Source organism: Cucumis melo, chromosome 8 (assembly GCF_025177605.1).
Source record: "Cucumis melo cultivar AY chromosome 8, USDA_Cmelo_AY_1.0, whole genome shotgun sequence".
In the NCBI taxonomy this organism is placed as follows: Eukaryota; Viridiplantae; Streptophyta; class Magnoliopsida; order Cucurbitales; family Cucurbitaceae; genus Cucumis; species Cucumis melo.
In genome coordinates, this window is record NC_066864.1 from 27,728,890 (window position 1) to 27,791,962 (window position 63,073).

Below are 63,073 nucleotides of genomic sequence, written 5' to 3' on the forward strand. Positions count from 1 at the left end.
ATAAATATGAACGAGTTTTCTTTTGGCATCCTTGAACTTAAATTCTACTTTGGACTTTCGATTTTTCTATTCTTGAAGATTTGAGTCTAATAATTTGATAGTTTAGTTGGTTTCTATGTGCTGAAGTCTCGAATTTGGCTGCATTGTCTTTTTACAATCGTTTTAATGAATCTTTGAGCTTAATTTATGTAGAATTTGAAAATCAGAATCACATCTATTATTGTGGTTTAGACGTTCCTTGATTCTTAAGAGACTGCTATATGTGAAGTGATATATTTTGACAGTGGTCAATGTTTAGACTAGGAAGTTCTTCAGTTTATGCCTGTTGTTGCAAAGTGGTTGAGAAAGGTGGCACCTTGGATAATTTTTTTGGTTTATTTCCATGTTCTTTTCATCGTTGAAGGGGTGGGTCCTGCTTTTATGTAATGTGGTTTTCTTTAAGCTTTTAAAGTGTCATTGTTTTTACACGGCTAGCTGTTGACTGAACCAGGAATTTGAAAGTATTGGACTTACGAGAGAGTGTTGTGGAAGATCTGAATAGGCATTGGCTCAGCCATTTTCCTGATACATATACGTCATTGGTATCTCTCAATATTGCTTGTTTGGGGTCTGAGGTGAGTGTATCAGCACTGGAGCGTCTAGTGGATAGGTGTCCAAACTTAAGGACACTGCGTCTCAATCGTCCAATTCCCCTTGATAGGCATGCCAACCTACTTCATCGTGCCCCTCAGCTGGTTGAGTTTGGTGCTGGATGCTATATGGCTGACTTGAGATCTGAAGTTTTTTCGAGCTTAACTGGGGCATTTACAAGTTGCACAAATTGAAGAGTCTGTCAGGATTTTGGGATGTTGTCCATGCATACCTTCCTTCCATTTATCCAACATGCTCTCGGCTAACATCCTTAAACTTAAGCTATGCTACAATTCAATGTGACGATCTTACAAAGCTTATCAGTCAATGTCATAATTTACAGAAGCTTTGGGTATTTCTTATTCTTTATTCTTTTTTTTTTCTCTTGTCAATGATGCATTTCCCTTTGGGCTGGTGTCCATTTTTATCTTCAATCTATACCATGGTCTTAGTTCAAGATGTATCGTAAATGCAGGTGCTGGACTTCATTGAGGATTCTAGCCTTGAAGCTGTTGCAGATAACTCTCTGTGCTGGTCATTCATTGGCCAGTGGACATGTATTTATTTTTAACTTTTGCATATGTTTCCTTGTATGTGGTCATATTTGTACTTCCCATTATGATGTATTAGTCTACCTGTCTCTGCCATAGTCATACTTCCAAACGCGATAGCATTTATTGGGAATGCCATCTTTTTACTTGATATCAATATCAACATTGCTATAATGTCAGATTTCTATCTTGCTATCTTGTTCAAGTTAAGTTTGTTTGCTATTTTATTGGATTGCAATTGGTTGGATGAATCTATTTTGATGTAGGGATAGTTACAAATAAAGTACTCAACTCAATGCAAAAGAATTTGCAATTATAACAAAATTTAGATCTAGCTAGCCCTTCTTGGAATCTATTAGTATTAGACCATATATCCGTAATAAGAGTTCTGTACTGTTCCTTGATTGAGTTCTATAATGTTCGCAAGTCCACTAGTTCTTCAATCTAGCAACGTTCATTCAGCGGTAATTTTTTGTTTTGCTCGAGTGATTTTACCTATATGTTTTGGGATTGTAGTAGATTGGAAGCTGTGTTCTAATAGGTAGGTGTAGGAAATATTTTTCATGTAATAGCCAACAGGATGCCATATTTATTATTTATTCACAAAGTTCATTTGTTGTTTTAGTTTGTTGCCCTATTTTTCAGTCAGGTTATGGCAAGGAGGAAATACCGCTGGCCCTGGTGTGGTGTTTTTTCTTTTAAAGATTTAAAAAAAAATCTTTGTGATATGTGGTTTGCTTGCTTTGAACGACCTTTTTTCTTTTAAATAAGTTGGTTTCTGTTTTTTACATTTTTGTTTTGTTTGTGATATGGGTACTTAGTTACGTAGGTTTCGGTTGCGAGGACTTGCAATTATAACTAGATCATAACATTGTTACTTATCAATTCAACCATCTTGATGTCTTTTAAAGGCCTTTAATGTCGGTTTATAACCGACATTGAAGGCCTTTAATGTCGGTTAATAACCAACATTAAAGATGTCTTTAATGTCGGTTATAAACCGACATTGAAGCCCAACCGACAATAAAGCCCTTTAATAACGCTCGCAAAAATGTCGGTCGCCAAGTGACATTAAAGGCCTTTAATGTCGGTTTTAAACCGACATTAAAGGCTAGATTTCTTGTAGTGGATGCAACACATTTGGTCGTATATTGTGAGCTATCTCAATTGAACAAATTTTGAAAAAAAGAAAAGAAAAAAAAAAAGAAAATTGTACATCTGTAGGTGACTTTTTTCTTTAAGCTTTCAAGGTTTTTTTTTCTTAAGTTTCTAATATGACCATGGTTTTTGTGCAAATAAAGAATGCAAATTCGTATAATTCTACGTTAAAAAATATAATTGAAGTTCATATGAATTAAAATTTACAATTACAAACTAAGCATGATTCTGATCTCCCTCTACAACATTCCTCGCTCTGTTGTCGTTGTCTACATTTAATACATCTTGAATCCATGTTTGCAATATTGAGTCATCTTGTCTGCTGAATAATATGTTCTGATCACACATTGAACTCAAATCTTGTAAATCGTGTTCCACCGAGTAATTGTGTACGTCTTGAACAAAATTATTCTAAACGATTGCAAATAATGTAATTAAATAATGTGCATGCTATAAAATCATAAAACAAACCATATTAAAATTCTTACCATGTAATAATAGTAAGCATCATTGGTGTTATAAATTTGACTTGTACCAAGAAAAATAGTCATATGATACAGTTGGCTCGTGTGTTGCTTCTCCTTGTGCTCTATGATCATGACGTGTATGCCACATCATGATATACTCCTCATAAATCTTACACCAATCTTGATTGTGTTTACCTCTTAAATCAGTTTGGTACAATGTCGGGTCTATAAAGCACAATGATGGTGCGGATTTCCAACATACCGAATTATCGCAACACAAGATGTAAATGCCACTCGACGATATGGAAGCATATATCATAGGGCCCAAGTTAAGTCTAAACTTCTTCACCATTATGACATCGTTCATGTAGCAATGACATAATATCGAGTGTGTATGGTATCCAATTGACCTTTTAGAAAAAAATTACAAACATAAGTAGATAACATTGGTATAATACTTTACTACCTAAGTCGGTCAAATATCTGTTGATGTATTTGTTGGGGTTGATGTCCTAAATCTCGTGGTCTTGTAGTTTGTAATTGTATATATTATACAAACTTTTTATTTATCTAATAAAATAAAGTGTTTTATTTTATTTGATATTTAGTTGCATTAACTCACAAAACCAATAAACTAACATCCAAGGTTATCTTCTGTAACCTAAACATGTATGTGGAGACATACAAGTGGATCACGTTTAAGTGATAACCTAAATGGTCTGTAGTAAATGGATAAGGCTGGATATCTTATCCTGGTGACACTACGAATACGACCTGCTTTGTAGTTGTTACAATTGTTCTAAAGTGCTACAAATGATTTGATCCTAATCATTTATGTCGAGACATTAGAGCGGGGGTATTCTATACAAAGAGTTTGTATAAGACCGGACCATGAAATGAATAGTCTCTCTTATTAACACCGTTACTAGTTGAGACTACATTTCACCAGGATGACTATAGGTGACTTGACCTGAATCTTGAGTGAGTTGTGAACTCCTGCCTATGTAGGCGATCCTTTGATTTGTATGGGTGAGAGTGGCCTATGTAGCCGACTCAATATGCCTACCATTTTGGGGATTCGTCTGATTGGGGAGCTGGAAACGCAGCTACACAAGAAGGAATTCACTCCTTCTCTATAGATAGAGTAAGTAGAGAATTTGCTCTCTTAAGGGTTGATTTCAGGGCTTGAACAATGTGGCGCCACACCCTCTCTTGGCCTGAGAGGAGTTCAGTTATAGTAGGACTATAATTATTGTTCATTAGAGGAATCAATGGTACTTAAGGAGTTAGATGTAACTACAGGGGCAAAACGGTAATTTTTGGCCTAGCTGTACTTACGAGCAATTTGTGAAGGGTCATTGCACTGTTGATTGGTTATATCTAATGGACACAAAAATATATCTACAGTTAGAAGAGTGCAACTATTAGTCTTTAGTGGAATGACTAATAGTTAATGAATAGAGATTAAATTTAATTAAAGAGTTTAATTAATTAATCTCATTTCATTAGAGCTTCAATCTGTAGGTCCATAAGGTCCCCTTGTTAGCTCAATAAGGATAAATGAGAATCAAATTTATTTTGGTTTAATTTGAATTGTTCAAATTGATTAAAGGGAATAAATTGTATATGATACAATTAATATAATGTATTTGATACATTATAATGTAAAGTTTTTTATGAGAGAAGTTAATATTTGAATATGATTCAAATAATAATAATAATATGAATGAGATTCATAAATAAACTATAGGTTAAAATTGAATTCGATTCATATTAGAACTATAGATTATATGAGAGATCTAAATCATTGGTTATATTATATATGATATAATATAAAGTTTATATTATATGAGATATAATATATATTAATTAAATTTATATTGATTTTATTTAATTTAATTAATACATACATATATATATATATATATATATATATATATATATATATTTAAATAGAATAGAATAACTCCCTTTGGAGTTATTTTACGTGGAAAGGATGGGGAAGTTATCAAATAACTTCCCCCTCCATTGTTGAGATTTGTTTTAAAAGAAAAAAAAAAAGAAGATTTTTCTTTTTAGAACAGCACAACACAATCTTACGATCTCTCTCTGTATCCCAACAAAACAAAATTCTCTCAAAAGCTTCTTCCCTCACCAAAATTACAGAAGCCCACAACTCTATGTGATTATTTACTTGGAGAATAACGAGGAAGATTTTGTGGTGTCACGAAGCTTGGAAGAAGAATTGGTTCTACAAAGGTCAGTTTATTTTCACCGTTTCCATGAGAAGCATGTTTATTATTTTTCTTTGAATTTATTGGTTTCATAAATTGAATTTCACTCGCACGGGCGTTCATAAGCTTTCGCTTTAGGAATTCTATTCCTACAATATTAACAACATATTTGCTTATTGCTTTGATGCATGTAGGATATCACTTCATCCAATTAATGTGCGAAAAAATTGATAATAAGTTATAACGAGGGCAATATATTAAAAAACAATATATAAATAAAATAATACCTGAAACTCAGTGGTTAAGCAACTGGAGCCTCTAATGTAATATAACAAAAAATTTCACCTCTAAAAAATCCCTCCCATCTCTCTCGGTCTATCATTTATTTCGATCTTATCATCTCTCTCAATCTATTAACTCTCTCGGCCAATATTTTATATTTACTCTTTATATTTTGTATACTGAGCATAAAAGTGTCTATTGAGTGTTGGAATTTCGGTGTGGTTCTAGTTCAGTTCATAGCGACAAAATTAAAGGTTGTCTTCACATCTTGTTTTCACATTCGAGCGAAGTCACGAAACATCTTAAAGAGAGCGAGATTCGCTACTCGACCTACTTTTTAACGTACCTTTGTTTTACAGATTTTCTCACCAAGAAGCTTAGCTTCACCGAAGTGCAGCAACAATTTTAAGACATTTTTCTGATCACCGAGCACTTCATGGATCAGATCTGCTCATCCTATAAATGGAAACCTTCAAATTTTGATCTTCCGTCGACTAATCGTTCCTCAATTTTGAAGAAGCAATACCTAATCTTCTCAAAGTCATCGCCAAAAGTGTCACCATGTACGCTCCCGTTAGGGCATTTCGCTCCTGCGTTCTTAATTGTGGCCTCCTCTAAAAAAACAATTCCTCAATCTCTCCTTCACTTTCAGTTTCTCTTGCGTCCATTTGCCGCCCATAGCTACACTTCAGTTTTTAAATGTCATAAATACTTATGTTTTTGACAGTTTTTAAATGTCATGAACACTCATACTCTTAACAGTTTTAAACTGTCATGAACACTCACACTCTTGACGGTTTTTAACTGTTATGAAAATTTGTATACTTGACATTTATAAAACCATCAAGAACTTCGATGTTCTTGAAATTGACTTCAATGACAATTTTAAAACTGTCGAGAATAATAATTATTGACAGTTTAAAAACATCAAGGAAGTATGTTTTTGTAGTAGTGTCACTCGAATAATACTGTGTGTGCAATGTTGTTAGGGGTAAAGTTCAAAGCAAATGGTTACTTTACGATATTCTAAATTATTGCCACTATGTAAAGGTTTAAGTTGTAAGAAACTTTTGCTTCATAATAGTATTACACAGATAGATACTGTTCGATGAAAATGTATAAAAATTTTCAAGTGGGAAACTGTTAGTAAAAAGAATTTCAAGTGGGGGATTTTTAAATGAAAATTTTGTGTGAGCGATAGTGGCTACACAGTCATGGTTATGCGATTGTGGCTGCACGATCATGGTTGCCTACACGATCGTGGCTGTGCGATCATAGCACAATTGTGGCTGCTTGCACGATCGTGGCTAGTTTCTGATGGGCTATGAGCGACCGTAGTAGCACGATCGTGGCTGCTCGTTTGTGGTAAACTGTGAATGATTGTGGTAAGCTGTGAACAATCGTGGTCATTACTGACATAAATCGTTGAACGGTTTTTCATTGACCGTCATAATAACGGACGGTTACGTTATTAATACTTGCTCGTTGGAGCCTCCCCATCCACTAAATGATCACCGTCCCACCTCTCATTTGTAATATAACAAAAATTTCCACCTCTAAAAAATCTCTCCCATCTTTCTCGGTCTATCATCTCACTCAGTCTTATCATATCTCTCAGAGTTAAAATTCTGTTTACACATTCGGTCAGAGTTGCGAAACATCTTTGAAAAAAGCGAGATTAGGGATTCGACATGTTTTCTAGCGTGCTTTTGTTTTACATATTTTCTCACCAAGAAGCTTAATTAGCTCCACCGAAGTACAATAACAGTTGCATAATATATTATTCAGGCGATGCTTTCAAAGGTAAATGATGAAAATACACACAGTCTGTATTCAAATTAAAACTAGCTAGTATACTTTTTTTTTCGATAGAATGACTACCTAAACTTATAGGCGTTAGTAATTCCTCGTTCTTAACTTTAATAGCTACATTATAGTCCTCTCTATCATGTATTTAATTAAATGACTTGACACATATATGAACCACATGTAAAAGAAATCGCGAAAGTCATCGACGCTTAACACTATTTACTTCAGTAACTTCATCAATTTGCCTATCTATACACAAATATGATTAAATTTTATCTCTTAGCAATTCAAACACTGTTGCCTCTATTATTTTGTAGATTTTAGATAATGATATGTTAACAACAAAATTACATCAATTGAAAATTACTCTTGGAACAGAGTATTATTGGAGCTCAGTCTATGAAACTTAGTGATATTCATTTTATCCATACCCTGTACAACATACTTCCATAGTTCTCATGATTAATTCGAAAATTCAAAAGCTCAAATGTCAACGGCAATAAAATTTTCAAGACTACTCAATTAGGACCTATGAAATTCTTCTTCTACTAGATAAATTCACAATAATTATTAAACATAAGAGATATAAAAGAGCTATAAGAATTTACCCTATAAGATTTATGGAGATTTAGTCCAAATTCCAAACTATTGTATTTAGTCTTATATAGTCCCATATAGATTGAGGCCACTGTCATGTCTTCACTATAATAACATAAAGCATTAATGACATGTATCGAGTCAAGTTGATTAAAGATGTATTCAAAATTATTCTCAAATATTTAATTTAAAAAATAAAATTTTAGAATATTCGATAATTACTCAAAATAGTTTTTAAATAAAATTTTAAAAATATTTAAATAAAATAAACTTTTTTTAAAAAAAAATCAAATCAATCGATGCTAAAATTTATCTCAAATCCTCATTTAAATAGAATTTTGAAAGAAAAAGGAAAAAAAGATGGAATGTGAGAGAATAAGACAACCAATACCTTTGACTAAGAATTAAGAAAATATATTTTTGTGATGTCGTTTTCTATTCCTCCAATCCATGCATACGTATTGATTGGAAGGACTCCGATATAAATTAATAATTTTTGTGAAGAAATTTGCAAAACTAGGGCCTCCTACATTGGTCAAAGTATTTATTTTTATGTCAAATTTTTTAAAGAAATTTGGTATTAGTCTCTTCCCCCTTACCCCCCACATTGGTAAAATATATCAATATATCAATATAGATAAACATGTTAATTAAAAATTTGAGAATATCTTGTTTAGCTAATAAAACATCTCTTCTTTATCAGACAATTTGCCTTAATTAATTAAACATAGTTTTTAATTGTTGTGTGGTGTGTCTATACATAGTTAGTGTTTTCCTCTCCAATTTAAGAAAATAAATGAAATTAAAATGAAAGAATGACTTTCTTCAACAAGTACATAATTTATAAAATACTTAGAAAGAAAGATATATTGTGTACCAAATATTATAATGCAAAAATAAATAAATCAAAGAAGAGTAGGAAATAAATAAATTTATAGTATATACACCTATATATGGTCAACTTTCAAGAACCTAAGGTGACAAAATATAACAATTACTATTTCTCCCCAAAAAAAAAAAAAAAAAAAGATTAATGCCTTGTGTAAACCTATGTAGAGAGGCTAACAAACATAAAAAAAAACATTTTTTTACAAACTTAAAAGTGTGATATGTTTGATTTCTCCTTTTTCTCAATTAGGTAGGAACAATAGCCCTCTAAATTCTTTGAACAATATGATATTGTTTATACTTTTGGCATATAAATCCTTGGGGTCGTGTTACGTTTTTTGAAATCACCTCAAAAGATTAAAGATAACCTTCTTATTTAACAAATATGAGATTTTCATCCCATCCTTAGAATAGACTCTATGTTATAAGAATTACAAAGCATATAGAAACTATATGTATATATATTCTTTTCAAAGTGAACTATTAAAAACAGTGCTTTATATTTATATATCAAGAATTTTTACCATTAAAATATATATATATATATATATATATATATATATATAGAGAGAGAGAGAGAGAGAGAGAGACATGTAGAAGTAGGAGTTTAGGAATATGGTAATGATTTGTTTATTTATCTGTCACATACATATATAAATATTAAAATGAATTTTAAAATTGATACGGCATCGTATAATTGGGAATAAAATAGTATTGATAGAAATACCACCCACCTACCAATAATATATAAATATGTAAATAGAGAGAGAATTAGAAACATGGTATGATATGTTGGATATGTATGATATGCATGTGCACATTCATGGTGCATATAATAATAATAATAATAATAATAATAATAATAATAATAATAATAATAAGGGTAGTAATAATAAGAGTAAAGAGTAAGAATAAGAGTAATAATATATAGATTAAGGAGGGAAAAGGACAGACATACTCATTCTATGGGTTAGATCCGCATAAATAGGGTATTCGCATTCTCATGCAAAATTTAAATTATATAATAATAATAGTTGTAAAATTAAAAAAGTGAAAATTTAGTATTTGTTTAAATAAAGAAAGAAAGAAAGAGAGAAAAAGAAAAAAAGAAGACAAAGACACTGTTTAGCGTTGACCTAACAGGATAAGGCATCGGGAGTGAGTGAATCTTTCTGACTAAAAACTTTGTCTCTATGTTTTTATTTGTTTATTTATTTATTTTAATTTATTATTATTAATATTGTTATTATTATTATTTTTGTCGATTTTTCCTATGGGATTTTGATCTTGAACATGTGGAAACTCATCATGGAACTTCTCTTCTTGTCTTCTTTTTAGTGATTTAAGTATTCAAATTAATAATATTTAAGGATATTTGGGGAATCCGTAAGTGAGAGCTTGAGAAAATGAGACACATGGATGGACTATATGTATACCTACTCGTTAAACTTGGTACTTGTTTCATGTTTATTATACATAAATTTTTTATCCGTCTCTCTCCATTCTAATTTTTATTTGGTCTCTTTAAAACAAGTTTTAAGCTAAATACTATAATTTTAGTTATTACTTTTGAATTTTATTTTTGTTTACTTTCTAGATTTTAAAATATTTATATTTTACCTCAATCTCCTCGGACCATCTGATCTGATACCATTTTAAATCATCAATTTATCTAAAAGCTTAAGTTGACAATATAAGAAAATGGAGGCCTCCCGACGCACAAAGGCGTTGGGAGATATTTGAAAAAACATCAAAAAAATCCTTTTCCAATGAATAAATCCACATTGGGATCGGAGTCAGGAAAAATGAGTCAGGAGAGGATCTCCCGATGCACAAAATAGAGCGGGAGAGATGTCAAGGGATCTCCCGATAATGCATTATTTGTGCGTCGGGATATCCTCTTTTTTTAAAAAAAGAAATACCTTCCATTATTAAATGGAAGTTTTTTTTTTTTTTTTTTGCAAAACTGAGAATGAGATCTAAACAAACGAATGGAAAAATTAGCAAAGCTAAGGCAAAATTAGAAGTAGGATTTAAGATTTTAGAGCAAAATCTAACTTAAATATAAATAAATAACCAGAAGAGATAGGGGCAACGGTGGTACCAGAAGGGAGGACCGAGAACATAAAGAACAATAACAAAAAATCAACAATAAAAACAAAACTTACACAATCAACAACAAACACACAACAAAATGAACATAGTTTAAACATTATTGATACAAATCCACAAAACAATCACAAGTTTAATTATATTTCTAATACCTAAACCAAAATAAAGAAAGAAAAAAAGAAGAGATTGGCTTACCGTCGGCAAGGGACGACAAACAAATGTGAATACCGGACAACGGAGATTGACGGCGAAGATCGGATGGTGGATGGCGACGAAAATCTTCTTCCTCTTTCGGAAGTTTGAAATCTCTCTCTCTCTCTCATTTTCCGGATTCAGGATCTCCCATTACTCTCGACGATGTCCTCGACGCCATGCAGGATGCTTCGAGAAAACCTATCTGACATAATTAATGTTTGAAAATTTTCAACTGATAGTTCCCAACGCACGTATGAGGCGTCGGGATAAGTTATAATTTCCAACGCTATTCACCCAAACGTCGAAAATGTTGTCCTCTTTCCCGATGACTCTATCACGGAATCGGTAAAAGTTTCTTTGCCCGACGTGTAAAAAATGACGTCGGGATAAGGCGTATTTTCCGACCTCGTTTCTTCCGACACCTTTTTGTGCGGCGGGAAAACCTCAATTTCTTGTAGTGTGATAAGTGAAAGTAAATTATTTAATATAATAACTAACATTTTACATTAATTAACTAACATACAAGAATGACAAAAACAAAAACCAAATATTATTGATGAAAAAATTTAGAGATTAAATTAAAACCAAACTCGAACTCAAAATTTGAGAACGTAACATGATATTTTGAAACTTAACAACCAAATAGAAATTATATTCTTGAAATAGATAGACTAAAACAATACATTTTCCCAAGAATTATATTATAAATTTAACTTATCTATGGAAGCCTTCTATATATATATTAGAAAAATATTCAAACGTTTTTTAAAGTTGGTAAATTTACAAAGCTTATCTTTTTGGGTTTTGTTATTAAATTTGATTCGAAAGGTAAAATATATAATAGAGGTGGGATGTAGTAATTTGATCTTGTAAACCACATGGTTGTTTGAAAAATGTTCGTGAACATTAACAATTGTTGGTACTCTAGTAAATATAATATCTTATCTCACTTATTTTTATAGAAAAATATATATTTGATAGATCTTTATAATATAGATAGAAAGAATTATAAGATAGATCTCTACTTGTGTGACAATAGAGAGCTAAGGTAAAACTCTTAACTTATATAGATCTGTCCACAAAGCAAAGTTATTGTGTCAAGATTATAAACAATAATAAGCTAGACATCTAAAATATTTAATTAACATATACTGCATATATATCCTATAATATATAACTTGAGCTTCTTGTCGATCCTAAGAAATAAATTTGATTATGTACGTTGTTATGTTCGAGCTTAGGAGAGATATACATAACCTATATCACATCTAAATGAAAGGAATTTTGAGGATATGAAAATATTGTTAACAAAGTGCACCTTCTTTTTCGATGGTTAAATCATAAGAATTTTAGAGTTAAGTACACCTAGCTTGAAGTAACTTTATATTGAGTGACTTTTTAGGAAATTTCGTAGGAATCATGTGAGTAAGATTGAAGCATGCTGAGAAAATTAAACCATTGTTGACTTGTTGGGATAGTCTTCATTTTTGAACGTTGGTTTAAGACTAGGAAAAATAACATTGTCAAGTCGCTGCAATGCAAGCTATTAATTAATTTCTCAAATATGTGCCATCTACAAAGAACTAATATTGCTACAAAAAGCTTGATTAGTTTAGAGTGGTGCACCATATATAAACTCTTCATTTCTACGCATTTTCTGCGATCTATATTATATGATATTCATTACTTTTATGTGTTTGTTCACATAGTTAACCCATTGGTAAAGAACTTTATTGTTTATGTTTTCTCAAAATTCTTTATTTAGCAAATTCATAACAGTGGTCATGGTTATAGCAAGATTAGGCAGGTGGGAGTTAAGTTTTGCTCTATGAAGATATTTTTTTTGTAGAACAACTCTTTTTGTATATTTAGGTTTCCACGATGTATTTATGAGAAATACAAACTTAGCCTTGTTGTCTCTTTAGAAGACAAACATGCTAAGAGAAAACTAGTTGAAACATTGATTGAAAAAGCAAAAATTAAGAAATTAAAAAGTATATTGCATATGCATGTGCACAAGTAATATTAATTAGTCTCAACTACAATCCTATCAACAACAAAAGAAAATAAGGTTCAATTTCTCTCAAGAGTTCCGTGAATTAAAGGCTAAAGAAAAATGGGTGTGTATCAAAGCTGCTAGCTAAGCTCTACACATGAAAGCAAAGCAAAATGAAGGGCTCAAATTATAATACCTTTTCCCAACCATGAAGCCAACAATGCACGTGGAAGGAATGAAAATACCAAACCCAAACTTTTCTTTCCCATTCTTTTGTCAAAACCCTTTCTCGACAAAAAGTATACATAACCTTTTTCTATATCCCAACCCATTCTAAATCACACCCTACATCTTACCTTTTCATTCCCTTTTCCCTTATGTATTATGTAAAAGAGATGAAAACCTGAAGCACCCTCCAACAATAACCAACACTCACTTTTTCAAAAAACATGGTTCAAAATCCTATTAATTACATCATATCTTGCTTAATTTGCGAGACACATATATCTACGTAATTATAAATAGTGTGTTTATCTACATCCACAAGTAGAGAAAGAGAGTACTTTATTATTAGAAAGAAAATAGAGACGTTGGTAAAGTTAAATAATAAGACACACTTTTCTAATCTTTAGGGTTAAAATTATAAATAACATAAATATGAATACATCGAGACTATATTCTTGTTCCCTATGAGTGTCAAATAACGAATTTAAGGCATTTTAACACGAGCATATATAACTCAATGGATAAAATGCCGATGATCGATTCTACACAATAATCTCTGTAAAATACATAGAGTTGCTCTCCTTTTATATTTTTGGTTGAATACGAGACAGAACCTAGTACTTTATCTTAATTTGATATCGTAGCTATACTATAAAGCCTAATGAGAACGGATCAAATAATTGTGAATTCAAAGAAACGTCATTGAAAAGATGAAAAGATCTTACAATTTCTATATATATATATATAAGCCACTCTTTCCATTATCGTAAGAGTTGACTGTTTGAGATGAGAACTTCATGATCAATAATGCTCATGTATCTTATAAACATTGTGAAAACCTTATTTTTATCTTTCTTTAGGTAGAATTCTAAACATACCTTTTTAAGGTAGTGTTTATTTAAGTTCATTGTTTCATTGTTAGTGATTACCGATCTACAAGAATAATAGTCACGATTCATAGGATTAGTAATAGTCACGATTCATAGGATTAGTAATTTTAGTCAAATATATGTTTTTCTCTTTTTATCACTCTCTCTCTCTCTCTAGAGATAGAGAGAGAAAACCCGTGATTCTTTTCACAACCTTCAGTTAACCTTTTAATTTCCTCCATAAATGCTTCTCATTATTATTATTATTATTATTATTATTATTATTATTATTATTATTATTATTATTATTATTATTATTATTATTATTATTATTATATATATATATCATTAGGGAATAGGGATTATATATTTATATCATAGTTTAAGAAGTATATTAATTAATATACCGTTCATCCATTTATATATAATTTTTATGGGAAAATATGCTTACAAATTTATTTTTTTATTAATCAATAGAATCAATAGAAATATACACTAATTAATGTGAAGGACATCCATGCCAAAATTCTTTTCATAAAATTATTGGTAATTTTGTCCAAATTTCTCACATTTTCCCATGTATATGTAATAAACTGCATAAACTTAAGGGCCCTCTTCTCTCTCTATCTCAAATGTTTTTATTAATTAATTCTTATTTATTTTCTTTAATGACAAACAATACACAAACTAATTAGATTTAAACTTCCAACTTTCTAGTACGTTAAGTAGAGACTTTAAACATTTGACATTTTATTGTCAAGATGCCTTTAATTTTTATTGGATTCTGCTTAATTTTTCTAAAAATTTTATCTTCTTTGTTTTGTGTCGAGATCTTGGTTAAATTATCATTTTGATAATTAAAGATAATGGTAACTTATTTGGGTTTTTTTTTAAAGTTTATTTTACTTAGATTTAATTAATAAGAGTGAAAAAAGTGAAATAATTTGTAAAATAAACTTTATTTTCTTTCCCTAAAAGAATACTTACCATGCAAAAGTACTACGAGGGATTTTCTTTTCCTCTTTTTGTTGAGAAGATGTTGAAAAGGTGCTTTTATATTTAATAAAAAAAAATTAAAACAGTGAAAGAAAAATTATTTTCAAATCTAGTTTTTGGGATATTTATTTAATTTTATGCTATACTGGGTATGGGAAAACATTAATTAAACTTTTCTATATATTTTGGACACATACAAAAAAGACAAATCTACTGTGAAGGTTGTTTTTTATTTATTTATATATTTATTATTGATCATGATATAATAAGTTAATTAAAACAGAGATGCTTTGGAATTATTCTAACATAAAACATAAATTATATTTTAATATGTATGGATGATTTTTCAAATTAGAATTTCAACTTGAAAAGTATAAAATATTGGTGGATTCACATGAGCCACAGGGCATGCCCATATATATATATATATATATATATATATATATATATATATATATATATATATATATATATAATATATGATGATGTGTGTGGTACATGCATGTACATCCTTAATTATTATGCCCTAATTTAAATTCCTGGTTTAATCATTTATTTTCAATAAAAATAAACTTATATCATATATTTTTCAAAAAGTGCTTCAAATAATTTTTTATTGCACTATATTTAAAAGTAATTTTATTAATCTCCTTAAAAATCATTTTTTGAAAATTTATACGAAAATATGTTTAAATCAATTCAACTTTTTTAGACCTTTATTTATTATGATTTTAGAATGGCTTTTAGACTTGATTAACAATAATTATATAGTAATAATAATTATAAATATTATAAAATTAGACTTCTATTAAGAATATAGTTTATCACTAATAGATTAAAAGAATCTAAATTTTTTTTATCTACAAAACCCTAGACATTTTTTCATCACATTATAAATGTTTATACTTCATAAGTCACCCTTACTTAATTTTTTATTAAAAAGAACTATGTATTACTCATCTAAAATCATTCCAAAAAGTGTAGGAATTTGAATTTACTGGACATAAAAATAATAATAAAATTAGTTTTCCAAAAGTAAATCGAAACAAACTATCAATGAATCAACTCAATCTCAAACTCATGAATTGATTCGGTAGAAAATACCAATGATAATATAAAACTATCAGTCATATTATAACCGTCTCTCCAAATAATCTTTAACCGTCACTTCCAATCATTTTTTGGAGATTTAAAAATGAAGTTTCATTTGATGTTTCGGAACATATCTAGAGAGGAACACGAGTCTTGTGTCTTCTCCATGAAGATCTGTCTGTCTCAAACAAGCTAGGGTTTCTCTCTCCTCATATTAGAGAGAGAAAAGAGTTTCCTTTCCAAGTGGGGTAATAATAGATCCAATCTCTCTCTCTCTCTCAGCTTATTCATTCTCTTCTTCTTCTTCTAATCATTCCAAACTTTAAATCTCTCTCTCTCTCTCTGGTTTTTGTGCATATAGAAAGTTAGCAAATTATGGAAGTAGTAGGAGAATGTTCAAACACAAGATCAAGTGATACTGATGATAATAATAATAAGAAATCAGAAAGCAGCAGCAGTAGTACTGAATTTGGAAATGAAGGAAGTTCAAGCAACAGCACCATAGAAGAGAACAATAACAATGATCATGATCAACACAAGACGAAGCCCCCCACTGTCAGACCTTATGTCAGATCTAAACTCCCGAGACTCCGTTGGACTCCCGATCTTCACCTCCGTTTCGTTCATGCTGTCGAAAGACTTGGTGGTCAAGAAAGTAATTTTCTTAACTTCTTCTTGTTCTGACCTCTAGAGTGGAAGGTTATATTAGTTATCGATGAGCTAAGCTCATTTTAGCTTTTCTTTTCCATTTTCTTAACCTGACTCCTGATTTTATGAATTGTTGGTTCAATAATTGGAAAGGTGGAGGATCCAATTGTTTACAATAGTAACTAATGCTTTGTGTCTATATTGAGATTTAGCTCGGTGAGTGATTAAACCGAGTACCCTTTAAATTTAATCAACTTTTGGGGTGAGGGATTTTTTTTTTTTTTTTTTTTTTTGAGAAGGTAGCTAGTGTGTTCTTGATCGAGTGGCTTTAAAGGTGTTAGTGACTTAACCTAGTATTAGAGCAGGATAATTGGGTTTTTTTTTTTTTTTTTTCTTTCTTTGGAGATTCTTAAGAGAATTTGTTAATAGGGTTATGTAGATTTTTATCAAAATCTCTATTTCTTGGGGTGAATTGTTGGAATTTTGACAATATCTATTAGATAGATTTTTTATTATTTTCTATACATGTTTTATGTTTTGTTTTTTTAAAATCTTATGGTTTTATGATTTTTTTTCTTGTGTGTATATAGATGCTACTCCTAAGTTGGTACTTCAGTTAATGAACATCAAAGGACTAAGTATTGCCCATGTCAAGAGCCATCTTCAGGTTTAATATAATCTCTCCCTCTCTCTCTTTTCAAGAAACTTTATTGCATAATTTGGGCTTTTTTTTATGAAAAACATGAAAAAACTAAAAACGAAATTGTTTGCAGTTCAAATTTCAGTTTTTCAATTTCTAATTTTATTTTTTGTTTCATTACTTTCAGATGTATAGAAGCAAGAAGACGAATGAACCAGGCCAAGGTATATAAACTATTTATTAAGTTTAATTTCTACATTTATATACCCAATATATTTCATTTCTTTCAATAACTTGTAATGAAAATTATGACAGTAGTGGGAGATCAAAGGGTTCTTATGGCTGAAAGTAATAATGGAGATCGCAACATATTTAATGTCAGCCAAATCCCAATGTTCCAACGCTATAATTCAAGTTACACCTCTAATCTTTTTCGGTAAGAAATTGATCCAACTTTTGAAACAGTAATAATTAGTGTTTTTCTTTTCAATTATTCTATTGAAATTAGGTTTAGTAATCAAAGTAATATAATATTTTTCGAAAGCTATTCCAAACTCATTCTGACTTTTCTTGTCAGATTGGGAGGGTCATCGTGGAATGCTATCGAAAACAACACAATACAATCCCCATTTATGGAGAAGTCAGCCTCATTGACTACATTGACTCAAGCAAGATCGAGCCTATTCAGCAGCAACAAGAGCAATGCGCCACCGGGAATGATCAACCGCAATCCTCGCACGTCGATCAGTGAATCGAATATGACCACAAGCAAAAGGCAAGAAGAGAGGGAAAAAGAAGATCCATGCAGTGACATTATTCCACAAAAAAGGAAAAGGGCCACTGATAATGGAGAAATTGATTTGAGTTTATCCCTAAAGATTGCACCGAGGGAAGAGATCAAGATTGAAAAGAGAAGTATAGATCAAGATGAAGAAGTTTTAGCAAGTAGAACTGATTTATCTCTATCTTTATGCTCATATTATTAATTCAATGTCTCCTTAGTTGGCAACAGATGAGAAAAAGAGCGAGAAATTAGCATTAGAGAGTAAGTACTCTTTAATGGGGTGCAGCACGGGGAACTTCTTAAATGGTTGCTCAATTTGGTAGTACTCTCAGTTGAGCACATTCAAATGCTAAATTAACTTGATGGGATCTGGTTCGTTAATGCTGATATTGACCGAGGCGTGTAGCGAGAGAGAGAGAGAGTGAGTACTCTGGATCTGACTATATGAATAATTCTCAAGAGACCAAAATTCTAAGTGAGATACTGAGGTACTTATTTCCCACTTGTAGCTTATAAGTGTGCACATGTGTAACATTATTTTCTATCTTCAAATGTATATTAGAATTCAGACATGATTATAATGCTAAATATATATTTTTGTTGTATGGTTTTTTTATCTTCCCTAGCAATATGATACTTTTTTTCTTGTTAGGTCAGTACTCTTAACCCTATATACCCAATTTGAGCAATTTTTCACAATAGATTATGTCTATTGGTCTTTGGAGTAAAAAAATGAGTCTAAATTTGAAAAATATCATTGAGATCTTTGAATTTGTGTGGCTACTATTTTCTTTAGAACATATGTCTAATAAGACATAAGTTTACAATTTTTTTAATCAAGAGGATAGGGAAATCAAACTTTCTGACTCCTAGAGAAAAAAAACTATACATCAATTATAATAGTTAGTTTAAACTTACTTTGATATGAGATTTAAGTTTTAATTTCAATTTTATGGCCGATAGATGAGTGCATTGTTTTAAGAGGTCAAGAATCTGACAAAAAAATTTAAAATTTAAGATTTATTAGACAAAAAGTTGATAGTTTAAGTGTCTATCGACACTTTTTAAGAGTTAAATATTAGAAGCTGAATTTCTGTGCCTAAACTTATAATTTGAACCTACAATATATAGTTCTTAAGTATAATTTTAAGAATATTTCAAGATGAGGAGAGAGAAAATATATCAGTTTTTTATGTTTGCTTTTAATTGATTTTTTATATTTAAAAAGGGTTGTTTCAAAAATATAACAAATCGAGTAAATTATTTATACAGTTTAAAACAATTTTAAAAACAGAAAAAATCCATAGGCCCTCAATAAAAAATATCCAAAAATGGCCAAGTCAACAAGTAATTAATCGACAAACACCCATGTGCGAGTAATCTTCTTCTAAACGCTTGTGTACTACCGTCTAAACGAATATTCTACTATCGTTTAGGTCATCATACACGATCGTGCAGTTCTATTTTAACGATAGGGGAAAGGACTTTAAATTTAAACGATTGTCTTGACCATGACATATAATCGTGTTCATAATGAAAAACAATCGTGTTGATTATGGTAAGCGATTGTGTAGTCTAATGTAAATGATCATTAAAAACTTCAAATCTAATGATTGTGTTGACGATGCTAAACGATCATGTTAACGATGGTAAGTTATCGTTTAGATCATGTCAACCAATTGTTTAGATTATTTTAAACGATGGAAAAGGCCTCAAATTTAAACAATCATATTGACCATGGTAAATGATCGTGTTGATGATGGTAAACAATCGTTTAGTTCATGTTAAAATGATATTTAGATGATGATATTCTCGAATATGAGGAAGATGAAGTAGCTTCAAAGAATTTTGTCGAAAATAGTAAAGATGAAATAAAAGATTTAAACAGAAAAATGAATTGTTTAAAAACAGAAGAAAATCTGGAAGAGAAGATAAACAAATAAGAGAAAATGAATGAATAAATCGCAAAGAAGAAGAAAGAGAAGTGATGAATCGTCCGCAATATTCAAGAGCAAATATGAAATTTATGAAAAATATTATATCGATTTTATAGACTTTTGCATTTTGTTACATGAGCCGTAAATATTTTTGTGTTTTGTTACATTTATGAATTAATCATTAAAAACGTAAAATAATTTTTTGTTTATTTTTTCAATTAGTTCTAGACATCGGTCTTGAAACTTTTGTTGGATAGAATAGAGAAACATATTTTACAAACTATGGTGAAAATTTTTATTTTATTTCATTTCTTGTAAAAGTCAGCTAAACTGAACTAATTTTTTTTAAAAAAAATAATTATAAAATAAAGAAAAATAAAAAAAAAATAAAAAAAATAGAACATTTAACAAAATATTTACACTATATGGATTACACTAATGAATTTTATTTTTTAATGTATTTATTCTAGCTAGGAGAGTAAATACTTCGTCAATTGTTTCTATTTTTTAGAAAAACTCTTAAAATAAAATCATCAACTGATCTCCTAATTTGTTTTCTTTTTTCTAACAATTACTAGTGAAATTTCAAAAACAACTACTAGTGAAATTTCAAAAATAAAAATAAAAATGTGAAAATAGTTCCTTTTTAATTTACATACCTTCACTATTTTTAAAGAGAGGTTTTAAAAATTAGATAATAATTAAGAAAAAAGAACTTTGATAAGTACACTAGGATTTTCATATTCTATGATACGCATAGCTCAATGCATGCACATACCTACCTGTTTTTGTTGAGACAAAACAATAAAATTAATTAAACAATCATGACTAAATTGTATATATTAAATTTATGTATTTGAAGTTTTTTAATTATGAATTGATTAAACTTTCTGACGTGTGTGTCTCTAGAATGCAGGAAGAGCTAATTTATTTATACTTAAATTAATCACTACCCCATGCTTCAATTTGAATAATGTATTATAGGATTCTTTTAGGCTTCATGTGATCGAATATTTGTTTGTTTTTAATTATGCATAATGTTAGAAGTTGAAAAGAATATAATTCTTGCAAAAAAGAAAAAAAAAAGGAGCGTATAAATCAATTGGCATTGTACTTTTACGAGTATAGATAATCAAGAACTTCGTATGATGTGTATGAGATGTTACTAACAAAAGCCTTAATATTTTCTTATCCACCATTTTCACCGCAATCATCATTAGATAGTGTCGAAACAGAGCTTCTATTTTGTTTCTTTAAAAAACTTGGACATTAATCTAAAAAATGTTCATAGTCTATCATTTGAAGGGTTCTTTTCATGATGTTACATCATGGGTAGACCTAGTCTTGTTAGACTTCTTCAATTATTTGGTGGAGAGGAAGCCACCAAATTTAGGATTGCGAGTGCCGTAGTTTTCTATTCTCTTCTCATATCAAGTAAGTTGTTGATTGAATTGTTTGGAAAGTAAAGAATCTAACGTGGCCTAAAAACTCAAATCATATCGATATTGAACATGAAATAAATAGATGAATAAATTTTATAGTTTACTCAACCCACAGCTAGAAGGTTAAGACCCTTGGACTCTAACGGTGGACAATTACTTTGAAGGTTAAACTTCTAAATATATAAATAAATGTAGAATTGGCCATTTTACTTATATCATTTTTTGACTATTTTTTTATATGCTTGAGTGTCCAAGTCATCACTAATCTCACGAGACAACCGTTTAACCATATAACATTTTGGTTGTGCATCTCGACTGATCTCACAATATAAACAACTATCTGACGCTACAACATTTTGGTTGCGCATCTCAACTGACCTCACGAGACAACCGACCCATTTCTAAGTAGGTGACCACCGTAAATTGAACCTATTAACTCTTAAAAACCATTAATTTTAAAAAACTTTATGTATTATCATCACATAAGTCAAAAGACTAGTGATTTGGGCTATTTTAAGTGAAATCACAAACCAATTTAACCTATTATAACTCATTTATTTAAACCTAACTCCAAATGTAATATATTTATGACCAACTCATCGTGTGGTTGAATAGGGTTAGGTTGACTAACTTTTTGGAATCATTTGATTGTTTGAACTCTCCTACCTCTACGTATTTCTTTTAAATAAGAAACTTTTTTTCCTTAAATGGTGAAGAGAGTAATAAGTAAATCGACTTTTTATTTAGTTTTTTATTATTGCTTTTGTGTAACATTTAAGTTAGCTTTAGGTTATAAACCTATTTAGATTGGTAGGAGCCTCAAACATCTACAAAGCCAGATTTATTTTCGTTTAGCTATCTACATGATCCTTTCTTGATTTTCTCGTTCATATGTTATAAAAATTATGATAGAAATATAAAAATGGTAAGTTTAAATAATATTTCAGACTTATTTGTACTTTGTGGTTATATTTTTAAATACCAAATTTTAGTAGTTTAAATTACAATAAATCTCAAAATTAATTTCATTATTATTTTTGAATGAAATTTTATTTAACTTAACAAAATAATAATAATAATAATAATAATAATAATAATAATAATAATAATAATAATAATAATAATAATAATAATAATAATAATAATAATTTCTGTTAGAGAGAAAAGATGCTATGGGTATGCTTTACAAATTTGTAGGAGGAAAAGTTTTCCTTAGTGAAATTTTAACTACCGAGACAACTTGGTTTATTGGATGTATAGACATGTTTATATTTAAAACAATAAAAATTAAAATCAAATGGACATAAATGGTAACAATCAAATGTAATTATTTAACTTGAAAGATTGTTCTATTTAAATTAATGAACAATGAAGAAAAAGTTGCAGCCTTTGAATCTATAAGGTAAAGTAGGTTACAAAATACGATCCTACCCAAAAACCCATTATTTGAAAGCTTCTATTTCCTATCTCCATTTCCTTGATGCGTAAGTAATATTGTTTGTCGATGCATAAGTAATAGGCGTCCCATATTGGTGTGATGTAGCGCTCAAATTAATACCATATCTAAGTCTGTGGAAGTTAGAGTAGAATGACATTTCACACAAACTCTATCTATATCAACATATAAACATCAAGGCCAATTGTACGACCGACACTAGCAATTACTCGTTACATCTTTTTGCAATCGAGCTCCTAAGCTTGACGATAAGAACCTTGAGATCTTCACTTTCTCCATGGGTCCGTTAGACCTTATGGACCTTAATTCAAGCCGTCATAACTTAAAATTAACTCAATCAGCTACCGATCGTAACATAACTTAAAACTAACTCAATCCACTATTAATTTGAATGTTTGAGAGATGTTTGACCTCCCCTTCGATTTCAATTTTAGTTCACTTGATAGTTAGGAATATCATATTTCCAACTTATCCTGTCTTTCCTTTTTGTTACTGCATCTACTCCTTTTTAGCCTGTATTCTAACAAAATATTACATCCTACAAATAATAACCAACGTGGCGTTTGAATTGTCTCTTATCCAATCTAGCGCGAAAAGCCTCTTATCCATTCTTAGAGAGTAACTACAGATTATTGAAATTTTGAGAGGTATTAAAATGCACGACAAATTGAGAACAAATATATAGATGACATTGTATTACCAACTCAGTTTCATTATCCTAAAATAAAATAGATGAAATTATGTAGAACCAAACAAGAACAGTAAGCCCAAGAAAGATAGACAGTAAATTCTGTGTCAGATAAGAATACATATGCAGCTCCGAAAGTGGCGGGATACGAACAACAAATCAACAGTAATGAACAACATTGGTATGACCTATGAGGGAGCAGAAGAGAAGGTACAGTACACTAAATGCTTATAAAACTATGCTAACAATTTCAAAATGGCCCCATCCACAGTAAAGGGTCCAGTGGTTATGGAATTTATTACAAACATTTAACATTCGACTTCCATGGGTTGTGTCCTGATGGGACTGAGGCTAGTTGTCACTGTAAGGATAAGGACCCATCATCTTTCTCACAAGCATTCATAACGAATTAATTAATAATGGAAAGAACAGGACAATGTGTACATGATAGCAGGGCCAAGGTTTTTGGTCTCTTTGCCTGTGCTATGAGATTTCAAATCTGTGTAAAAGAGTGAGATAAACAAAACAAAATCCAGAGTATGATTCCAGTCATTTCATTGTGCTCAAATCTGTTTCCATTCATTAAATATATAACTTAATATTGAAACAATAACTCAATTTCTAAAGAAATGATAGCTTTTGTCATGCCTACAAGGCTCATGGGCTGACAACCGTATGATTAATTTAAAAAATTATTAATCTAAGATGGGGTCGGGGTTGGGGAAGGGGGAGGATGTTTGATGTTCTTTATGACTGACTAATAAACAACTAGTAGAGTTTAAATAAATGAAACTCGTGAGGTGTTTTTGCCTTTTGGTTGAGCTAATCAAACCGTTCCCAATCCTGAGTTACTCTTGTAGAAGACGGAGCAGGGGATGGGGGAGTTAGGCTACCGACTCCTGAGTCAAAGGTCTCCCATTCAGTCGTCACTGAAACAGTGCTGTGATTGTTGCTGATTGGTTTAGAGCTTTTTGCCTTCAATGCATCGAGTGTGTCCACGAAGTTCTGAATGCGGCGTACCTGTTCAAAGCTATTTGTTTATAATTGATGCTAAATAATTTTTGAAGGATTATCATATGCATTGATGAAATTTGGAGTTGTAAAATTCTGAACTTGTTAAAAGTGTGAACATGTTAGAGATCACTTTAAAGTTCAAAACAGATTGCAAGGAAAAAATGTGCTTTTAATAGAATCTGACCTAATCGAGTGAAGCTCACTCATAAATACAAAAGACCGCTGTTTGATTAGACAAAACATTTAACAACGCATATTAGCAGCAGCAATGATGGACAAACAAGCTTTTTTATTAAATGTACAAATTTACTATTAGGAGACTCCTAGTTGCCAATTCAATTTTAATAGGTAGAAATTCTCCCCGAAGGTAGATACAGAAAAGCAACACTAGAATATCATGTAAAAGGTCTTAGTATCCAATCGATAACATAGCCTCAAAAATCTCAAGGCCATAGTTGAACAACCAATGGAACATATCACAAAAGCAGCCGTCCTTAAAAAAGATATCAGACAACTAAATCCAGTAACTTAAATTGCTAAAAGAAGATGAAGAACTATACTCTCATACACGAAAATTGGTTGGTCACATACGAATATCAGCATAATGATTCAAGTCCCTCTAAGAATTGTTTTCTTTTACTCAACATGAGATTATTTGATGTCAGATGAATGTTACACAAGACAGTATAATTGTGTGTCACCATCAATGTTTAAATACTAACCTCGGCTTTTCTCTGCAACTTTGCTTCCCCTTCAGCATCAATGCTATCTAATTTCAACAGTTGTCTCATCAGCAGCTCCGTTGATACTACGAATTCTTTATCTTCAACATTTGTGCCACCATTAACAGCTACTTGCAAGGCAGCAACCTGTAGAGATAACAATATAATGAACACACTCCCAAAATATAAACCAGCATTGAATCCCATTACAGAGCAAAATCAAGTATTTTGAAAAACTGCAAGGGAAACTTACCCTATCTGCAAGCTTATCAACCTCAGACCGAACATCAGCAATGGCTGCTGATGCCTTTGAAAGCTCACCACTTCTCTCGACCTCTTCTACCACCTTAACATCTTCCACGACCTTCCTCTGCTTGTTTGTCTTGTTCTCCAAGAGTAAAATCTTTGACAAATTCTTCACCCCTGCGGTATGCAAATGCTCATCATCATCCTTCTCCTTACCTCGAAATAGTAGTCTCTGCTCTTCAAGCTGCAAACCGGTTATTGCCACCAGATGCTTTTTCATATCGCCTGCAAAAGAAGTAACACACACAAAATCACCAACATGGGAACTAGTCCAAACTCCATTATAAGTACGCACGTCCCAGATACCATGAATGGGGAAAGTTCATTTACCATCAATCCACATAAACAGAACAAAACAACAATGTCAAACAAAACAAGTTAGTTTCCAACTCCCCAATCCCAGTTCCAGACAAATGAAAGAAGACATTGAGAAAGTCAATATTCATACAAACAAACATATATGTTGAAGCCATAGCCCCCCCCCCCCCCCCCCCCCCAAACTCAAACTCATCCATTAAATCAGAGCATTCCACGAACTCTAAGAAAAGAAATAAAAACCCACGTCAAATCAAACAAAACCCACATCAAATCTTCCCTCCACAACAGGAAAAACACGATAAATCAGTTCGTTTCAATTAAAAAAAAACAAAAAACAAAAAAAATTCACCCACAAAAGAACTAAAACCCTAAAAACACTCAATACAAGAAATCAAATCCCTCGAACTCATTAGAGCAAAACAAAGCCCTAAGTTAAAACGAGAGCTATTCAATTGAAGATTAGAGGAAAATCAGTAGAGAAAGATAGTACCAAAAGTCGATTGAGCAGGAAGGAAAATCTTGTACTTAGTAGGGCCATAACCGTGAGTAACACTGACGGCGATCATGGGGCCGGTAGTAGAAACATCGGCGTCATTATCATCTTCTCGCTTCTGGACGAGCATGCCACAGGGCCTCATCTCCCACTCAGTTTCGTCGTTCTTCTCGTTCAGCACAGTGGCCGATCCATTCAGATACGGATTCTTCTCTGTCATATTCTTGATTTCAACAGTGAAATCCTTCAATCAGATAAGGAAACAGAAACCCCACACAAGCAAAAGAGAGATTTGGGAAAGTTTATAGCAATTTCAACTCAACTTAAGAGGAAATTGCCTGATCGGAAAAGGGATTTTTGGACTTCGGAAACTAATAACAGCCCAAAATTGCTTTAGTTCCACAAATTTGTAAAAATTTTGGTCCGTAAACTTTTGTGATGAATTCGAATCCAATTTGGAAAAGGATCTATCTTCTAGTTCTATCCAGATTGTCATCTAGGTCGGTCCCGACCGACCAGATAAATCTATTCCAAAAAATTTCTGCTGGACTTCTGTCTTAAATAATAACCAATAGTAAAATAAACCACATAATAACAACATAAGAATATGATACTTCAAAGGGTAAAGTGTGTGTTGATATTTTAAAACAGACCTTTTGGTCACGTTTGTTAAGTGGTCACTCAATTAACTTTAACTAAATCGGAATTATATTTCATAATATGTAAATTATAATAAACTAATTGAAAAATAAAACCATTAAAACATACCTATAACTTTAATTATTATAAATATCAATCATCTATATCTATTTACCATTTTTTGTTTACTTGCACGCTAAATAAAATGATGTATATTATTTTTTACCAAAAAGTTAAATAAAAAAGATAAAAAAGATTTTAATGTTATAGTTATATGGTGAAGCTTTTAAATATTTTAAAGTTTTTATTTTAATTTATTTTCCACCTGGTTAGATATAATTTACATATCATTAAATATAACTAATATCCACGTTAGCACATAACGGTTTATTAAATATTTTTTTTAAGTTAAAGTTAAGTAATGAATATTTAACAAAGGTAGGATTAAAGTATTTGTTTTAAAATTTCAAACTTCATAGGCCAAAAGTGCATTTTATCCTATTTAAAAAGTGTTACACATCTTTTTTCCACATTGCGATATGATATTTCAAGGAAAAATTGTTAGAAATAGCATCATTATCTTGTAAAATTAGGACTTATTGATACATATTTTTCTCGGTCCATCTGCAAGATCGACATCAACATCTCACTAAAATATTAAGGGACGTTTAGGGCAAAAAGTAACTTGTAATAATTTGAGAATTATAATAGTCTGGGTATTATAATAATCTGAAGATTATAATAATCTACGTTTTAGGTGCAGATTATTATCTCAATTTTCTTTTGTGATAGCTGCTACTGAAATTTTCACTTTGGTTTGGCCTTCTACTTTTACTCGTAAATATTTGCTTTGGCTTGACTATCTACTTTTTATTAAAAAAAAAAAATTATTGATATACTACGCGGATGATTGAAAAAGAAATATGGATCCAGATTATAAAATTGTATTGAAAAAACTTAAAAAAAAAAATTGATAATTTTGGACATTTTCGATTACTTAATTGAAAATTTCAAATTTCAAATCCAAAATCGAGAAACCATAAAAAAGATTCAATTTTAGTAAGGGAAAAGCAGTAATCCATCTGACAGAAATATGTTTATTTATTTTTAAGTTAACTTTTTTATTTTTTGTTTATAGAATCTTTTAAAGAAATATGCATCTAAATTGATACACCATTATTTCTATCTAATTTTTCAAAAATTAAGATCTTTATATATTAATAGAATATTTTTAACTTTAGATGTGAGAGCGAAAATTAAAAAGAAAAAGGTAAAATTGAAAATTTTAAGATAAATTACATAAAGTTTTCTTCTTTTGAAATCAAATTTCCAATATTACAAAATTAATCAAAGGATAGTTGTTGATTTAATTTTTTTTAGGTCGAAAGTTTAAAAGATGCACTTCTCTTCGATAGTACTAAATAAATTATTAATTATCAAATTTTTTAAATAAATTATATGTTTTAAATAAGTAGAATTGAGAATAAATGTTGACTTAGAACTTTCCTTTTTAATTTAGAAAAATATGCATTTCTTGACCGTAGTTATAAATTTGACAAATTTTGTTTTTGTTACAAAACTAACTTCAAATTTGTAGGTATGTTACATAATGTTTTTTACTTTAGTTTGACAATTTTATTAATTTTATTTTGAATTATAATTATAATAGTTAATTCCATAGTTTAGAGTGGATAATTTACTCTCACCCTATACTTATTTGATTAAGAACTAAATAATCTTTATAGCAATAATAAGTCCACACCCAACTGAGGAATAGTCAATTAAGTCAAATATAAAAACATTATTGATTTGATTACATTGTTTGGAGTATATTTGGATCCTCTTAATTATCTTTTATATTTTTATTATTATTATTTTAAAAAAATGACAATCAACGTTAAGTCATAAAACAAATGGCATCATGTTATATAGCCTCCACAAGTTAGATGAGCCAATCAAGAAAAGAATGTATCTAAACAACAAAAGACATACAATTCAAAGCATAGATAACCAAATTATGAGTCACCCTATTATTCACTATAAATACAAAACTAACCCTCACAATTTGCACCCTAATCATCAAATTATATATCTAAGCATAGATTGCCTCCTAAGGAGAGATGAAAAAATTCAACATGTGTAATTTTCTTGACCACAATCTAATTATCATTGACGAAGTAAGAACAAGAGCTAGAGTTAACTTTCGAGTTGTAAGAGAAAAATAGAGAAACCAATACATGGTTAAACCTAAACCAGAAAGAGTGAACCCCCACCTCATATTGTACTATATATATCTTTTTAGTAGATTCACGTTAAATGATGAAAATTATATTAATTATCGTTGAACTAAGTTCGTATTGACCCTTCAAGTTAATTTTGTAATTATTAGTTTACGATGATCCAAAATGGACCTTGAACTTATATTGGGCAGCAATGATGATCTTCCTATTGGCCCCACTAAAGCACAAGTTTAGGAATGCTTTGCAAATATAGTCTTTTATACCTCTGCCTTTTCTAATAGGTCCTTTCCTCAGTCCCCCAAACCCTACTTTGTCTTATTTCCGAGAAGAAAGTGATATCTTTCTTTAAAATTCAAAATGATCACTTTCTTTAACATTCAAAATGTTTGATGATGTTCCAAACAAACACAAGCTCCAATATTTTGCGAACAAATTGTAATTTTCAAAGTTTGTCATAATTTTTATTGTTTTAGATGGCATGATGGTTTAAAATATTATTCTCTATTAATTATAGATTGAGATTGATTTACTATTTATATGTATCGTAACATAAATAGTAGTTTATTTTGGCCATCGTCAAATAAAAAGTAAAATTTTACTATATTTAATTTATGAATATTTTGATTTATTTAGATATCAAAATCCTTATATAAATCAAATTTAAAACTATGTTTCAAAAAGTCATGCTCATGGTAACGGTTTTGATTATAATATAAATAACACAGTAGGTTTGCATAGATTTTGTTTTTCAATTTAATCATTAATATTTTGTAGTTCTCAAACATACTTCTAATGTATTAAAAAAAAAAAAAAAAAGATCTAATCAAGTTGTTGCATAGATAGAAGAACTACTTGCGCAACTTATAAAGTTAATGTGTTGTTTGTATCTACTGTTTTATCAACATTTTTTAAGATGACATGAATATGTCACTCAAATATATCACTATTTAAAATTAAGTTTTTAGTGATCGACATCTTTCATACAAAATTTTGCTAATATATATATAGTAGCATTGTGTTACCCATTAAATACATTAATCAATCAACAAGTTGATGCATCAATTTTTTTTTTATCAAATTGTTTAAGAAAGAAAGAAATCGGTTATATATATTCAGTTTACAAAAAGTTATTTATTTCATAATGACTAAAAACAAAATAATATATAGAGAGAGGTAAAAATGGGAGAAATGATTAGAAAATTAAAGAAAAGGATGGAGTATGGAGGGAGGGAGTAGATTGTTAATAAATAACCGAAATAGGAAGAGGGCGGTTGGGGAAATATGGTGAATGAACAGGGAGTGAACTGTGAATCAAATATTACATTTATTACTTATTAGAGAGAGAGTTAGTTTAAGGTGATAAATGAGGGGTATTTTAGCAAAAGTTCACATCCAAAAAACACTATTATTTGATTGAGGGACCCAAATATGAATAATTCAATCAATTGGCTAATCCAAATTTGTACCAACTTCTTCTACTTCTGTCTCTCAATACTGTACTACCTCATACCCCCAATCTTTTTCTTTTTACTCCATTCTCCCACGTTTTTAATCCAATCCACCGTTTCTCCCTCCCCCCCTGGCTAATCTTCCTGTCCCAACTATCCAACCAACCAACTCAATCCTACCTCCAAACCTAGTCTAAAAATTATACATGTTTCAATATAATCTTTTTTTTTTAAAAAAAAATATAAATCAAATAATAACAATAATAATAATAATAATAATAATAAAAAAAAAACCATGTCCCGATTGCATCACTATCCTATATTAATTTTAAAAGATGATTTTTGGGTGTGTCCTCTTAAATTTGTATCTTGTATATATCTATATCTAATCGGTGTTTCTTTCTCTATTTTTTATAATTTATGTTTGAGAAAAGGAAATATATACATGTATAGTTGTTAAAGAAATAAAGTAAAACTCCAACCAAATCCATATGAAAATACATTGGGTGTGAAAACATGTAGAGGGAAGTTATAGAGTAGAGTGGAGAGAGGGTAAGGGATGAGGTAAACAAACAAAGCCGGTAAATATTTAGTGTAAACAATTACGATTCTACCGAACCCCCAACGCGAATGCCGGAAACTACCATGTGCTTTTGTTTTTCCTTTTTCTCATGAGGCCCCTCTCCTCATTTTCCTTTTTCTTTTTCTTTTTCTTTTCTTTTCTTTTCTTTTCTTTTCTTTTCTTTTCTTTCTTTCTTTCTTTTTTTTCTTTTTTTAAAAAAATTACTTCATCCTGTCCCTTAATTTTTATCTATTTCATCATTTGGTACTTTTAACTCTAAATTAAACATTGTTTACTCCAACTTTTATTAATTTTTTTTGTTTAATAATTAGTATGCACTTATTATGTATAAATTAAATATTCCAACACATATTTCTCACAAACTTTAATGTTTAAGAATTAAAGCCATTTTAGGAAACTTGACCCATTCCTTTTCTGTTTTTTGTTTTTTATTTTTAGTTTTTGAAAAATGGATTTGTTTGGTTAGTAATTTGTTTCTTTAGGAAAAAAAAAAAGACACATTTTTATTAAATTGCTAAGAAATTTTGAAAAATAAAAAACAACTCTTTTGTTTTTTACATCAATTACCAAATTTAAATGATTTTTTATTTTTAATAAACAAAAAATTGAAAAATAGCTGAAATTGTTACAAAATGGAGCCTTTGTTTTTTATTTTTAAGTAGAAAAAAAAGTAGTTTTTAAAAGCTTGTTTTTGTTTTTGAAATTTGACTAAAAATTTAACAATTGTATTCAAGAAATATGCAACCTTTTTTTGTAAAATTGAAAGAAAATAAACTTAATTTTAAAAAATAAAAAATAAATAAAATAATTATCACGTAAATGTATAATATAATTTACATCCATCTTTTTAACCCTTTATTTTCATTTCTAATTAATTAGAGAAATACTTAAATTCATATTTTTTGTTGTAATTTTCTTTTATTTTGGGTCTCGAATTAGTTAAAGCAATCTTTGAGTAGATTCTTACAGTGTTATTATTTTTAATCTTGCAGTTTACTTCAATAATATAACATGAAAAATTGGAAAATATTTTCGTTAAGAAAGAAGAATGAACTCAAAATATAATTGAGGTTTTAAAAAAATAGGAAAAATTAAAAAGTAGAGTACAGAATTTTGGAAATGAAAGATATAAAAAGAAGATTTTATGAGTAAGAGATGAGAGGTATATCTATCTATGGGAAATAAAAAAGGAAAAGAGAAAAAAGTGTGGAGATTAATGAGAGGGAGGTTTACAAAATCGCAATATATTTCCATTTTCCAAAACGACGTTTATTTGAATTCCAAAAATACCCATCCATCTATCGTCCTATATTTTCACATTGGAGGGGTCCGCTAATCATCACCATCTACTGTTCATCCCTTTTCCTTTTTAAATAAAATCTTCTTTTTTTTTTTTTTTCCTCTCTCTCTCTCTCTCTCTCTCTCTCTCTCTCTCACTCATATTATTATTTAATTAGGGTTTGTTCTATTTTTCATATTAGTATTTTATTTTTGAGTTTATTTATTTGTTATTAGTTGTATTCTAATCGACGTTATAAATTTAGTCAAACGGAGAGAGATTGGATAAAAATAATTTCTTTCATTTTAGTTTCTTCACTTTTTCATGTTTATGTTTGAAAGGTTCTTCCACTTAATGGGTTTAAATACCTACTTGCTTTCTACATCTATAATATATTCTATTTTATTTGTATTATTTTTTTACCTTATTTATAAAATAAATATATATGTCAAAATGAGTCTAATTTAATAAAATGAATTGCCAATTTAATATATATTTTAAGTTTAAAAAATAATTAACTTATACGTTTAATTAATTTGTGAACTTTTGAAGTTTATGTTTATTTAGTTTTTTAACATTTTCTAAAAATGTCTAATAAATTTATTTGTTTTAAGAAACAATATTGAGTATGTGTCAAGGATCTACTAAACATAGCATTGATTATTTAGGAGTTGTACAATTTGGACGTTGAGTTGGTTATTATTACAAGTTATATATTAATTTGTGTTTGGAATATAAATTATTTTAATTTAGGTTATATGAGAAGAGAAGAGTTTTCAAATAGTTCTCATAGAAAATCGTCAGAAATAGAAAAATCAACAAAATATTTACACTTTATAGAAAATCAAATATAATGAATTTTGTCTTTAGTTTTACTGTAACTAGAAATGAGTTATAACAATTAATAACTTCAACTATTGAAATGGCAAATAAAAACATTAAACAAACTAAGAACATCGAGCGAGTTATAATATATATTATTCTACCCAAAAGAAACTGAAAGTTCAAACACGTTGATAAAGGTTATTGACACATATAAATTTGACAGTTTAATAATCTATTTAACACTTTCTAAATTTGAAAGACACTCTTTACACAAAATTAAAAGTTTTAAATATGGAGTTTTCTCAAGTTTAAAAGTTTTAAATATTGATTCAAAGAAAGACCTTCTTTATCATTTTTGATTTTGACAATATATAAACCTAAAGAAGTATAAAGTATATATAAACTTAAGTTATATTTTTATCCTTTTTCAATTTTTTGGTTGTTAGTTTATGAAGGATCAAACTTGTAAATTTGAACAACTTAAAACTAAAAAAAGAAAAAGGTGAGATTGAATTGAAAGGAAAAGAAAAAATAAAATAAAAAAGGGAGAGAGAATATGCAGAGAAGAGAGATTTGATTTGACCTTTTTACGTATAGAGAAAGCAAGTAAATAACACAATCAATCCACACCAAACACATTAATAATTAATATGTAATATTTTATGTTTGTTTTTTTTTTTTTTTCTCCTCTACGGAAATCAAATCCAAATCAACCAAAAAAAAATCAAAATAAAAATAAAAACCGATCAACATCAACTTTAATATTACCTGAAATTCCCTTCCCCTTTAAAAGAAGAGCCGATAAGACCTCTTAATTTTAATCCCTCTTTTTCATTTCCTCTAATCATCAAATTTCACCTTCAATTATCACTTTCCTCCTTCTAATTTTTACTCTATTTTTCAATTTAATTAGTTTCAAATTTGTAAATTCTAATAATGCAGTGTTTTTTCTTTCTTTCTATTTTACAATTTTTGATAATTTTGTCTTTATATTAAAAAAAAAAAAACTATACTGATCTTAAAATATATTCACAAATTCCAATTGAATTAACAACATTGTTTAGAAATTATTAAAATATGTTATGTAATCCGAGTTGATAGTTAGATTTAATTTTATGAGTTTTTTTTTATTATTATTGTTCGATAATCTTTTATTTTTTGTATTTATAAATTAAGTTTATAAAATCACTTTCATCCATTGGTTTTTATGTTTTATTGTACATATTTCATGAGTGTCGTCCAAAATCAAAGCCTAAAGTTTAAAAGAGAAAAATAATTATTAACTTCCATAAAAAACTTGCTTTTATTTTTTCGATTTTGCAAAAGAAAAAGAAAAAAGGAAAAAGTCAAATGCTAAAACTATGGGGAAGAAATTCAATAACCAAAAACTGAAAATCAATTAAAGACTCGGTAGCTATCTAGGGTTTTAGTTTTCTAAGTTTTTAAAAATGAAGTCTATTAAATTTCCTTTCATTGTATTTTAATTTTTTTTTTGCATGTGTTATCTATTTTCTATCAAAAAAAATCGAACAAAAATTTTTAGAAAATAGGATCGATCTTTTAGAACTTAATAATTCATTTACTCTCCATAAAAAAGGTAACCATAATAAGAAATCGTAAAAGTTGATTTATTATGAATTTGAAAATACAAATCCTAAGAGGGTATTCCAAAAGCTAGAATGTAATCAACATTATTGGATGCATGTTAATTGAAGGTCAGGTGAAATTAAAATTATAAAGGACGAAAACCTCAATTAAAAATTGTGAAAACAAAATAAATTTAATATTATAATTCGAGTTTTAAAAGACTCAATCTAAACATAATAATAATAATAATAATAATAATAATAATAATAATAATAAAATGAAAAAAGAAAAGAAAAAGTAAGAGACGGTCAAATCAAAGGGAAAAACAAAGGAACCCACAACTGTCTATAACATAAAAAACACAATCTTCTGTTTAATTCTCTTCGAATCCAACTTTCAATTCTCTTTCCAAACAATTTTTTTTTTTTTAGAAAAAAGAAAACAGTAAAAATGAAAATGAACAAAAAAGGGAAAATAAAAAACTTAAAAAGAATGGAAATGAAGAAAATAGTACAAATGATAAAGTCCGGCAAGGATTTGGTGCTTGGATTTAGGGCAAAACTACGATCAATAAATCTACTTTGAATTCAGAGGCAGCCTGCCCCTTTCTTTCAAGGACCCCCACCCTAAAACCCCACCATTTTCTCCTCTCTCTTTTCTTTCTTTCTTTTTTTTTTTCCTCTCTTATTTATTTATCTATTTTTTATTTTCAAAATTAATTATTTTGGTCTGACCCTTAAACGTGACTAAAAGTAATCTCTTTGCCGACTACAAAGGACACACTGTTCCTCTCTCTTTAGATAGGGGTCCCTTTTAGGGCTCTTTCTTCTCTCCTTAAACCTAATCCTAAATAACAACACATATCCAAACAAAACAAAACAAAACAAATCCCTCCCTTAACTAAACCCTTTCTCAATCTCTCCCCCACATCCTAACTACAACAAATTCATTCCATATTAATTTGAGAAATGTTGGAATAAACGGTGTCTCTCATAAATGGTTGCCTCACTTCATGAGAATCACCAAATTTTGAGAAAGAACACGACTATTCGAATAGCCACAAAAATGTTTTAGATAAGTGCTCTTTCTCTAAATTGGTTTTGGTGTTTTATATATATATATATATATATATATATATATATATATATATATATATATATATATATATATATATATATATATATATATTTACCTTCTCCAGAAAATATTTCTCTCCATTTTCAAATTTGTCGAAGAACGTTCAATTGGTACATTCACAAAATTTTGTTCGTTGATCTTCTGGATGTGATGCTATTTCTAGATCAATAAATATGTTTTACTGCTTTGATATGGTTGTGATATCGATAACGAGAAATTGACATTTCAAATTTTCAAATGCAACATATTCTTTGTCTATTATACTATCTATTAGTGATAGATGACAATAGTTTACCAACATCTATTATTAATACTTTGTTATATATTTGTAAATATTTTTATTCATTTTTCTATATTTAAAAACAAGTCATTTTTTTAAAAGGATATGAGATCACAGTGATTATATTGGAACATCTCTATTGTATTGATGAAAACAACTTAGGTTAAATTACAAATCAACTTAAACAACTTAGGTTAAATTACAAATCAACTTAAACATTTACGTTGATGGTTGATTGTGCAATAAATTCAGTAATATCAATAGTTTAACAACCTACATGGTTCAACATCAATATTAGGGTTTAATGAATATATATATTCGATATCTCATATAAATCTTTATATATACAAAACAATATATCATCAAGTTTAATTATATATTTTAATCATATTTTCAAGCACAAAAATTTAAGTTTGATGGTTTGGTTACTTCAACAATAATGATTAAAATGTGTATAGTTTTAGAATGAACTAAAATAGGTAACTATGTATATGATAATTCTAATGTGAGATTCGAGAAAATTTAGGATGGGACAAGCGTTTTAAGAAGATGATTTTTGTGAGGAAATAAATAGTAAATATTTGAATTATTTTTACTTAAGATTCCGAGGAGAAAGGTCAAAGTTCTTTACCATTTTCTTTTCCCTTTTATGTTTATATTTTTTTTAACTTGTCTATTTGACTATAGAAAGTTGAAATTTTTATATCATTTTGATTGAAAAGCAAAGGTGGATGTGGTCGAGAGTAAATAAATCCAAAAGTGAAAAATATTTATATTATACGTAGTAGGTAGTACAATAAAAGAAAAGAAAAAAAAAAGAAAAAAAGAAAGAAACAAATCATTAGAAAACTACCTTGGAAATGGAAACATATATCATATTATAATCTGAAAATGTCACACCAACATCTTTAGCTCATAAATCATATAAAATAATGAGATAAAAGATAAAAGGAGACCAATAAAATTTGTAATTCTTTTCATAAAAGAAAAAATTTGTAATATATAGACTCCCATGGCTAAATTACGAATTTGACCATTTTAGTGTAAACCTATTAGATTTCGAATTAACTTTTATAATTTCAAAAATTTATATTAATTAAACATCATATATCCTATTATTGTTTTTATAACCACGAGTATTCTTACTAGTTTATAAGCACTTCTTGTTTCATCCTTTTAATTATTAGGTCAATTCATGATTATTACATCATAATAATATATCATGAGACATATTTTTCATTTGTACAGTAACTAGTTTTAATTTTTTTCTAAGCATATTGTAATATATATAATACATAGTCAACTAATGCTATAACAATCAATCTTCGGGGGTTTGTTAGAAACTCATAATGAGATTAATTTGTAATACAAGTCTATGTTTAGATTTAGCATTTTGAACTCGATTATTTGCAATACCAAACTATCCATTTCATTTCCACGATTTTTAACTCAACCATCTTTTTCACCATTTTGACATTTTTCAATTTGTAATGCAAGCGTTAGATGTATAATCCACTCAATATTTAAACCTTTCATATTCAATATATAAAGTTGAAGTTTTGTATAAATATAGAACTATTTCGCGATGATTATTTACTTTTTTTTTTCTTATAATTTTTTAATACAAAATTAAAAGATGATGCATGCTAAACACAAACTACTATATAACTGATAGATTATAACTCAAGGTTTCAAACAACTTTCAGGTTTTGCCAAAATATTAAGAAAATGAAAGATAGTCAAATAGGAGAAGATGAAACTTGGATTTTAACCGAGTTGGTAAGGTTTTGTTTTCTTAAAAAGAGCGGGGTTCCCATCTAGGGTTTTGTAGGGTTAAACAACCCGTATCCAAGGGCAGAGATTGGCTGACTCACATGACGACATCTCCCTTTTCTTTCTCTCTTCATTATATATATAAACACACACACACACAACACACAGAAAATCTAATACAAAAATAAAAAATAAAAATAAAAACCTACCCCTCCTTTCCATGTACCCAAAATTTGAATCTCACTTTGTTTCTCTCTAATGGATTACAACTTTCCGGCGAGCAACCCCAGTTCATGTGGTTCATCCTCCGGCGGCGGCGGTGGAAAAGAGAAGATGAAAAAGAACAACAACAACAACCACGGCGGAGCCGGGAAGAGGAGCAAAGGGGTTGTGAAGCTATCGACGGACCCGCAAAGCGTGGCGGCGAGAGAACGGCGGCATAGAATCAGCGACCGGTTCAAGATTTTGCAGAGCTTAGTTCCCGGCGGCACTAAAATGGACACTGTCTCAATGCTTGATGAAGCCATTCATTATGTCAAGTTCTTGAAAACCCAGATTTGGCTTCATCAAACCATGATTAATTTCGTTGATTACGATTCTAATTCTTCCGCGGCCGTCTCCACCGCCGCTACTGCCAATTCCGGTTTCCCTTTTGAACAAATTGCGAGCGGCGAGTATAACAACATGAATAATCTTCTCTACCCTCAAAACGACGTGGTTAAAATGGAAGAGCCTAATTTCTTGCCTCAGCTTGATCCCAATAATAATAATAATGTTTATTTTCCTTCTGATCATCAAGATCAATTCATCTCCTCATCTTATGATCCTTACATCAACTTCTAGTGTTTTTTTTTTTTTTTGGGGGGGGGGGGGTTTGTGATTTGTACTTAATTATGTTAATTACTATGTATTTTGCAAAAAATTAGAGTGGGGTTAAGACTGTTCATTATAGTTATAATTGGTAATCACTACAAATTTGGAGTAACTTTTTCTTTTTGTTCTTTATTTGGGCGTTTACAATTACTATTAGAATTCTAATTGGTGTCTTTATTTGAGCGTTTACAATTACTTCGCTATAGCTCGGATTATTGACGGTCTAGTTTGTTTTAGGGCATGGTGTGTGATATTGTGGTAGTGGGTGAAGTAGAAACCCAATTTCAAGTTGTTCAAGAATAGTGGTATCGAGTTTCTCAATGCTCGGACGGGCTTATCTTTAATCAAAATTAAAAGACTTTGAGAGCAATTCCCATTTAAAGACTCAGTGGATTAATGGTAATGTTAATTTGTGAAATAGTGGAGATTTGTTTTGAATGGTTGAGATTTCATAGTACCAATTTAGTTACAAGTTTTTTTTTTCTCTTTTCTTTTTTGGAGAAAGATGGAGGAAGTCTTTAAATTGAATCTCCCACTTTGGTTAGCTGAGGGTCCAGTGGACAACGATGTGATATTTTTATTATTGTTTACTTATTTTGTTTTTGATAATATATATCCTTTTGTTTAATTTGCATTATAGTTTTTTGAATATGCTTTTGATTTCAAATTGAATTTGATTAAGGTTTGGAAAGTATTTTTTTTTTCAAAAGTGAAGGAAATAAATAACAGTAAAAAAACAGATGGTGATTGAATTTAGTTTTTGAGAATTAAATCTTTATCAAATAGTGTGTTGCTTTCCCTAACCCTTTTTTAAAATTTAGGTGAAGGTGGGGAATTCAAATTTTATCTTTTTTATTTTCTTTTTCTTCTATTTTACTATTTTTTTTTATTAATGAAGTTTAAGCCTCCCTTTTTTTTTAACCTATTTTGTTTCCCAAAATCAAGTGCCCTATTTTGTTTTTCTAAATTAAATGCGTTTCCTTTTTCAAAATCAAGTCAAAGTTCTATTGAAACTAAAAAAAATATCTCATAGATTCCAATCAGTATAGATAATGATAACCCCTATAACTATAATCGAGTCTATCAATAATAACGTATAACTCTTATCATTAATATAAATTTATCTATTAACACCGATGACAAAACCTACTTGTGATATATACCCTATAACTGATGTAGACTTCTATAAGCAATGGACACTCTTACTGATAAATTTTATGAATTAAATCTATATATTTTGATATATTTGCAATTCTTTTTATACGATATCATATCTGTTAATATTTTAGACATAATTACTATTTTTCTATTCTTGAAGTATTCTTTTCCATAATTTGTTTAAAACAAAATTGAAATGTGCAGTTGGTAATGTTTAGTTAGATTTTGATGTATAATTAATCAATCTAATGTCCTTTTATAAAAATCTTTGTAAAGAATTAAAGAAAAAAAAAGAAGAAGACAAAGACATAAATATATTCATTGGGCACGTCTGTTAAAGGGCTGTTTTGGGACACGAAGACGTTTTAATGTCCACGAAAATAGGATAGTTTTTTCAATATGTCAAATATGTTTGTATATATAACATTAAATTTAAAAACAAATCTTAAAATAGAAAGTCTTCAGATACTTCGTAATTTCTGCTTAATATATGTTTATAATAACCTTAATAATATTTTACTATATTTGTAAATATTTTTGAGTAGTTTTGTCCCTTACGACACTTACCGAGCTAGATATTACACATTTTATAGTAAGCTTCAAAATATTGGCTTTATAGATGACCAATGTAATTCTTAAATTTTTTTTGTTAATGTTGGTATAAAAAAGTACTTAGTTGACATGATCTATCTTTGTACCTTCTACCAAATTGTCAATAAGCAAGTCTTCGAAGATGTGTTTTCATTGCAAGGGGTAGTTTTAAACGAGGTTAAAATCACGTTTTGGATATTGAAATCAAGATTTTTAAAATGTTAGTGTCCATAATATATCAAGCTCTTATATCTATGAAAATGTAAATGGAAATATCAGTAGACAGGATATTTTTAAAATAGACCATATTATGCATAAATTAATAATAGGGAAATTTACTTTTCAACCTTTTAAAACAACTTAAATTTCTTTTTTTTTTTTTTTGGTTATGTTGATTTTTCTATGATGTATATTGAATCATTAACTTTTCTAATTTTCTAATGTTATTGTCCATCCTATTGATAAATTAAATTTTTTATTTATTATAACTATTCTTTTCTTAAATTTTCAAATTTACTATTTTTGTAAATCAAACTTGGTACTAAAAAGCATATTTGAGGTTGGTAATAAATATTTCTTCCTTTTCTCAACAGTTACAAAGTTAATTGTTATTAGCAATATTTTGTTCACTTTTTGGTTTTATTGATTTTTCTATGACACATAGACAGATTTTCTTTTTAAAATTTAAATGTTGAACATGACAAATTATAATTTTTAGTTATATTAATATTCCTCACTTAAATTTTCAAAGGTTCCTTTTTAGTAAATAAACTTGGTACTAAATAAACATATTCCAAATAGGTAATAATAATAAAAAAATAGACATGTTTGAGATTATAGAATTGAACATTGACTTCCAAAGTTGTTAGACATTAAAATTTAATAGTTATGGACATTTGAACAAACGTTCTTACGAATCAGAACCTAAATCTGGCACCTTAAATCAGTTAGCCAAACTATCTAATTTACACATAATCCGATGGTTATTCTTTAAAAGAGCTAATAGTACTAATTGAGGATCTCGTAAACACAAAATGAAGATCTAAATCAGTCTTATTTATGGTTAATAGCGTTAAAAGAAACCTAATAAACACAGTAATAAAAGATCTATAAAACCTATAAGACACAAACATGAACTGGTTCATAAACTAATTAAACCCTGTAATTCAACCTAAAACCTACAAAGCCCTAATCGATGATGGGATTGCACATTATATAATTAAACGAGAAAAAAGTGGAGACGACAATATATTATATTATTATGATTGGAAAATTATGGAGTGAGAGAGAGAGAGATGTGGATGATCAACAAAGTAGAAGAAGAAGGAAGAAGTCACAATCTCACATAATTTTCCCAACAAGTGACAGGTTGGGGTTGGAATTTCCCTACAAATGATAAGGTACCAAACGAACAACCCCTGATCATGACAACATATGCAAAAACTTTACTACTACTTTTTTTTCTTTTTATTTATTTAATATATGCTCTTATTCTTTTTTATTTTTTTTAGTTTTATTTTTAATTGTAAGCAGAAAAATAATAAATGTAAAACATGCAAAAACAGTAGAAGAAAACGACTTTCTTTCCTTTATGATTATAATTAATTCTCTTTGGGTACCGATTTGGCCTCTGCCCTCTATCTCACTTTCCTACATTTATGGCCTATACACAAATATTCAAACCTTTACATTTTATTTTTCATTAGTAAATTACTTCTCGAACTTTCAAACTATAGCTAGCAAGAAAATTAGAATAAAATAGTACATGTAAATTCCAAAATTGGAAAGCTAAAGAAAAATTAAATAAGCACCAAGTTAAGCCTTTGGTTTTCTAAACTAAGTTTAAGAATGCAACTTATATTTAACAAATGTTTTTTTCCCCTTATTTGCTTTCTAATAATATTGACATAATTTAAGATAAAGTTTTGATTTTTTTTGTTTAAAGGAACAAATGAAAAAAGAAACACTTGATTTTGTTATTAAAATTTTGAATAGGGTTGGAATTCAAATGTTTGGTTAGGTTATACTTTCTTTAATAAAATATATAGGATAAAGAAGTTAGTACACTAAAAAGAAAATTTAGTACACTAAGAAGCAATAAGGAAAATGATACAACAGCAATTAAATAATAAAATCATAACAAAATAGACTCAATTAACATTTTAATTTGTTATTGTTCAATATATTCATTCAAATCTTTCAAATTAGGTGCATTTCATATATCACCTATATTTTTGGATTTCATTAGATTGCGAATTATATATAAACTTACAAATGCAGCAGTTTTTGCTTTTTCTTTAGTGATATTCAATATTTGTTTTAATATGTAAGTAGTGAAAAAAGATGTACAAAACAGAAGTGATTGTGGAGACGTAGGTTACATATTTTCTCAACTTAATTGGGTGTTTTTGAGATTGGAGATGAATAAAATGAGAGAAATAGAAAGGAGACTATATTGGTGTGGCGGCAGAGAGGTTGAGGAGAGTGAAAGAGTGGAAGAGGGAGCCCCACCAAAGGAGTTGCTACCACTGGCTCCCTTTCATCACTCCCAATGAACAATCTCTTCAATAAAAACACAACAAATTCAGTCCTTCTTGTCTTCCCATTCTTCACTTCTCTTTATCTTTTCTCTTCATTCTTTCTAATATTCCATTTTGATTCTACCTTGTCTCTTTAACATAATTTTATTCATTCATAACATTCTACCAATGTATCCTTTGAAAATAGTTTCAACTCAAATACTGACTATTATAATTTACTAACTCAAAAGTATTAAAGTTTCGTTTGTTAGTCATATTTGGTTTCTAATTTTTGAAAATGGTTGTTGTTTTTACTATTCTTCACGGTGGACATTACCTTTTTTGAATAATTAACTAAACAACAGAATTCTTAATCCAAAGTTTCAAATTAAACCTCTGCCCTCTTTAACAATTGTCTTTGCCTTGATTTATTTACAACTTTCACATACAATAAAATTTTCTTTTAAAAATGATTTTTAACAGTTAGGATGGCATTTTTATACCAAACTCATAGGATGGCATTTTTATACCAAACTCATGCAATCAATGTATTATGGAGATTTTTTTTTTTTTTTTTTTTTTTTTTTTTTTTTTTTATCTTTTATTTTTCAATATTTTAGTTGAGAGTAAAATATAACATAAAAATTAAGTCCATAACCCAAGATTTTAAAATTTACATGAACGACAAATAAATAAGTCTAGTTCAATTAAAAATGTCAGATGACCAAAATGCCCTCATAATAAAAATATGTGGAACTACATTTGATTACTGTCTAATTGTTTTTTGAATGTCATTTGATTACTAATGATTATCAATGATATTGGTTGTTATTTAATCGTTTGATTGCTATTTGATGTTTATTGTTAATGATATAAATTTACCATTTCATTCTTATTTAATTTAATATTATTGCATAGGATATCAATTGCTATCCAATAACCTTACTTTTTTTTTTCTTTTTTATAATTACTAAGTAGAATATGATAATCATTTTAATTACCTTCTGGCTTTTGTCAATCATTAAGTAGTTTCTGATTACCATCATATTGTCTTATGATTACTTTCCATTTTTTGTTAATTGTTAAGAATTTTTTTATTGCATTATGAGTGTCATCTGATTATCTTACATCTTCTTTTGCCAATTATTAAGTAGTTTTTTTATTACCATCCATTTTTGTAATGTACATAATATTGTCAATTATCTCATTTCGACAATGGAAAATGACCATAAGAAGCTTAACCACAACAACAAAATATCGAGATAGTCATTTGGTTATCTTCTAATTGTCATTTGATTACTTTTTGATTATCATCAGATTACCTTCTATTTTTTTCAACTTTAGTTAATCTCCTGAAATAATCATTTTATTACCTTCTGATTATCATCTAATTGTCTTCTGTTTTTTTTTTTTTTTTTTTTTTTAATTTTAGTTGGCCTTCTAAGATAGTTATTTGATCACCTTCGATTTTCATTTGATTATTTTTTTTATCATAATAATTTTTTATATTGCCTTCTAATTATCATATGATTAGTTCTTATTATTCGACACATCTAATTATTATTTGATATAATTAATTGTTACCTAATTGTTATCGTATATTTATTTGTTATTTAGTACTTGTTTAATTGGTATTTGACATCAATCATATGTATATTTATTCATTTTCCTAACTTCATGTGACTTCAATTTATTTCTTTTGCCAACATTGAATGTCGAATCACAATTCTCAAGATTTGACTTGGAAAATTAAGCTTTTTATGTACCAAAACATCGTGTTTGCTAACTAAAAAATAAAAAGCTGGGGATTCATCATGTATGATTCTTAATATAGTAGATAGTTTTTTATAGTCATTTGATTTTTATATGAAAGTCTTTTAATTGTGTCAATTAGTCAGTCATCCGATTAACTTTTGATTGTCATATGATTATTTTATTTGTTTTTCACATAATGGATAGTTTTTAACACTACAAGAAATCGGGGTATTTGGCGTCAGAAGAAAATACGTTGGGACAGACACCTTTTCCTAACATCGTTTTGTACACATCGGAAAACAACGAACACAATGTTTAATTATTAACACTTCTCAACGCCCTGAATGCTTCATTAGGAAACAAGAACCCATTCTTGACGTCTGGGTGTAAAGCGTCATAAATAGTTAGCATTTAAATAATATATATCTCCTCTTCCGACGTCCCATGCATGGCGTCGGGAATAGTCACCTTGTTTTCAATGTCGTGCATGGGTCGTCAGAAATGTTCAAATATTAATTGTCAAATCACGATTCTCGATGTCCTATACATGACGTCGGAAATGGGTTTAGGGTTTCTCGATGCCATTCGTAAATCATAGAGAATGTATTTGGCTATTCCCGATGATTTACTAATAGCATCGGGAACATAGAGGATCTCTCGACGTTTTTGTGGTCCGTCGGGAATTTCCTTACAAAAACTCGTTTCAGTTTTGTAATTCACAGAACCGAACGAAAAGAAAGAGAGAGATTGTTCGAAGCGAAAATGTCGTGAAGGAGAAGATTGTTCGGCGAGTCGTGCCTCTACTACTGTCTGTCGTGGCTCATCCAAATTTCGGTAAGTGTAAAATTCTTAAATTTTAGTTTATATTAGGTTAATTAGTTTAGAGTTTTATTTTTTGAAATTATTTTTAGGATTTTAATGATGGATTAGTTTTAGGATATTGTTTAGGAATAAATTTTGATTTTGAAGTTGAAATTTTAAACGTGTGGGTTGAAAATTTGGGGGGGGGGGGATTTGAAAATTTGAAGTTGGAGAATTGAAAATTTGAATGTGTGGGTTGAAAATTTGATAGTTTGAGGGGGTGGAGGGTTTAATTGAATATTTGAAGGGGGTGGATTGAAAATTAGAGGGGGGAGGGAGGTTGAATTGAAATTTTGAAGGGGGGATTGAATTAAAATTTTGAAGGGGGTGGGGGGTTTAATTGGGTGTAGGAAGGGGGGTGAGGGGTTTGAATTGAAAATTTGATGGGGTTAGGGTCGAAAATTTGAGGGGGTGGGGTGGGGGGTGAAAATTTGAAGGGGAGGTCGTATTGAAAACTTTATAGGGGTGATGGCTATTATTGTTTTAAAAATTCTGTAATTTGTGGTTGAGATTTGTTTGATTCATTCTGCAGTTATGGTAGCCTTTAATTTAAATTTAGTTGTTTATTTTTTAGTAATTTTGAAATCATTTGTTGTTGATTTGAGACGACTATCCTGCAGTTATGGTAGCCTTTTTTGTGCAAACTTAATTTTGAACTTGTTAGTATTTCTGAGGGTTTGAATATGTGAAAGGTAGCTTGTAAAGTAGTGTTGTTGGAAAGGGTAGGTAGGTTGCGAAGATTATTTGTGTGGTTAATTAGGTTATGGTGGCTATCTTACAGTTATGGTAGCTTCTGTGGTTTAAAGTTAGCTTTAGGAAAAAGTTTGTGAGATTGTTATTGCTTATTTAAGGGAGTAAGTTTAGGGTGTGAAAGGAGGAATATACTTCTAACAAACCTATTTATGTTTTAGGGGCTTTAACGATTGATAAGGGTTGGATGAAACTTAGGAATAAGTTTTTCATTGAGTATAGAGAGGGAGTGACCCAATTTTTAGATGTTGCCAAGTTTCACATTGATGATCATAGACGAATAAAGTGTTCATGCAAAAGATGTATGAACTCAAATTGAAACTCATTAAAGTGTGTAGAACGATATCTACTTACTATTAGAATATCCTCCTACTACACTTAATGAGTCTATCATGGAGAGCCAGTTAACTTGAATAGAGGTACAAAAAAAATTGATGAAGGAACTAGTAGTAACCCTTTTGATGAAGGAAGTAGTAGTAGCCACTTTTATGAAGAAGATGATATGTTTGGTATGCTGAATGATTTACAAGCTCCAATTGAACATGAAGAGAAAACAGAGGAAGGTCGTTTGGAGGATGAAATGTCGAGGAATATTGAGGTAGATATAGAACAAGATACAACAAACATATTTTAAGACTTAATGAAGCACATAATGAGCTGTACCCCGATTGTTTAGAATTTTCCTCCTTAAATTGTTTGGTTAAGTTGACGCTCGTCAAGGTTCTCAATGGTTGGAGTAATAAGTCCTTCGACATGTTGTTAGAACTCTTAGAAGCAGCATTTCCAATGTGTAATAGTATTATCCCTAGTTCATTTTATGAGACCAAATGAAAACTTCGTGACTTGGGCTTAGGATACAAGATTATTCACGCGTGCAAGTACGATTGTGTATTGTACTGGAAAAAGTTTGTCGATTTGCAACATTGTCCTACATTCGGTGAGGCTCGGTATAAGGTTAATCATAACAGGGGAAAAAATTCCGCATAAGGTATTGCGCCACTTTCCGTTAGTACCGAGATTACAATGCTTGTTTGTCTCGCAAGAAGGGTTTGCTGACATGAGATGACATAGGGATAAACGTGTTGAAACAGATGATGTGTTGAGACATCCAGCAGATGCGGAGGGATGGAAGCACTTTGATTGTGAATTTCTTGATTTTGCTTCTGATCTACGGAATGATTGTTTAGGGTTAACTTCATAGACAATGGGGATAAACAATTGTCACGTCAAAGCGGATCAAGCGACGACGAATGATAGTGACATACCATGTACCCACATATTTAATTAGTTTATATTTTCAATCTGAGTAGGTATTCATATTTGCTTAATTAATGTTTGTTTCTCTATGTCCACAGGTACTATGCTATCATTCTCGAGCGGTTTTGAGGAGACAGATGAGATGTTGCTTGAGTTCGGCAAGGACCTAAACACTACGAGAGGGTCATCCTTTGTGGGTGACAATTCGGGTGAGTCTCTCGATATGTTAACTCATGATTATTTTAACTTGTTTCTCATATTAATTCGTTGTTTTATTCAGTAGAAACTACTCAACCATCTCCGACTTCTAGAAGACGTGCGCAGTCTCGACTCTTGGAGTTGGAGAGGTACGTCCACGCCAATGGCAGGATTCCCATGTCCATAGCCCCTGGTGTGGAGTTGCCCATTTCGCCACAGGCTATGTGGTTCATCCAACCATTGGCGTGTGTGTAAGGAAAACATTTCCAGTTCTCTTCCTTAGGGGGCTAACGTTGGGAGAGAATACATCGAGATTGTCAAGGACGAGGTGATCTACAGGTACATGCAACACACAATTTTGTTTTAATTTGAAACATATTTATTTGTGTGGTGTTCTGTAATGTGTAGCACTTTTTCGTGGTTGATTTCAACAATCAAGCAATGAATAGAGTTGTATAGCATCAAATGTTCACTTGTTTCAAGCAGTTCAGGGATAAACAATTGTTTTCGTCATTCAACTTTTTATATTATAAGAAATAAACAATTGTTTTCGGAAGCTCAAACTATAAGAAGAATGAAAACCTAAACATAAAAAAGTACATGTTCGTAGGTAATTCAAATATAAATTACTTGAATAATACAAAGTAAAAATGAAAACTTAAACTTAATTCAAAGCGCTGACTCCAGTTTGTCAACTTTTGCACATTGCCTCAACATCATTGTAGCTAGTATGAACATAGGGATATGGACAGAATGTGCAAAGAGAAAAGTCGAACATTATTACGGATTGCGTCGAGAGAAATACGAGGTTGCTTCAAACAAAAACAATCCTTACCTGGTGGTTCCAGAAAATTGATTGGAAAGAGAGGAGCAGAAAATGACAAGATCGATCGAGAACCGAACAGGTAAACCATAAAAAGTTTCTCACTAGCTTGCACTCCAAAAAGCGTTGGGACAACATCGGGGAAGGTGTGTTTTCGATGTCCTAATAACGTTGGAAATAAAGACGTTGGAAGACATACACTCCTGACGCCGTGTTGGTAACACGTCGGGAATAGCTCTTCCAATGCAATTTTTTCGACTCTCTTCCGACGTCTCATTCTGTGTCGGGAAATGAGTTCTCAACGTATTTGAAGCCTATTTTGACGTTTTTATGCATCGAAAATAGCCCGACTTGTTGTAGTGTAATAAAATCACAAAAAAGGTATCCATCACATGACAATAAAATAGAAATTAAAATGTACTTCAAAATATCTAATGAAAACTACCTGACAATGAAATAGAAATCACAAAGTATAAACCCTAAGTGATCGTTTGGGGGAAGTGTAGAGTTATGGGGGGTTAGTGATAATATGTGTTTGGGGAAGAGGTTTATTATTGGCAGTGTTATGATAGCATGTTTTTTAGGGAAGGACTATGATAGGTAGTGTTATGATAATGTGTTTGGGGGAAGAATCATGATAGGTAGTGTTATAATAATATGCGTTTGGAGAAAGGATTATATGATAGTAGTGTTATGATTTTTTTATTTAATATATATCCAATAAACTAATTTAATATATTTATTTTGATAAATCATATTAGAAAATAATTTTAGCCATAAGAAATCATCTTTTTTTTTTTTAAAAAAAATCTTTTTAGTGTTTTAAGTTTTCTCATGCTTACAAAAATCAGCCTGGGGGGAAGGTTATGGGAGTTGAAAATGGGGTAAGAGGATTAGGTACCCCCAATCTCCCTCTTATCATTACTCCAGGCCCAAACAAAGGAGTGGGCTTAAGCGCACTCCTAATCCCCAAAACCCCTCTCCCAAACATACCCTAAATTGTAATTCTGATATATAATATCTAATGAAAATAACACGAAACATCAACTAATAATCAGAGAAAAAAAATCACAACATACCTAATATCATAATTAGATAGAAATCACATGACAATTATAAATAAATTAGATAACAATCAAATAGAAATTAGATATACAATATCTATACTAAAAATTGTCAAAACCATACCATAATTAATATGCTAAACAATATTAAAACAATACATTGTTGTAGTTCATCGAAACAAATTATAAATATATTTTTGATATATACAACAATGTAATTGTTTAATAGGAGCAAACTTACATGTTTTTTAATTAGTAAAATCAAATTTATGTGTTCTTGTCACGTTGATGTGGCTTTACTCTTCTAATCTCTCTTTGATCTCGACAAAGTCGCCAACTATAATGGTCACACCATGCTTTTGATATTCATTATGGTAACTTAAATGTCTAATCAAATAATGATAGCAGTCAAATAGAAATGAAAAACTAGTAGATATTATGTTTGACAATTAGATTAAAAAAAAACCAAAAACTATATATTATCAAATAGAAACGAGATATAGCATCATCAAATACTCAATCTCCAACCATAATATGAAGCAAAGAAAATGATGTCCCTATCGATGAATCCACGTAATCTCTTTGAATCCCATAAAAAATCACCCAAATGAAAAGAAAAAATTATCATGGAAATAGAACACAAAAGAAACAAAATTAGAACCTTAGAAGAAGAAAAGATAAATCAAACATAAACCTAAATTTAATATTATTTCAAGTTAGATTTCACACAAGTATCTTTCAAAACATCTCAATTACTTTATCGAGGACAACAACTTGAAAAAGCCGACACAAAGTGCCAGTCAGAATATTCACATAAGGAGTATAATGCACCAACTCCTCACTCTTCCCATTACATCGCCAATCCTCATCCATTCAACATGTGTGTATTAACGACTCCATTATCTTCATTCAAACAAGTATGATTCACGGTTATTAGTCTTTCTCTATCGTTAATTAGCTCTCTGGATGGTACCAAGGAGCGATTGTGTAAATTGGGAGAGAAGACTCCCTTGATACATAAGTCTTTGCGAAGCATGTTCTTTTGGGTGCGATTGGGTGAGAGTAGGGTTAGGTCTTTTACGAAGTAAGTGGAGGAATCCAACTTGTAGAGCTCGAGGTTGATGAACAATGGAGAAGTGTTTGGAAGGCATAGTGTGAGGCTTTAATTCCATGGAGAATTCTTGAAGTCGATGGAGATGATGGAGAGGGAAAAGGGAAAGTGGGAAGAGGGTAAATTTGTCATTTTCAAAAAAGAAAAAATAGATTAATGAAATTAATTACAAATTATTTACCATATTTGCAATATAAAAAAAAGTCCTACAAAGTACTTATTTCTGAACTTTTTTGACATGCATATGGTGCCATTTTCCTTCTAGTTTCGATTAGTTAAACTTTTCTTCTTCTTGATACGTGAATACAACATGTAAGGAGTCATTTGGAGGAAGGGTTGGATTATGAAGGGTTAGTGTTATTATAAAACTAGTGTTATGATAAACATAGTGTTATAATAATTATATGTGTTTGGAGGAATAGTTATGTAGGTAATGTTGTGATACTTGATTGATTTTTTATACCGTACTTGTATTATTTTATTTTAAGAAAGAGAATTACTACTATAAATCACTTTGACTTATCCTTTAACAATATATATCTTTTACTATGTTTGCTTTTAATTTATTTGTTAAAATGAGAGTTACTTACAATAAATAACTTTAATACCATTATATATCTTATAACAACGACTGTTTTAAACCTTATCCATTAAAGAATAATATTTATAACTAACAAATAAAACAACTCACTACTTTTTCTTGGAACCAAAATTAATTTGAATTTGAAAGTTACCTGAAAATGCAAAACTTATCCCAGAAAACTTTAAAACAAGTTATAGATTGTTGATATTTAAAAGTTGATAGAATTCATCTATTCTTTCTTTCTATAAAGGTTCTGGAGGACGACTATTCATTTCAGCAAGTTTGTTTCCAAACTCAAGTAACTCTTTACTTGTATCATCTCTATGAACGATAACCTCTATGAAGCACAAGCAATCATTATGATCTCTTGTTGCTATTTCAATCGCTTTCACCAATTCTTCCTCTGTTTGAACCTATATACGTTTGAAAATCAAATTTAATCAAAATCACAAGCAAGGTAAAGAATGTCACCTATAGTTGATATTTTTAACTTCAACATAAAGTTGATCTTCAATTAAAACGATAAAAAGCAACTAAAAATTTACCTTGGTTGTCCAACAATTGCCATTGTGATTATGCATTGCATCAACAAGAGCAGAGTAGTCCCAATTCTTAATGACATTATATGGGCCATCATGAATCTCAACTTCAATGGTATATCCACCATTATTTATCAAAAATATAATATTCCTTTGCCCTAATCTTAACATTGTCGACAAATCTTGTGGAGCCATCTACAAAATTACCATAATATCATTCAATTTATTTAACAAAATCAAATGGATAATGAAATACATACAAATTGAAACTAACTTGGAAGCTTCCATCACCAATGCAAAGAACCACACGATCATTTGATGATGAACTAGCTTGTGCATATCCAAGAGTAGCACCTAAAGACCATCCAATAGATGCATATACAATTTGCATCTCATACCTAAACATATATTTGTTTAAACATTATATATATACTTAATAATTATAAAGTTTTAACCCATTTGAATTTAGAATTTTACCCGCATGATTGTGGTAATCTAAGTTTTTGAGTATGAAACCAAGAATCACCGGCCTCAGAAATTACTGTCATGTCATTCGTCAACATTTTCTGAATATGTTTGAAAAGAACGTTGACTCGTAAGGCTTCACCCGGCTCTGACGTGGCAGGACTTGACTCCGGGATATAAATCCGACGATAATTTTCATATGCAGTTGAATTGGGCTTCACCCGTTTAGCCAGGGCCCAAAGAAAGTCCTTCATTAAAATTGGCCCAAAACGCGGCCCATTTGGAAACACAACGTGATCCGTTTCCACAATAATGGCTTTGTTTTTCTTGTAGGAAAGAGAGAAGCCGACGGTTTCCAATTCGTCAAATATGGCTCCGACGAAGATTGAGGCGTCCGCTATTTCTACCGTCTCGCCGCAGAAGGCCGTGCTGAGAACTCCCCAGTAAGTTCCCATGAAATGTGGGTGGTTCTCCGGGAACATGCCTTTGGCTGACGGCGTGACGGCCACCGCGTAGTCACAAGTATTGGCTAGCTCCACGAACGCGGCTTGTGCTTTGGCCACCCTCAGCTTCTTCCCGCCGACTAAGACTGGCTTAACGGCGCCGTTTAGAAGCTGTGCTGCCTTTTCCACTGCCATCTCTAAACTCATTTGGTTACTTTGCCTGTGAATTTTTTTGAAAATTTTCAAATTCATTGGAACCCAATTCATCCGATGATATATTATGGAGTTTCTTAATTTATAGTTTTGTATTTATGCATAATGTGAATCTTAAGAATAGAAATTACTTGGGAGAGATGGAAAGTGGAATGAGTTGTTGCACAGAGAAAGAAGGATGAGGAATTGCCGCCAAATTGCAAGCAATGCTAATATAAACTGGCTTGCTTTCTTCCAAACACTTGGAAATTGCACAATCTATCTCCCATTGTGCATCTTTCAAGTTATTGATAACTGCCTTATACACAACAAAACACAAAACAATAAACCATAGTTATCTCACATTAATTACTAGTAATAAACGTACGTATCAATCTCCAATTTACTGTTTTTTACTTTGTCCTTCCAATGATACTACCTGATAGCAAGTGACATTTCGAAAGCATTGGAGTTCTTGACTGAAATCCGGCAACCCAATTGTATGATGAAGAATCTTCTTATTACTTTTTCCATATTCATTCGAGTTGGGGCCACCAACAATACAAACAACAGGAAGATCTTCAGAGTAAGCACCGGCGATGGCGTTGATCAAGCTAAGCCCACCAACAGTGAAGGTCACAGCGCAAGCACCAACACCACGACGCCTGGCGTAGCCATCAGCGGCATAGCCAGCATTGAGCTCGCTGCAACACCCCACAAGGTTCAACCCTTTTTCGGCCACAAAATAATCAAGAAGTATGAGATTGGAGTCTCCCGGAACTGAAAAGATATCGGAGATACCGATTTGAACCAGACGACGGGCTAGGTAGTGGCCTAACGTCGACGGGACAACAGAAGGGTCAGCCATTTGAGGTCCATTGTTAGTAGTAAAGGTTTGAGATTTAGAGTGAGGCTTGTAAACGCCATTGGTGGTGGGAGGCTTGAGCATTGAACGAGTAGCCATCGTTGGCATTGGCATGGTGGAGGAAATGGTTTCAGCTTGGAGTCCATTTTCTAGGTTGATCGGCATGGTTGATATAAGAAGGGAAAAGAAAAAGGAAAAAATTTGGAAGAATGTGTATTTGTGTATTGTGTTTTCTCTTCTTTGATCTATTCTATATATATTGGTTGATTTGAGGTTATAAGTTACAAACTGAAGTTGCGATGATGGTTTGCGTTTTTTAATTTTAATAACTTAATGTTCTTTTTTAAAAAATAGAAATACATAAATAACGTTTGCTTTTATTAAGGCAAACACACTAAAAATATTTGAATCATATAAATGCTAGAGAAAGTCAAAAAAAATGGGTATAGTAATGATCTTGTTAGATAGTAATTAATATTAGAGGATTGTTTGATTATCTATTGGTTCCTGAAAACAAAGACGTCGATTATCAATTAATTTTTTTTAGTTTTTAAAATAATAAATATTGTTTTCAAGCTTAGTTATTTGATCCTAAAAGAAAGTTAAACTACAAATTATGTGACATTAAAATATTGTTTGGTTAACATACTTTGGACACATCCTACTTTGAAGAAATAGATTTCAATAACCATCATTGAACAAGTTAAGTTTTACGACAAATTTTTAAATTGGAAACACTAAATTTGGATATAGAGATTTACGGGTTTTAGGATGTGTTTGGATTGTTTACTGGAGTGTTTAATTTTTAAAATAATTCATTTTAAGGTAAATTGAGGTGTTTAACAAATAATTTTTAGAAAAATGAGATTATGAAATAAAGAAAATACATGCAACCAAATTTTAGAATAAATGTTTATTTGATGTTTAACGAGAAATCCCTTCAAGATATTTATTTTTCTTCCTCTATTTTTTCTATTATTTTTTATTATCTATTTTTCATCGTTCTTTTTGTTTTTTTTTCCTATTTCAATATATATGAACACACATTTTAAATATAGAGATTAACCAATGTTCCTCCCTCAACCAAATCTATTTCGTTTTAAAATAAAGATGAATGAAGAATGTGATCGAATTGTACATCTTTTTGTCTAGTTGATATTATATTGTCTCGAAAAAATTATTTATCTTATTTATATTTTGTTGATGGAAATCAATTTTTTATGGTTATGTATTTACATTTCAAGATATTTGTGCTTCAAAATTTTAACTTTTTCTAAAAAATTAATACAAAAAATGAAATTAATGTTTAGTTTTAAGTAACTAAAAAATTAATAATTTCAAGGTAACGTACGATTAATTTTAAAATATATTTATGAAAAAAAGATTCAAAATATGTGTATTAATTTCTTTATGAAATTAGTTCATTAAGTATAAACATTTGTTAGTATAGAACAAACCAAATACAATTTTGCACGTAAACATTTATAAAGAGGTCAAACCATATATGTATGTTTAGATTTTAAACTCATTTTATAAAAAAAGATTTTTGTAAAAAATATATTTTTTTCATAGGCAATCCAAACAGACCCTTAGTTAAAGAAGATTACTTCAGTTTAAAAATTTAAAAATTTTGGACTTTGTTTGATAACTATTTTGTTTTTAATTTTAGTTTTTGAAAATTAAGCCTATAAATCCTATTCCTACACCTAATTTTTTTTATTTGTTGTCTATATTCTATCAATAATTTAAAATACCAAACTAAAATTTAAAACTAAAAAGAAAAGTAGTTTTTTAAAAACAAAGGTTGTTTATGTTTTTTTGGAATTTAAATAAGAATTAACCATAATATCTAAATAGAAACACAAAAGTATTGTAACACACAAGTAAGCTTAATTTTCTTTTTAAAAAATGATATGGTTACTAATAAGCATTAATTAATTAATTAATTTAACATGAGAGCCAATTGGGAAGACTTTGATTAATGAAAATATACGAAATTTATTTTTGTAACTTATCAAATAAATGAACATTTAATTTGAATGCAACATAATCTCTTTTAATTAATAAATAATGTAACCTATGGTCTTCCCTGGCTCACAAGGCATATTTCTTTTCTTCTCTTTCATTTGGAAGATTTGAATGTAAGACTATTTATCTTCGAAAATATATAGATATCAATTAAACTAAACTTATATCGATCATATTACTAACCTTACTATTAAATTAAGTTCAAATTCCTCCGGTGTGTTAGGTAAGGATTTTAAAATTGTTTTTTAAGTGAAAAAAATAAAAAACATTCGTTCTTAGTAACAATTTAGTTAGTTCATATGTTTTTTTTTTTATTTGTAAATTTTGTATTAATTTGGTGAATTTATAATTACCAATTTGGTCTCTATCATACAAATTTCATCAAAATTAAGTATTATTTTGATTGTGTAATAACTTGTTATCATTTTGCAGTACAATCTAGGAACCTTTCGATCATACTCACATTCTTAATGAACTTATAAACAAATTTGATCTGAGATCAAATCTATTGATCTATGAGTACAATTCTCTTTTAATCCCACAAAACTTATCCCGGTAGAAATTTAAACATTACAACTTCTAGAATATATAGACTAAATTGTTACATTTTATAAATTCAGAGATCAAATATAACTTTTGAGTAGGAAATAACCATCATTGGGTTTGAGTGAATTTTTTTTTGCACGTTCAACATCGAAAAAGAATATTAAACCTTATGTTTAAAAAAAATTAAACTTTTATCATTTTTATATGAAAAATTATTTTAAATGAAAAAACTGTTAAAAATATTTACTAATATATCCCAACATCATAATCTATTAGTAGTAATGTATTATTTGTGTTTATCATGACATAGATAGACATGTATATGATAATATTTCACGAAAAATAAATTGTGATATTTTATTACGTCGGTAAATATTTTAATTTATTTTATTGTATTAATGTCATTAATAATGTAGATCAGCTTTATTTTTGAATCAAATAGAGTCTAATTAATTGCATGATTTAGGTAAAAATGAAAGTTATCTAACATTTTGATGATAAGATATATTTTTGATATACGAAGTTTTAACCCTTTGTATGAGTTGACATTCGAGATAATTAATGCATGTGTTTGAATGGGTAGAATAATTAAAGTAAATAAGTTAAATATTTGTTTTTAATTTACTAAAAAGAAAATTAAATAATTACTTAACTAAATGATAGGAGAATAATTAATATAGTAATAAATTAAATTTAATATGATTTAATAGTCTGTTATATTAATTAATTATTTAATGACTTAATATAAAAATAAATGAATGTTTTTATATTAAATTTTTTATTAAACGTTAATTTAAGAATCATTTTAAATAAAAAGAAAAAAATAGTCACAAAATATAACAAAGTTTCCAACGCTATCATTTATGGATGATGATAGACTTTTATTAGTGTCGTTAAGATATTTCTCATGGAAATGAATGAATTGTATGTTTAAATTGATACTGAACCTTTTGATTGATCATTTTTAATTAACTAGTAGAATTTTTTGTTGATAATTAAAAAAAACAGACATCGTTCCAACTTCCATTGGATGCTCTTTTTCATGGATTGAAGTTTTGTTAGAAAAATTGAGTTTGATAGTACAAATTACACATTCTGAAAATATAGCAAAACATAAAACTTTTAAAAATTATAGCAAAATTTATAGAATGCAGATGCATCCTAAATGCTTTTAACAATTTCTTTAATTGCACTTTAATTAATCCAATATCTTCATTAATTATACTATAAATAATTTACCGAATTCATAATTCAGTCTCAATCTATTTCCTGCTACCTTTTAGATATTTGAATATATTGAGTTACTTGGCATGTGTTGAATTCTCTTTTGATATTTATTATACACCTTTTTCTTATTTAATGCATCAACCAATCATTCAATATAGTTATTGATAATTATTTAGTTAAATATTCCTTTTTTACATATAAAAAAAAGTAAATCACTCTCAAATTAAAAAAGAAAACAATACTTTAAAATCACTTTTAAGTTTATTTTAAAATCATAACAATAAAACAAGAGCAAAACTCATGGCATTTGTTTGAAAATATTATATAATACAACACATCTTCTTGATAACATGGTAAGGGTGATTGTGAATTTCTTGGATCGTATTATATTATCTTATAATTAGGAGTGTAATTGGATTGGATCAGGTTTCCTTCAAAACCGACCCAAAATGTATGGTTTATTCATTAGTTGGGTCCATCCTTTTCTTCCCTTTTTTTTTCTTCTCTTCTCTCCACTCTTTTAGTAATAATCAACTGTGCAACTGCAGAAATCTTTCTTCTTCTGCAATATGTTTCCCACAAACATATACCAAAGACTGTAAACATCACATTTCCGATTATAAGGTTACCATCAAGGACCTGTTGAAAAAATCTTAGTTAGATTCCTTTATTCACTCAACAAAGAGGAAACAATTGCAACCCAAGGATCTGTTAAACGACCATTCATCAAGACATCGATCATAATCTCTTAATAGTACTTTCTAGAACTTGATTTTATAGAAAAAGGAATTGCAAAATCGAAATAAGCAATTGCCTCAAAACACGAAATCCAAAACATTGGCATGTTGGAGTTATTTCTCGAAAATAACTTTAACTTACCCTCTAGAAAGATCCAAAGCAAGTCTGAAACGCAAGTTTCTTTTTCCTATTTTTGATTAAAAAGCTATTTAGATTTCCACCTGGAAGATACTAAACAACAACGCAGCAAGCCCTTGAAGGAAAAGTTTGGTTACTGTCGAATGATGAGCTTTTAATTTGGGGGATTTTAAGGTTTGACGTCCCCATTGATGCTCCATAAAACTAACAGAAATTTTATACAATTATTTGATCTTTCCCTATCAAACACAGTGAAAAACAAAGTTTATAACACAGAAACCCCATAACAGACAAAAAAGATTAGTTGAGACTTGAGAGAGACATTTCAGCAGGAGCAACTTGAATGACGGAGGCTACCCCAAGGAGAGGAGACTGACGGAGAATGAGAAGAACACAAAGGAAAATGATGGAGAATGAAGAGGAGATCCACGAATGACAGAGAATGAAAGAAGGAGACCCACGCGAATTACAAGAGAACAAAAGTGAAGGAAAAAAAAGACGGTCTTTTCTTTAATTTTAACCTAATCAGGTGAACCGAACCTGAACTGAGCCGAACCAAAACCAGTTTAGTTCGGTACCATTATTTTTTTAAACCGATCCTACACATCTTGCAGAGTTATATGTCACAACAAGAATCATTCGTATTATTTTAAATCAAATAATATGGTTCAAGTAAATACATTTTAATTCCACTTATAACATTAAATATTAACTTTGCTCAAAATGACATCATATGTAATTTCAAATTAGAAATAGGTCTACTTTTAAAAATAGAAGACTTAAATGTTATTTTGGTTTCTAAACTTTGTATTTTGCTCTGTTTGGTTTCTACCAAACTTTAGAAAAATACTTTGGTCCATGTTGTTAGGGTTCTGTTAACTCTTTTAACGAAATGATGATATGACTTCTATATTTGGATTATTGAATTCTATATTTCTTCATATTACTTAAATTGATAAATAACCAAGAAATTTTGCTAATTTATTCAATAAATCTTTTATGTCAATACAAAAACATAATTTTGTTCTTTTTTTCCTCCAAAACTCAAATCACTCACATCAAGTTCGGGCTCCCCTCCCTTTCTTATTTATTATTTTATTTTTGCAAATTGCTATCTTGAATCAAATTAGAAGAACATTGTATAGGATACAAAACAATAGAGCTTACATATTGGTGTTAACATCCATAACAAGCTTCTCAATCACTTGGATTTACACACTTATGTTTTCAGAGTGGAAACCCTAACAAGAACCCAACTTGCTCTGAATATGCACAACAGAAATTAGGAAGATAATCGATTCAAAATTTGTAGAGCCACTACAAGAAAAGTAACCTTTTATGACACTTCATTACAAGAAAAATTGATAGAAGAGAAGAAACAATTGTCATAATATGTCAAAATACGCTTTTTTTTGGCAGGAAAAGACATTTTTCGAAATTATTTTTCGTGACAGTTATTTGTTGTCATAAAAGGGTTTAGGGTTTATTAAAATAATTTATTAAAATAAAAAATCCCTAAATTTATTAAATTAATTGATTAAAACAGAAAATCCCTAATTTCTCAACCCCTCCCATTTGCGCCCGTTGGTCTGCTTCCATTTGCGCCGCTGCCATTCGTCCTCCGTCTTATTCTTCGTTCGGTGACTCATCGACGTCAGGTGAATCTTCGATGTCTGGCCATTGTTCAACTTCTGCCCAGGTTCGAGTTTGGCCCCAATTTTTCTTCTACCCACGGTTCGACTTTCGCACGCCCAGGTATGACTTTCATCCCAATTTCTCTTCCGCCCACGGTCTGACTTCTGTCGATCGTCCGTCTTCCGCCGACCGTCTGTCTTTCGCCCACGGTTCGACGTTGGCGCACTGTTCAACCTCTGCCCACGCTTCAACATCCGCCCAATCTTCTGGCAACGACTGGTGAGTTCTCAACCCCTCCCACTCCACCTTACAAATCAAGTCATTCTACGTTAGCATATTTAGAAATGGTCACTGATCATGTTAAAGTGTGTAGTTTGTATGCAATATTTGACCATTGAGATGCAAAAAGACAGTAGGATTGCTAACATTGATAGGTTGAGAAAACCATCCATATGATGAGAGAAAGGGAAGTTGGTACTTAGGTATATTTATTCTTCATCCTACATTTTCTTTTTAAGTACAATTGATTTCGCCTCTTTTGTTTGAATGACTTTACTAACTTGCCTTGCTCTTAACAACCAAGCACGGGTCTCATTATCACCATCATTTATTATATTTATGAATTTGGTTTAAAGATTTAAGCGTCCAATATCATTTTTATGTAAGTTGTAGACCCTTTTTCTACTAGTGAGAATAGTTCATATGTGGGTTGTTTTGGTTAAGAATAGGATTATCATTTTTACAATTGGCTTAAATGAAAATAATTCTAAGTACAATCATTGTATCCTTATTCAAATTAAATTTAGTTTAGAATATATAGAATTTACATTAATTTGATATGTTGCTTGTTAGAAAAAATGTCACATATATGGTGTAAAAGGAAATATATATGTGTTATATTGATTTAGTTTTTGAATAAGTTTGATTTTTTATTACTATATAAATAGGTGTTTTAGAGTTATATTTGAGTAAACAATTTATGTTATAAAACTGACAAATAAATAATGCAAAATGTAAAATATACAATTTGCCCTTGTTTTAAATGTTTCAATTTGATCCTTGTTTAAATAGAATGATTATTAATTTACCACGCTTATATTTTCTTTGAAAAGTCACTAAATTCCTTTTAATGCAACCTCATTATTAATGCAATCATTATTCCGCGTGTTGTTCTATTTTGTAGTGGGTTCTATATGAAATATGTGTATAATAAGATGTAGTTACTGATTCATTTCCTTGAGTTGTCATCCATCTCTTTTGTAACCAGGTTTGTTTAGAGGACAATTATAGAAGATTTGGTATTTGTGACATCTACAAAATGGACAAATCATGGATGATGGAAAATAGGATGTCTAGAGAATATGATGTAAGAGTAGAAAGTTTTATTCAATTAGGTCTGTCTCATGCCAAAGGTTCTAATTTGATAATATGTCCATGTTTGAAATGCGGGAATCGTTTACTTAAGGATGTCTCAATAGTTTGGTATTATTTGTATGCCAATGGAATTGATAAAAGTTACAAGATATGGTTCTGGCATGGTGAAGATTTGAACTCAGAGATTGTTAGCAGTAAAATGGAAAATACAGTCGATAAAAAATTTGAACACGACGATTTGTTTAATACAGTAAACATGTTTGAATCCGCTCATGACCAATCTTGTAATAGATTCAATACATTTGATACTATGTTTGAAACCCTTATACCCAGGATGTAAGAAATTCACGAAGTTGTCAGCCCTCGTGAGATTGTACAACTTAAAGGTTAGATATTGTTGGAGTAACACTAGCTTCTCTGAATTCTTGTCCATAATAAGTGATCTCCTACCTGGCAACAACGAAATACCAACTTCTTTATATGAAGCGAAGAAAACACTAGGTTCCTTAGGACTGAGTTACCAAAAAATTGATGCATGTCCTAGTGATTGTTGTTTGTATAGAAAAGAATATGCAAACTCGACAAAATGTCCTAAGTGTGGTTTGTCAAGATGAAAGATCAATAAAAATTCAACAAGTGAAAACAATGAAGTGGCTGCCAAGCAGATGTGGTATTTTCCAATAGTTTCAAGATTTATAAGAATGTTTAAGAACTTAGGGAATGCTAAGAACTTGTGTTGGCATGCAATGAATAGAAAAGTCGATGGTATTATGAGACATCCGGTTGACACTCCATCATGGAGGTTGATAGATCACATATGGCCAACCTTTAGGTCAAAACCAAGAAATCTCTGTTTGGGATTGTCGACTGACGGAATTAACCCATTTAGAGATTTATCGTCGAATTATAGTTGTTGGCCACTTATAACTACAATATACAATCTTCCACCATAGTTGTGTATGAGAAAGGAACATTTGATGTTGACAATGTTAATATCAGG

General features: G+C 29.9%; 4 protein-coding genes across 5 annotated transcripts; 2 read left to right on the forward strand and 2 right to left on the reverse strand.

Moving 5' to 3' along the window:
* Window positions 1-16,209: 16,209 nt before the first annotated feature.
* LOC103502151 (probable transcription factor KAN4) lies at window positions 16,210-18,789 on the forward strand. 2 transcript variants are annotated; one of them, XM_008465996.3, is made up of 6 exons: window positions 16,210-16,349; window positions 16,463-16,756; window positions 17,340-17,416; window positions 17,577-17,613; window positions 17,705-17,825; window positions 17,967-18,789. In XM_008465996.3, the coding sequence occupies exons 2-6, from the start codon at window positions 16,477-16,479 to the stop codon at window positions 18,373-18,375; spliced, it is 924 nt and encodes a 307-aa protein (XP_008464218.1). In that variant the 5' UTR covers window positions 16,210-16,349; window positions 16,463-16,476; the 3' UTR covers window positions 18,376-18,789. The 2 variants fall into 2 exon arrangements, with proteins under 2 accessions (XP_008464218.1, XP_008464219.1); XM_008465997.2 differs by lacking the exon at window positions 16,210-16,349 and having other exon boundaries at window positions 16,356-16,756; window positions 17,708-17,825.
* A 5,459-nt stretch (window positions 18,790-24,248) lies between these two features.
* Window positions 24,249-27,147, reverse strand: LOC103502194 (BAG family molecular chaperone regulator 4). The gene is made up of 4 exons (XM_051088198.1): window positions 26,547-27,147; window positions 25,686-25,963; window positions 25,433-25,579; window positions 24,249-24,716 (listed from the first exon to the last, which is right to left on the reverse strand). The coding sequence occupies exons 1-4, from the start codon at window positions 26,767-26,769 to the stop codon at window positions 24,519-24,521; spliced, it is 846 nt and encodes a 281-aa protein (XP_050944155.1). The 5' UTR covers window positions 26,770-27,147; the 3' UTR covers window positions 24,249-24,518.
* An 11,385-nt stretch (window positions 27,148-38,532) lies between these two features.
* LOC127150445 (transcription factor bHLH140) lies at window positions 38,533-39,343 on the forward strand. The gene has a single exon (XM_051088199.1). The coding sequence runs from the start codon at window positions 38,599-38,601 to the stop codon at window positions 39,181-39,183; it is 585 nt and encodes a 194-aa protein (XP_050944156.1). The 5' UTR covers window positions 38,533-38,598; the 3' UTR covers window positions 39,184-39,343.
* A 12,572-nt stretch (window positions 39,344-51,915) lies between these two features.
* Window positions 51,916-54,590, reverse strand: LOC103502191 (pyruvate decarboxylase 1-like). Its single transcript, XM_008466044.2, has 6 exons — window positions 53,962-54,590; window positions 53,675-53,841; window positions 52,900-53,550; window positions 52,697-52,820; window positions 52,429-52,617; window positions 51,916-52,296 (listed from the first exon to the last, which is right to left on the reverse strand). Exons 1-6 carry the CDS (start codon window positions 54,550-54,552, stop codon window positions 52,126-52,128), a joined length of 1,893 nt encoding a protein of 630 aa, XP_008464266.1. The 5' UTR covers window positions 54,553-54,590; the 3' UTR covers window positions 51,916-52,125.
* Between the last annotated feature and the right edge of the window lie 8,483 nt (window positions 54,591-63,073).

What these genes read in the sequence shown, in the direction of transcription:
- LOC127150445 (XM_051088199.1), top strand. Translation starts at nt 38,599, where the DNA reads ATGGATTACAACTTTCCGGCGAGCAACCCCAGTTCATGTGGTTCATCC.
- LOC103502194 (XM_051088198.1), bottom strand. Translation starts at nt 26,769, where the DNA reads ATGACAGAGAAGAATCCGTATCTGAATGGATCGGCCACTGTGCTGAAC. An exon ending in TTGATAAGCTTGCAGATAGG is followed by an intron (nt 25,580 to 25,685) that starts GTAAGTTTCCCT and finishes TTATCTCTACAG; the next exon opens with GTTGCTGCCTTGCAAGTAGC. An exon ending in AGTTGCAGAGAAAAGCCGAG is followed by an intron (nt 24,717 to 25,432) that starts GTTAGTATTTAA and finishes AGCTTTGAACAG; the next exon opens with GTACGCCGCATTCAGAACTT.
- LOC103502151 (XM_008465996.3), top strand. Translation starts at nt 16,477, where the DNA reads ATGGAAGTAGTAGGAGAATGTTCAAACACAAGATCAAGTGATACTGAT. An exon ending in GACGAATGAACCAGGCCAAG is followed by an intron (nt 17,614 to 17,704) that starts GTATATAAACTA and finishes AAATTATGACAG; the next exon opens with TAGTGGGAGATCAAAGGGTT. An exon ending in TACACCTCTAATCTTTTTCG is followed by an intron (nt 17,826 to 17,966) that starts GTAAGAAATTGA and finishes TTTTCTTGTCAG; the next exon opens with ATTGGGAGGGTCATCGTGGA.
- LOC103502191 (XM_008466044.2), bottom strand. Translation starts at nt 54,552, where the DNA reads ATGCCGATCAACCTAGAAAATGGACTCCAAGCTGAAACCATTTCCTCC. An exon ending in TTGGTGATGGAAGCTTCCAA is followed by an intron (nt 52,618 to 52,696) that starts GTTAGTTTCAAT and finishes GTAATTTTGTAG; the next exon opens with ATGGCTCCACAAGATTTGTC. An exon ending in GCAATTGTTGGACAACCAAG is followed by an intron (nt 52,297 to 52,428) that starts GTAAATTTTTAG and finishes AAACGTATATAG; the next exon opens with GTTCAAACAGAGGAAGAATT.